Source organism: Scomber scombrus, chromosome 20 (assembly GCF_963691925.1).
Source record: "Scomber scombrus chromosome 20, fScoSco1.1, whole genome shotgun sequence".
NCBI lineage: Eukaryota > Metazoa > Chordata > Actinopteri > Scombriformes > Scombridae > Scomber > Scomber scombrus.
The window spans coordinates 15,140,514-15,212,602 of NC_084989.1; the positions used below are offsets into that span (position 1 = coordinate 15,140,514).

General features: G+C 38.4%; 2 protein-coding genes across 3 annotated transcripts in view; both read left to right on the forward strand.

Moving 5' to 3' along the window:
- The window catches only part of si:ch73-206p6.1 (phospholipid scramblase 1), a 6,903-nt gene extending 4,937 nt beyond the window's left edge, over positions 1-1,966 (forward strand). The window contains exon 7 of the mRNA XM_062441519.1: positions 1-1,966. This exon is cut by the window's left edge and continues 87 nt beyond it. The gene's annotated coding sequence lies outside the window, so the exon portion shown is untranslated.
- Positions 1,967-10,228: 8,262 nt separating this feature from the next.
- Positions 10,229-40,518, forward strand: plod2 (procollagen-lysine, 2-oxoglutarate 5-dioxygenase 2). Of its 2 annotated transcripts, XM_062441606.1 has the most exons (20): positions 10,229-10,657; positions 21,886-21,977; positions 22,616-22,752; positions 25,177-25,340; positions 27,251-27,363; positions 27,465-27,528; positions 27,804-27,901; positions 28,950-29,051; positions 30,938-31,063; positions 31,160-31,281; positions 32,018-32,122; positions 33,044-33,169; positions 33,987-34,128; positions 34,852-34,914; positions 36,131-36,244; positions 36,558-36,623; positions 36,831-36,935; positions 38,043-38,189; positions 38,432-38,557; positions 39,458-40,518. In XM_062441606.1, the coding sequence occupies exons 1-20, from the start codon at positions 10,555-10,557 to the stop codon at positions 39,611-39,613; spliced, it is 2,271 nt and encodes a 756-aa protein (XP_062297590.1). In that variant the 5' UTR covers positions 10,229-10,554; the 3' UTR covers positions 39,614-40,518. The 2 variants fall into 2 exon arrangements, with proteins under 2 accessions (XP_062297590.1, XP_062297591.1); XM_062441607.1 differs by lacking the exon at positions 34,852-34,914.
- The last annotated feature ends 31,571 nt before the right edge of the window (positions 40,519-72,089 follow it).

Genomic DNA, 72,089 nt, shown 5'->3' on the forward strand with positions numbered 1-72,089 from the left:
AGCCATGATGATCAGTCTCAAATGCCCTAATATAAGGACAACCTTCAAATGGATAGTTAAACGAAAGTACCAGAAGGTACCTAAATGTTATAATTTTGCATGAACGATGAAATAGGAGGTTTGTTTTAGTCTTAGCTGCTCAGGTTGGTTGTAAGAACACGTCACTGAATACAGATCTGGTCAGGGCTGTGAGAACACAGCACAGTGTTTTTAGACAAGCTCTTCTTTTGTGTTTACATTTCTGTCCTGGAGTCTATCCCGGTCCAGAAGCCTCAGATACTAGAGGGATGACTTCGATGTGTAAGTACATTTAAAGGGAACACCTTTACAGGCAAGTGCTGAAAGACGGGTGTCATTATGATTTGAGAAAATGGCACTCGTGTCATTTGGTGATATTGATAAAGATGTTAATTTAACTTCAACACTATGCTTGTAGCTGTATTGTGTGATAACTGAAGGACTTGTTTAATGTAGTAATTTATAGTTCAGATATTTAAAGCCCCTATTTATTGATTTATATTTTGGTATGTTAACAATATGTCAACATAGAGCTATGTATGTTTGGGCACTGCTTTGTGCGTGTGTTTGTGTGTCTGTGTGCTATGAGTATACTTGTGTTTGTTTTAAATGAAACTAACATAGGATGCAAACTAATGTTTTTGACGCCATAATAATTATGGACTGTTAGCTCTGTAGAAAGGTTGTTTTTTGGAAGTGGACACGGTTAAAGCGTCTACTGTCCCAGTCTTGTCCACAAGAGGGAGCTAGGTTTTCATTTAAGAGTAACCCAACACAGCCCGAATATACAAACTCAATACCCGCTTATGCCATAAGTTTTTATTAAAATATTACCGTCTGATGACATTGTATATTTTTGGACAAACTCAGGTTGAAATGCATGCTATTGTAATATAGTGTTGGCATCTGCTGCCCCAGGAATGACACCTGCAACTTATACTATGAATATAAAAGTTGATCAATATTTTGGAGGAAGTTTTGTACATTATGACGTTTTCTTTTACATACCCTCATGTTGCATACATGGATCTATTTCACTGTTACATTACACATGGTATTTTGGCTTCACATGTTGAAAATACACAAGTTAGGTGAAACATTAATTCCTTATCAAATCTCCATTGATACGGATGTGCTTCAATGTGGAATTCAATATGATTTAATGAGTGTGGCAATCAGTCTTATCATGGATGATACACTGTAAAGTAAAAGTATTGTAGCACAGACATAATCAATGTGCTACATCAACTTTAGGGCCATTAAGAGCTTGCTTGTAACACCATGAGAAAAAGTGTTTTCCTATCTATATATGCGGTATGTGGTTAAGGTACAGAAGATGTTAAAGTGAAAAAAAAGAAAAATCACAAGTCTTTTTTTTCAACACATATTAAAGTCGTATGTTTATTTTTTATGGAAAATGTTACAAATTACGAACCTTTTTTTTTCCAGTGAAATCACAATTTTTTCTTGTTTTACTCTTGTTTGTAAATTTAGCCTACCATAAATGGATTTATCTTAATTTGCTTTTAAGACTTAAGATATGATCAAGGACTTTTTGCAGTCTATTCTGTTTTCATGGCTTAAATCATTGATAAAGTACTCAATTTAAGTGAATCCAACTTGCGTTCTTTCTGTTAAGATTAGGTGGATCATTTGGCACGTGCTGTTGGTAGAATAGTATAAGATGCTGGTGCTACATCCTCTGAAGGCTCTTTGATTGTATTTAAAAGCCAAAAAGTTACATTGGAATGTGGCACAAAGGGAATTTAGCCATTCCCACACAGTCCTATATTTAAAACACAGTTAAAATACTTATTCTTCTACTTTTGCACTACTACTGTGAACTAATAAACCATTTAATCATCCAATGAATGCAAACAAACTCTGTGAGCTGAGCTTCAGTTGTGCAAATAGTCCATGGAATCACTTCAATAAAAAAGTAATATTGTGCTGTGTGTGTCTTTTGTTCATCCAATCACCAAAATCCATCTGGCATTAAAACCACTAACATTGACTGTTAGGGACCTTCTGGGTTATAGTCCTTGTGGTCCCTGTTTGTAACTTTGAGTTTAACAATAGTGGGACTTGTAAATGGAAATGTAAAATCTTTGAGCCTCGCTTGTTACTACCATCTTCCCAATTGTTGAATAATTTTGCAATTATCTTAAACTGTCCTCCTTAAATCTGGATGTTTTTTTCTTTGGTGCAAAAATCTGCCTTGTGGAGTAACTGGCCGGACTGATTACGCCATGTCCAGATGTCCTTGTGAAGGGAAACATGAAAAAGGAAATGAGAACATTTTTCTCTATTTTTCAAGTAGCCATTAACCTAAAGCTGTTAACCTTAGGTGAAACCTAAAAAAATCTCTTTTAAAGCTGCTTTTTTAAACCATTTTTAATCACATCACTGAAAACTAAAGAACAAAGCTCGAACAGAGGGTTATGCTTCCATCCTTGCTGTTTCTGTTGCAGTGAGTTAAACGCTTATATACAATTTTTGCAAAACTTTTAAGGTTTGTGAAACAATAGTACACCATATATGTCTTCGTTGTGATGTTTGATTGATGATGATAATCAATTATCTGGAATTATCTCCCCACATTTAAAAACATACGAGAACACAAAATATTTGCGGACACTTTGATGTGCTGCACTATCTTACACTTCTTCGAAGTATTTGTGATTCAAACTTGATTTTAGCCATCTGGGTAATTGTGATACTTTTTACACATTGCTTGGCATGCTTTTCTGAGTTCATGGAATAAATGATGCAACACTGCTTTGAGGGCCTTGCTTAATTAGGCTGTGGTTGGAAAGCAGCGTGAACTGTGGAGGAGTGTTCATGGAAGTTCAGAGAGTACGTGGGTAGGGGTGACGTTTTATCCAATTTTCTTGTGATCATGAGGGTTTTTTTCTCCTCTGTCAGTCTTTAAGTTTGTCGGTTGGTCCCCCACTTTGGTACAGACTGAAATATGGATTACAACATAATCCTGGTGCATGGAAGATGAATCCTAATGACTTTAATGATCAACTTGACTTTTACTTAAGCACCTCTTGGTAACATGTTAAAACTGAGATGATAAACATGGTAAACGTCATACTTGCTAAACATTAATTTGTCTTAGCATTGTTACTATGAGCATGTTAGCACATTGACATGAGCATTTAGCTAAGTACAGCCTTACAGAGCCACTAGCATGGCTGTAGACAAAACTAACAATTTCTCATTTCACAAAAAATCGAAGTTTTGCTCTCAAGATTGCAATATTTTGCAGTCATAAGAACATAGGAGTTTTTCTCTGAGACACCAAATGAGTAAAGAAAATGAGTTTAAACAGTGAGCATTGTGCAGCTTTGGCAGAGGTATGCTCTATATATATCTATACAAGCATCAAAATGCAGATAATGATAGAACATTATACCTGATTTTCATTCAAGTAACTGCAGAAATTCACAAGAAATTAGCAAAAATAACCACAAATGGCCAATCTTTCAATGTTTTTTTTTTTTTTTTTTTTTAAAAGGACAAAAAACAAATTTGCAGTTTTGTGCTGCCTTACTATTCACTATCTGCAACACATAAAGCTACATTTTCTCTGTATCTTGGCCACTAACTATATGGTTTCTGCAATCTGACAGTTTAATCTAATTAACTGTTAACTTGGTCCAAGAGTCAGTACAGAAACAGCTGTGGTCAGTGAAGATTAATGTTGAACTCCTCACTGTTTCATCCAAGTTGCTGTGGAGACTTCCTTAGAAATCTCCTTCTTTTGGGGTATTCTGTATGAGAACATACATCATTTGCAACATCCAAGTCTACTTCCTTAGAATTAAGCACATTCAAATTGAAACACAGCCCAGTTGGTTACACAAGTGAATTTGAAGTGTAGGGGTCAAAAGATGCAAACAACCAATAACTTTAACAGGCTTTGGTCCTGTGACTAAAGCAGACATGTCAGTTTCGGCAATCAGCCAGCCGTGAATCATAGTATGTTTATATCACTGACACTTTAAATTTAAGAGCGATGGACCGCGTTTTATGTTTCACTCAACGGCTTGGTTAAGTATAACACACATTGTGGATATTGTAGGAAGACCTTAAAATGACTTTAAAAATGACATTTTGAAGACAGATTGGGAGCGTTTCCCGTAAGTATGCACTGTTAGGGTTATAATAACAAATCAGTGAAACCAATGCCTCAATGGAAACTATGTTTAAACTCTGTTTCTCACCAAAATGGAACAGATCATAGACTACTCTGATTAGTTTTGGACCTTACATGCATTGACAATAAAACGAATGTCCCGTTTGCTCACCACTGGGGTGGCTTCCTGCAGACAGCATACAGTAACTGGAATTTGAGGTATCTGTGTTTTAAACCCACTGTGATAAACAAATGGCTGAAGCAACATCTGTTCAAACGAAGCCTTGGCAAACACCATATTCACACAAGACAGAGGGAAAGAAAGCAGATGTAAAATATAAAATGGGGGATGGTTATTTACTCTTACACTGGTATTCCTGAGTGAGAAACAGAGAACATCTTTAAAACACAACCCTATCTCCTAAAACGAATGTTAATACACAACTGATTTCCATTAATGAATACATTTTGTAGGAAATGCAATGCTTCCTGGATTATGTTTTTATCAAGATATTTAAGACATCATATTGAACATATCTGCAAATTGTTTACTGCCAACATATTTTATTTGTTTTCCCCTACTTACTTCTGTTTTATGGTTAAGGCACTTAGTTGAATTTTTGTAATATTTAACAGAGATCAGACCAGTACTCAACCTTTACTGAGTCTTTATGAAGTGTAATCCCAGGGCCTGGGACACAGGGTCTGGATCACAATCTACAGTCTAAAAGTCCTGAGCTTGGTACATCTAACCACCCACCTAGAAAGTCACCCTATGAACTCTGGGCAATATAAAGATGTCACTCTTGCTGTACTGGGTGGGCGTCACTCAATGTAATCCAAGTAATGACTATGTTTCCTCCAAGCTCATTTTGGCAGGCAAATTAGTGGGATATAACCATATCTTTTTTAGTAGACAGAGTGGCACTGGATGGACAGTAGTAATACATGGCTGGATCCTCTTCTCTTCAACCTACTTCTGGCACATTTTTGGAGCTTTGTGGTTTTAAAATGGCCTCCTAATGATGACATTCAAATGAAAGGCCAGCAAAAGAGCTCATCATGTGTAATTTTCAAGAGCACTGCCCAAAAACCCCAATTTATGCCCAGTGTAGAAATTCAAATATATAGCACAGGTTCAGCTGTGCATTCATTCAGCTTTTAAAATATTTTGCTGCTTAAGTCTTTACGGTAAACTGCAATCTGAAACGATAAATGAAAGACAGCCTATGAATAAAGTGAATTAATCCATGTCTACACTCTATCCGCTTTTGTGGCAAGACCCTGGGGTCACACTAAAAGTGGACTTGCCCTATACATTGAGGGTTCATTTGCCACCTTCACACTACTACAAAGGAAATGTTATCTCCCAAACAGCAACTTTTTCAGATATTTGCACGTTAGAGATTATGAATATGTCATAGGATTCAAGATAAACAACAAAATACAACTGTATTAACATTGTATCAATAAATTTCCTCACCTACCTTTATGATACCCAACTATCAATACAATTTCCATCTTCTGAAAGTTATATGGCCAGCTGGGAAAAGGAAACAGGTATTCAAATACCAGATGACATATGAGATGAAAGTCTCCAACACATACACAAATGCTCAAATCATGCCAGACACTGTGTTATAAAATTTAAAATATTACATAGACTCTATTACTCCAAGGTGAAAATACACAGCACATATCCAAAAGTATCACCCACGTATGATAAATGTCAATCCTCAGAGGCAACGCTTTCTCATAACTTCTCATTACAGCCCAGAGTTACATCTTTTTGGACTGATATCTTCAACACATCTCTAAAATGATTAATACTTCATTGGACCCAGAACCTTTATTGAATATTTTTGGTATATCTGAAGCATGAAGAACACTAATCACAGCCCAACAATAATTCCTCTTTTACTGCCTAATCACAGAGAAAAATCTACTTCTTAAAGAAACAGTCCCTACCTCCAAATGTTGGCTATCTGTAAACTCCATTTGGAAAGGATAAGCAAAAATGATAACAAATGGCCAATCTGTCATTGTTAAAAATTAACAGGGCAAAAAGTAAATTTGCAGTTTTGTGCTTCACATCTGTTACACATAAAGCTACCTCTTCGCTGCATTTATCTTGTTTTTGTGTATCTTGACCACCATTTATTTAGTTTCTGTAGACTGACATTGATTGCTGTGTTATACAGCAGCTTAATTAACTTCACTGTGAACTTGGTCCAACTAAGACTCAGCAAAGAAACAGCTGTGGTCAGCGAAGATTAATGTTGAACTCCACAGTGTTTTCTCCCGATTCCTTTTGAATGGACTATTTCTTTCTTAGAAATCACCCTCTCTTGGGGTAATCTGTTCTCTGTATGAGAACATACATTGTGTGCCAGTCTACTTCCTCATAATTAAGCACTTTAAAACTTTAATGCAGCCCATAAACTGTGTAATAAGTCTGTGTTACACATCTTAAAAAATGACAAAAATGAAAATTGGTGGAAGGATAATAAAGCCTATGTCTTAAAGGGTAGCCTCGGGCAGTATAATACAATTTGGCAACCCCGCATATCACATCTTGCATATAGAAATTCCTAAGCTGTAGCCTCTACTTATACACTGTTTCCTACTTTATTTAATGAGAAAACGAATGAGAGAAGGGCAGAAGACATAAAAACAGGAGAGGTTTGGGGATGGAAGACTACAAGTAAAGATAACAGTAGGAAATTATGTTCCTGGACTGACTTATTTGAGTTTTGTTCATTTTTGATGCTGAAAATACAATACTATAACTTTTATATGAATAGTAAATGCACTTCTGAAGAAACCCCTTAACTTGCCTCCCTTCTTAGCAGCCCCTTAACCACACCCTGAGTCAATGAATGCCCTGTGGCCTCATAAGTGGGATCAACGTAGACAGAACTGGGCCAGGGATGACGTAGAGATGATTTCTCAGGAAGAAGTTCTGAGTGAAGGAAAGCAGAGCTGCCCTTTCCATTGATCTGGGCTAGTAATTACATTTCTTGTGGAGTGATCACAGCATCTGGGATAAAAATAAGACCCATTCTTTTACAAACATGGGGCAATTGTGGGTTCTCAAGTAAGGTTTAGGGGTCTAGGGTATGTGACTCACCAGTGCAATTGTAACGTCAAAAGAGGGTTACTTCAAAAATAGAGAAGAAAGTAGACACATCAAGGTGTGTCCAAACCACTGACAGTTGCGGGACTTTAGACTTTAGGCTTAGATACTGCCTAAAGGAAGTCATCAGTCAATGGGTAGAGAAAAAAATTCAGCTTTACTTTCCCTTGTGTCGCTTTGATTATTGAGCTTTCTTCTGCTTTAAAAGGGATTTTTAACTTTGTTTAATACTGGGCATCTCCTTAACAGCCTCCCGTGCGAATCATCTGTTTCTTCTTTCAGCTTGATTGAATTCAAATAGTGCCTGTAAACCCATTGTCTCCCCTAGCAAAAAAAGAGGATGGTCTGCTGTCATCAGGAAGCTGCAGCACTGTTTAGTCTTTCACTAATGCAAGGACAATGGAGACTGGAGGTGTGCGTGTTTTATTTGGCAGTGAAATAGGCCAAAATTAAAAAGCAGGCTCAAGAAGACACCACCTGTGCGCCAGTAAGGTTCCCAACAGTCTGTGCTCTGTTCTCAAGTTGATAAAAAAAAGCTGTATTTAGATGTGCGTCCATGTGTGCTGCAGTCCAAAGTCTTCTAGCATCTTCCGATACTCAAACACATAGACTAGGGATAATTACTTGCAGGTGGGCCTTGTTGTTATGGTGAGCTCCTGGATTTCTACTCCATCCTTACCCCACTTACCACAGCAGTCTCCCAGCTTCTGTATTCCACATATGCCAATTTTTGTGTAATTAAATGTAATTGTCGCACCCACACCTCATGTATCCCAAGTTTAAACTTGCCAGGAGCGCCACTGCCACCGCCATGTTCACTTGTCCCACTTCTGCAAGTATTGCCTCAGGAAGCTTAAAAAACACATGGATGGCCTCATGAAAACACTACAGTATCTCACAACTTCCAGTGTAGACTCTGCTGGGATATTAAATCACTCATATAACTTCTGGACATTTTATCAAGGGATAATCAAATCCAGAGTACATTTCATGGGCTTTTCCAAATATTTGGTCGATGTTCAGACTTCAGCCAGTGAACTGAAGCAAGAAAGCATATTCACTATCATACGCTGCCAAGATACAGCATGAGGTTCTGTACCACAATCACTGATATTTTCCAGCTGAAGAGAGTTCCCTCACTAACCCACATGGTAAGCATCCCTGTTGAGTATTGGTCACTAAGCAATTTAGTTGGATATTCATTAAGGCTCATTTTGATTGCAACAAATAAGATTGATACCTCTGCTCATATTTGTTTTAACAAGGCTTGTGTTTTTCCAATTTAAACAGTATATGATTACACTTTTTGTTTTAATGTTTCTATTGGACAAACAGTAAGATTCAGTGAGATTACGCTAAGATTCAAAGTGGTAATTTTGTCATGACTCACTAATTACCATGAATATGCCTGCCCAGTGCTCACTTTAATGTCACTTTCATGCTGAATTACAGTAAAAAGAACAGTTCAAGTCCAAGTCAAGTACTCTATATATGTTGGGTTTTCTGGCTCCACATTTTCTAGGTTTATCAGCGCTCAAGTGGAAAGAAGTAATTTATATCTCTTTTTTTTTTTAAAGAAAAAGGTTTGGCACCTACTCTCTCTACATTCAGAGACGGAGCTCACTGAGGTCATTAAGTAAAACAATCTGCACACTGGCAGTCATCGCGACTGCCATGCAAACTGTTTGCCAGACAGGAATGGTTTGTGCCGGGGGGCAAGTCTGTTACTCCTAATAAGGAATAAAAGACACAAATGAGACAAAACAATGAATTCAAGGTCAGCTGAGACACTGGGAGACACACAATCCGATGGTAAACTAAAACTGAACTTATTGGACGCTTTCTGTTTTCCTCTTCAATTTTCCCTTGTGTGTCCACACTGCTGCCGGGAAGCATGACCAGCTCGAACATCTGCAGCCTCAGTTGACATATACTGTCGTTGCCTTGTTGAGGTAAGGGGGTTATGAGCTGTATGGAGCAATGGTGGACAGTAGAGCTGAAGTGATTAGTTGATAGAGAGAACATTAATGAGGAACAATTTTGATAATTGATTTATTGATCATTTAAGATATTTTCAAAGCAAAAACACCTAAAATTATCTGGTTTCAGCTTCTCTGCTTGGGCATAACTTTGTGGCTTTTTCTAATGCATTATAGACCAACAATTAACTGATCAATCAAAGAATAAGCAGATTAAAATAATCATTAGCATCCCTTGTACAACGTAACTGAGTTTGTGTATTTTTTGCATGAGTATTTCCATGTTATGTTATACTTTTGCTCTACTTCGATTCACAGGGACATATACCTCTAAATGTATCTGAAACATATGGTTACTTTGTAGATTTAAAAAAAAACACAAAATATGATTATCTTAAAAAGATTATGCTTTTTTTTTGAGCTGACAGTATAAAGAACGAGTATTTTGCTACTTTAATTACATTTTACTTTTAATATTTTTAAATGCAGAGTCTTAACTGAGTATGTTACATTGCAAATGTACATTTAAACTTGGGTAAAGGATCTGAATACTTCTTTAGATACATTTTAATGCTGGTTAAAAGCAGGGACAAGTTTTCTGTGTTAGATAATCTGGTTTGAATGTGGTAAGGAAAGAGAGAAACGATTAATAAAAAAAAAATCACTATAATGTAAGTATTGAATAAAGGCTTATATTGTATGAGTTTGCAGTGTTATTCCATGGCTTGCACCAATGAGCCTGAATGAAAAGTCTCCTATAAGGAGGGTGTAGAGGGGGTGTAGTGTTGGTCAGAGAGGCGGTGGGTGCGCACAGTGGGAGGGGACGAGGGGAGGGATATTTAACAGCCGGGGGGCAGTGGAGGTAGAGGGGGGATACATTCAAATACTGCTGTACTCAGGCACACTTTCGCGCAGGACGTCCCTGTGTCAGGGGTGAATACCGTTATTTTTCCTCCTCCAACGCCTCTCTTTATGTTCTGAAACTTTAACACGAAAACAAGAAGCTGCAGCTGCAATTAAGGAACCACGCCTGTTGCGCTAATGTCCCTGAATTGCAGTATTTATATAGCCTGAAGCGACAACAGCTGTCCCAAGAGTTGCTCGTCTAGAAAACTTGATTTTCATTGGATGTTGTTTTTTTTAATGATCATTTATTATCGCGAGAACGCACAGTAAAAGACCATCCAGATCTGATTGTGACCACTGCTGTTGGGGCTGGGAGGTAATAATCCAGCCAGTCCACCACACTCTGTCCGGGAACACGCACTATAACAGCAATGGAGTACCTCAAGTTTTGTTTTGTGTTTTCATGCTGGGTGAAGTTTGCCATTTCTGTCTACTCTACTGAAACACCTCAAGCTCCTGTGCCTATTCCTAAAGGTAAGAAACGATAAAGCTACCCCCCTCCCCGCATGCCCCCACCCTCTTATTGTTCTCTGTGAGTCGCCCCAAACTCATATAGAGCTCCATGTACTTTCCTACTGCACATTTGATTTCTTTTCCATTATGCATCAAATTGCTTAGTGACACATCTTCTAATAGCATTTTCTGAACTGCCATAGCAACTGTGTAACTTGTCTGGCAGCTAAGAGCGAAGATGTAATTTACCGGCAGCATGATGTTAACAGAAGGTGCAGGGTGCATGCCTGTGGCTGTCTGTATGCGACTCTGAATAGTCTATGTGTAGTGCACATACAATAGCTTATGGTGAAGCGTAAAATTGCTTAATAGTTCTCAACACAAGAGAGAACTGTCTGCGGTCTCTCACAACTCTGTGTTTGTTTCTTGTTGTTTGGCTGCGTGCCTGTTGTTTTTTTTTTTATAAACAGATGTGAGGCTGTAAAAGTGTCACCACGAGAAAAATAACTGACCAATTAGAAACAAGTATTAGATGGTTTCACTTGTTTCCTTTTTTAAACAGTCAGTATTACTTGAATTAAATCCACATCAGTATACAATTATCGGGCTATTTCCCAAGTTCCCCCATACATCTGAATACACAAGAAAACTTTTAGTATTTGAATTAAATTGCAAAGAAGCAATTATGTAAAACAGACAGGCAGTTGTAAACCTGTTATAATTGAAGGCTCAGAGCCAAGTGCGCAACCTGCTTCTACAGTTGAGTGCTCAGCTACTGGGGCAAGCTATACCATACATGTACTGTATGGGCCCCCAGCTTTATTGACTTGTTTGATAATTCTTCCCCTGTTGACACGTAGCTGTTGCTGAATTGCTCTTAATTGCCCTAACATCATTTCAGTAAAACAGAGCTCTTGTTACAGTCATAGAGCAACCTTTAAAAAACCTGCAGACAACAACATAAGTGGATACATATGGTTTCGTAAATACTGTGGGCTGATGTTTAAGTTAAATCTGGTACTTGTCTAATGGTGCGTTTTAACAGGGGGAGGCAGTATACTATCAGGGCACAACAGCTGCCCTCAAGTCTCGCCAGGCTCAGGATTAACTGAGTGTCAGACACACAGAAGCCACATTCAATTTACAAGAGTGAAAATGTTTGCCTGTGAATGCTCCACCTTGCAAGGATCATGCCATACAATAAAGCGGTGTGGTGAACAAACATTTAATTTACAGTCATGGGAATAATCAAAGTATTTTAATTAGGTTGTATTTAACTTTGTTGATTCTACTCAGGTTCCATATTTAAAGAGACAGTTTTAAGTAGTTTTTTGGCTACGTTCCAAAGAAGGTCACGGCTATGTAACATGTCGTTTATAGGCCATTAAACAGAATGTGATGAAAAAATGAAAATAGCTGTTGAAAGCTCAGAGATTACAGGTTTGTATTATTAAGTTTTTAATATTTTTTCATCAATTAATCATGAAGTGGGCTTATTTAGAACATCAACAGGGTTAAAGGGGACATTAGGTACCCAATTACTGTACCCATTACGTTTACTGTATATGACGCACTTACACTTTATTTTTACACTGCGCCACTTTGCTACAATGATTGAATAAATGGCAGAAACACATTATTATATATAATATTTTTGTATAGTGGAGGCATTTCTATAAATTTGTGTAAATTTCTGTTTTCACAATTTTCCCAAGTATATATTGCCAAAGGAACATCATGCACAGATGTTTCAGCAAATACTTTACTAAGATATACTGATGTACTAAGTACTGGTGTATGCAGCTGTTTTCTCTACAGACTGATTTACATTTTTTTTGTATAATTCCATGAATAGTTGAGAAGATTAATGTAACTCTTGAAGCGGAAGCCAGAGAGACAAACCCAAGTTTTTGTGATCAACATGAAACAGAACTCCATTTCACATTATGTCACTTTAGGGCCAGTGTGTGTCATAACATCAGAAAATAATAATGCACTGCACCTCTTATACAATGTGTTAACATTGTGGAGTACCAACTTGATGAGTCATTTTTTCCCTCTGGCTTCACAGTCTAACCATTTTCACTTCTTTCTCAGAAAAAGTAAAGCAAACAAGTGATGACTTGGTACGATCCTGTTGGGCAATTGACAAGCAGGCCGAAGGAACATATGTGCTTTAGAATAAGGTTGAATGATGTGTCGTCCATTAGGTAAAATAGAACAAGTTGTACTTTTTTGATCTGTTTTAGGCATCTGCATGGGGCAAGAGGCTGTTCGTCAAAGGAGAATTAGTGTTTACACAAGAAAAAATATTGCATTTACAGATATGAAGGTATCTATATTTCTTGGTTTGGGTTCAAGACTCAATAAACTTTATTTTGTCACTTTGTAACAGAAATTCATCTTTGACACAACTTAATCGAAGAAGGTAGCAATCAAAAGGTAGACACATGTAACAATGATCAATTAGAATCAGTAAAAACCTCATTGTGAAGGCGATGGAGTAGTTGTGTAATGAGGGTAGCTTTCCTTGTTATTGACCAGGTATAAAGGTCAGGTAATGGTGTTTGAGTTAAAATATATTACTGGTCTGATTGGTGATGTGGGAGACTTTGATTTTGTGTTTAGTGGTAATGCCTTTGTTGTTGAAAGGCAGCTGTGTGAGTGGAGATGTTCTAAAAGTGTTAAGATATCCTCAAACTCCTCTCTGATAGCACAACACTTCTCTATTGCTTGTAGCACAGAAGCAATTCATGTGATTCAGCAGTGAATGGGCACAGAGGAAAAAATAGGAATGTAGAGAGAACTTGGAGGTCTGCACATTTTGCACCAGTGTGCACCTGGCCGGCCACTGTGGACAGCAGACGTGGCTGTTGGTTTGTGAGTTTTGGAAAGCTTTACAAAACTTGGGCAGTGCAGACCCCCACTGTCTGGCTGTCTCAAAGAAGCCTCTCACTGATTTTTAACTGACTGTGTGAACATCAGTTCTGACAGAATATATTTTGGATTTAACGTGTAGTTCTTGTGGTGTGACGAAGCCACGGCACATAAACCCTCACTCAAATAATGTCTTAATAAATCTGATTAGTTCACTTGAGTTGCTTTCATGCTCAGTTTACAGTATTGGTGTGAAACATACGAGTGTCAGCAGACCAACCCTACTATTATCATCAGGCAATCCATTGAATATAATGTTTCTCCAGTGTTTCATTGTATTCTGCCCAGCTGCTTGGTAAGCTACTCAGTTTAAACATGAAAATGCCAGTATCGGAAAATTGTGGACATGGGTGATCTAAAGGAGATCTCAACGAGGTCAACTGCTGTCTTATTTCAAATGTATTTTACAAAAATATTAAGACATTATTTACTTATGAACAACTTTTGTTTTCCTGACAGTTACTAGGAAATATGTTGTAGCAAATGAATGTTTGAGATGTGGACAATCACCGCTATTATTCAGTATGATCTCATGTGTTCCACTGTCCCACAGAATAGGCATCTTTAGAATAAGACATTTCTCAGACATCATTTACGTGTCAACAGGCAGCATTTTATTGCGAAGAAAGGAAACTCCACCTAAGGTTGTCCGTGCCTTATATACTATATAATAGTACTCTCAATTGCCTGTAATTCCAGTCTAACAAACTAACAAACCCTGCTGGCAGGCCAAACCTGTAATCGTGTCTTAGAACATTGTCACTATGTCACCACAAAGTTGGTCCTGTGCCTTCTTTTGGCCAAATTTGTGTTGTGTTGTCTGTGTTTTTTTAAAACTTTTTTGTTAACTATGTCTGAGGTATTTTCTGCTAACTATTAAACTGAGAAAAAAACTGTTTAATGTCAAAATGACTTTCCGTGATATGAAGTCTTTTTCTTAAGCAGTATTGTAAACATAACTTCAGGAATGTCAACAGAGATGTGCTTCTCATACAAATAACCCATTATTCTTCCCCAAAATCACTTAAATGATGACTGTAACAATGAAAGAATCGAGCAGCTGTTGATCTTTGGCAAGAGTCATCTTGGCAAAATATTGTATTGATGCAGCTGACAGGGTTTATATTTTTCAAATTGCCATGTATTTATTTAAAATTTCTTTTGAATTTTAGCCATCAGTAGTAAACACATTAAATAAAACAGGTGTAGAATATTTATCTAAACATACCAATACCAACATTATATGTAGCGTCTACCTTTTCTGGTTCCAATCTATATGGAACAATAGCAACCCGTTGAGTTGATAAACCACTTCCGGCATATTACTGTTTAGCCAAGTTTCTGTCAGAAGAAAAACACAAGTTCCTGAACTCCGACTCAACAAGTCTCGGTTGTATCAGATCTATTTTGTTATCCAGTAAGTAAACATTGACCAGAAAAAGCGATGTGATGGCTGGCCTGATTGCATTAATTTTTTAGCTTGGCCAAAAGACCAGCTCACTAACCCCTCTTCTGCTTCTATGCACAACGATTCCTCTTGCCTCTGAGCCGTTGTAGTCTGCTACATCAGTCCGTTGCAGCAAGACATTGTGTCCTCAGTCTGAGCTGAACGCCACTTTAAGGTTCGGTGGAAGTGAGGTGGCCGAGTTGTTTTTAATGTTTACAAGTTCAGTTGGGCTGTACGTGTTTGGCTTATTTGCACTGATCGTGTTATTTGTACCCATGTAAAATGTCCCAACACTCTTTACACCATAACCAGAAGCCAGAAAAGCTGCTGCACTGCTGCTTAGATTCATGATTTTTTTAGTGAGAGTAGTAGATATCATTTAAAGGATTTACAAATGGTAATTATAGTTTTTTGTTGTTGTTTTTTCCCCTGGAAAAGACATGTCAGGCACACATTATTGTTCCAAGCAAAGTATCTTTATGCATCTTAATACATGTCTGGAGAGGATCTTTACTTAGTTGATATGTTGAGCCTTTTTTTGGCTTTTTGAGCCTGCAATTTGAGTTTATATTAAGTAATAATTGTAGCCTGTTAAAATAAATCAGCTAGCTCAGAAGAACATGCAGATGCCAAAGTATGCAGTTTGGGAGCAGCTTATCTTTAAAAAGCATTTTGAATTCCCTTTCCAAGTAGAACAAGATCATTTTCAAGAAAACGGTAGGTGGTTAGAATGTTATGCTTCCACTTATAATATTTTTAAGCACAAAAACAAATTGACAAATTGATTTAAGCCAACTTAGTATGTTAACATCTACAGTAAGTGCATTGTTGAATTAAACTAGGGTGGTGTTCCTGTCAACAATGAAAGATTTAAAACTCTGTGGCAAACTGAAGAAATGACTGGCTTAACTGTAGACATTGCCCCTGACAAGAGTAGTGCAAGACATAAACCAGATGGGATTAATTGTAATTTTTTCTATATTATATTTGTTTCTCCATGGTGTAACGAGTAAGCTATTCTTGTTTAAAGTGACGTGCGAGGAGACTCCAAAATTGTTTCCTGGCCAAATGCTGGTGACATCATGCCACATCCTAAGGCTGAAGTGCCTGTGGTTTGACGTGGATTTAAAAACACAGTCTTTTTTTCTGTAGATGCACCACAAGGCTTGTGTATTATGGAACTGGTGTGTTTTATCAATTATGGCGACTTTGAAACGTCACTCAAAAATAAATTCTTTTTAGTAATGGACAGCTACAGTAAAGAAACATCCAACTAACCGGCCTGTGAACAATCAGAGCTTTCTAGTCTCTTGTGTATTCATCCTGCAAATTTGGTTACTAAGGATAATTACAAACACATTGAGTACTCGTTTAGGTAGCACCAATGGTATTTTGTTAGGTGAGAAGGAATGTCTGCATGTCTCAGGGCTCCTGGTTTTTTAGATATCTAAACTGGCACTTCTGTGCCAAAGCAGCTTGTGGTTCCATTAAAATGTTAATGAATACAAAAGCTGGAAAATGCTAAATTAGGAAGTGTATTATGTATATATGTATAGCTGATGGCTGAGAAATGAGTAGAAGGCAGAGCTACATAGGCCAGGACAGTGATGTACTTGAACGATTAAATCCACGTTTGTACTCATCGTCAGATCAAGACCCCTCGTGTTCCAGCTGTGACTGAGAAGCAGCAACTTTTGAATGTCATTTTTTAAAAGAAGGGTTTAACAATAAAGTAATGACAATCTTTTTTTTTTTCCTTTTTTTTAATGCCATGAAGTTGAGTCAGGGTTACAGTAACCTTTAAAGCAGAAGAGAAACTAGCGCCTGCTGTTTCATGTTTTGCTAAATGGAATTGAATGACATTAAGGAATGTTATGCAGGTCCCTGTGGACTGAGATAAGCTCAGTTCCTACACTGACTTAGTCTGTTCAGTGTCCAAAACAAGGAGTGTGGGTGTGTCTGTGCTTATCCAAAATGCTGGCTTCTATCATTCTCTGTTCTAGGGTGTTTAATCAGGCCACTGACCTATTTGCCTTTTCATTTCTCTCACCTTTAAATACTGTGTCAAACTCTCTCAACCTGTATTACTACAGTTACTTTGGTGGCCAAACTATACAGACTTCAACATGTCTTGTTTAAAGCCTGGAAACTTAGCAAAAACATGCTTTAGTTGTCCAATAGCAGAATACGCTTCCAATGTTGATTCCTCCAATGAATTTTACCCTATTCAACCTGGCACCAAATGTTTTCCGTTCAAAGAGAGTTGTTGCCCGGATGGAAAGGGTTTATGTTATTTTGAGTAACACAAGGAGGGGTTTCAGCTGTGCAACCTGGCAAAGTTTTGACGCAGCTCAAGAGCCAATATTCACCCATGAAAAAGCAAATGTCGGAGAGTCTGTTAAGCTTACCATGTTTAAACAAGATATTGTACCATGACTTTGATTATTTTAGATGCAGAAATAAAGGAACACACAGACTGCCCTGAGAAGTAAATCCATATTTTTTTTATGGTGGGGCACTTCTCCTAAAGCAAATCTCCAGGATCAGAAATGACACGCTGGATTACACTAAGAAAAGCTGAATTTAGCATCACTGTGCTATCCTTGCATGAAAGTCTGAATCAGGTCTTATGTATGTTGGAAGAATCCTTTTTTCTTTCACCTGTTATTTGTGTCTGGCTTCACATGAAGATGTAAAAGAAATGCAGCCTCACTGAACTAATTTCACTTTCCATTGAATGACATTTTTTGGATACCATTGGTGAGCTTTTAGTTGAACACTGTTTATTTTCTTGGATGACGAAAATAGAGAGAGTAGGGGTTTGTGTCTACTGGCCCTGACTGTCTTGTTAAAGAGGAAAGATCCTGTTATCCTCATGTTCAAGGCCAGGGCACATTCCCATGATACCTCTTTCCGTTTTGCAAGAAATGCTTACTTAAGCTCAGCCCAGCCAGTGCGTCAGAATTTTTGCTCATCGAAGTGTGAAAGTTTACCTAGACGGCTGCTCTCCATGTGGTAGAGAGAAAGAGTGAGAGGGAAAGACCGCTTGGCTTCTAATACCTTTCTTGGAGAAGAGTTACAGCAGTGCTGTTTGAGCTACATTCCTCTCCCTCTATGGGCTGTTCATACAGTACTGACAAGAGAACATGCTGTGTTTATTTTGACTAGACACCCATGCCCAAAAATTGTGGCTGTCTAAAAATCTCTCCTTTTGAGTGTTGCCATCTGTCTCTAAACTAATCTTCATAATTAGTGTAATAATGGTGTTTGCATAATAAAACCACATCAAAAGTACTGGCTTACTGGCCCAGGAATTGATCAACAGGTAGATTTGTGGTGCTGTAATTCCTTTCTTTCTCTCCATGCAGGGACCAATTTAAACAGTGAAGCACAATATGGTTTCCATTAAAACCAGATCAAGAGCTTTTTCACTCAGTTTAAAACATAAGCAAAAAAATGAAATGGTCTGAGCCTGTTTTGCTAATATTTTGAATATGCAAAAATGTCAAGTAGGTGCAAATAATCCTGTGTAACATACAAATGGATGTCATCTGCGTATGAGTAGAATTTGATACTATGCTTGTGGAAGATGGAGTCCAGCAGAAGCAAATAACTAAATCATGTAGAATCAAGGACTCACCTGTAGGGAATACCCTGAACATGAGCGGAATTAACTGTAGACTCCTCATATTATTTTGTACAAAAAAATTATATTTAAGTTTAAGACTAAGCCTGCAAGAGTAATATACATATTTTGGGATGCTCAAAAGCACAAGCTATTAGACTTGGGTTTCTCTGAACTGTGGTGAAATTGGTCTATTAGGAGCAACAGAAACAAACTGCAGCAGTGCAAGGACATAAAGTTTTACTTACACTTACAGTATACAAGGCTTATCCATGTTAGCCCTTTGATCCATACTTTGTGCAATTTAAAATGTTTCCCCTAACTGATTATGAGGAAATTACAGACAAATCCCATTTTAACTTAACATATGATATACAATATGATATATGCCTTGTCTTGGTGTATTGCTGACCTACCATAATTCTTCTCTAGGAACTTTGTGTTTTATTTAGAGACCAAGTTAGGACATCCAGCCAAGGTTTCCAGCCGTAGTTCACATGACACCACTGTTACTTCTAAAGCAGTTTCCCATACTGGGAATTGTTTATGGAAAAGCAGTGAAAAAGACTTTCCAAAGTGGTTGAATAACACTTGCAATGTAAGAAATAAAAGTATATGACTGATCTCTTTTAAATCAAAGGGGATTTGCAGGCCCAGGCTGTACTTAACTGGGAGCTTGCTTGTTAGGATATACTCATGTGGCCTGAATGTTTACAATGGGAGAAAAAAAGCATGTGGTTCCTTAAGGTCAGGGCAAAGTCACAGAGGGTAATTGGTGTGAGCTGTCAATCCATTTCTTCCTGCTGGGAAATGTCTCCCGGGTATCACGGGCCAGTCAGCCAGTTTTTCTCCACACGTGTGCTGTAGCTTAGTGTACAGTACTCTTAATACTGCATAGGAAATTAAAATAGAAAAGTTGTACAAACTGAACAGTGTAAAGATCACAATGTGAAGCTCACCACAGGCTTTCATTGCCCAAGTACAAACAAAGCTGCTCGTGATTAATTCATATTTCATGGGCATGAAGGAATTAACTCACATCATTATGTAATAGTGTTTTCATGGAGACAAAGGAAATCCTGACAGAAATTTTTTGCTAGAATGCAATGTTCAACTATTTTTTCTTAAGTATCATTGATACAGTATATTATAGTAGTCCACAAACCAGGATGCATTACTGACCTGTTACACTGTTTGGCACGAAAATACTATGATATGCAGATGTTGTGCACTCATTAGCTAAATGATGAGAATCAGTAAAAAAAAAACCTATGAATATTCAGGTTGAGTCACTTGAGTGGTTGTATTTTAATCTGCAAATCAAATTTAGTTAGAAAAAAGCTTTTTTCCCCATAGCTTCAACCAAGATTGCTTTCACACAGCAAAAAAAAGAGGAGTAGTTTGATTTATGACACATCTTTTCCCCAGAGGACTTGTTCTAAAGGCATGCACATGTTGCTTTCTGAATATCTAATTACTTTGACCCGACCTGGGATTCAACTTTGCCACTGTGATAATACGGTGTAGGGAAATGGGAAGCATCCAGACCTCTACTGTAACTATTAAAATCACTTGTTTTACAGAGCTGCATGGAAAATGTGTTTACCAGATGTGAAAGACACCATTCTCTCCCTGCACTGTTCGACCTTCAAGCCAAGAACAAGAACAGGGACACACCTGTGGCTTGAAATAGGCGCCCCTTTCCCTCTGTGCCGCTCTTAATTTAAAACAAGTCATTCTGAAGTCCCACTGGTTATTTGCTGTGTGTCATCTGATGCTCTTAGGTTCAAGGCAGACAGGAAACTATTTCCAACCTGTAACAGAACCTCTGTGTCAGAGGAGTACTGGAATAGCTATTAGAGCGATGACAGGGCCACAGACTAGACTGGGATGAGAGAATGGCACACTGACGGGAAATGAAAGGAAAAGAGCTACTCTGTGACTTCTTGTAATGTGCTTTAGTTTTTTGTATCCATCTGTGAATGGGAGATGAGTGATTTTGAAGTAGTACAACTCATTTTTTGACTGCAATGGACTTAACTTTTCAACATATTTGGTTGCTTCCAGAATCACAACTTTCCCTTTTATGGAAGCCATAATGACTTTATTTGGCCAATCAGTGAGGGTTAGGTGGGTCATATGACATGAAAATGTTATGTCAGCATCCTCTATTTGAAATGTGTTTTCAAAGCTCCAGGATAGATAACATTTAATTAAAACATTTAAAAAATAAAGACCTGTTCATCTTCGTTTTTCAAAGGTGTAGCATAAGTTCTTTAACTATCTTCTGGACCAGACTGCATTTGTGAATCATATCTTCTCAAGGCCTTGAAAGGGCCCCCATATATACTCGTTCATACTTTCAATTCTACTTGCCAGTGCACAATAAATTATTTACAAGAGTTTAGTGGAACATAATGCTGTATAATGAACAGAAGGAAGATTGGCTCTTGAAACATGAAAAGCCGGATTAGTACTCAAGTGGTCCTATAAAACAATATTAAAGTGTCATTAACGTTTTTGTTGGAGTGTCTGTCTGCCAGTGTAGAATAATGTTTTGCTCAGTTTGAAATTATCTGTTTGAGGCTGGAAATGAAATACAATAGTACTCCACCTTCATGGAATAATAGACTTTGAAGAATGAGATCTAGAGATCCAGGGTACTTCCTTTTTGCATCCTCTCTAATCAACGTCCTCTAGTTGGTTTCACAAAACATAATAGAACAAGTGAAAACTAGCTTAGTGGGTGTAGCCCGCCTTTCTCTAGTTTCACATGAGGCTATGGTGCTAATTTGTATTTGGTCTAACCTTTCCTCAACCTCAGACTTCAGCACTTATGGCCACTGGAAATGTCCTGGAGGTTTGTGGGAGTTCTTTTAACCAAAGAAGATTGTTAGAAGTCACTGAGTCCATGTTAAAAATGCGCTTCAGATCAAAACTACAGTCAGTGTACCTAATTTGAGATATAGGTTTAGACTGCTAAACCAAATAGTTGCCAGTTTGTTGACATAAGTCTGAGGTTTATAAAGGACTTGGCTTGCATAAGAGGGAATCTTAATAGTAGCTTATACGTAACTAAACAAGAATACACATATTTCTGTGGATTTCCTTCAAAGGAAACCAAGATTTTAGCAATTCTGCAATAGTGTATTCCCATATCCCCATAATTCAGTAGCCAAAAAAATTGTGATAACTTCATAAGTCACAAAAGTAAAGTTGTGAAAATGTGTTCTTTTTCAGAAAAATTGCTTGTTCTTACTGTTGCAACTGAGGAAACAGATGGCTTTATCCGCTTTAAGCAGTCTGCAGACTATTTCAACTACACTGTGAAGGTAAGACTGTCTTCTCATATTCTAAAATTATGTAAAAAAAAAAGGGGAAAAAAAGTGGATTTGTGCTGTTATTGTGCTGTGTGCTTGGTGAAGTTGTTTTTTCCGGCTTGATGCACACTCAACTCTCCATAGCAAGCCCCATAAGTAAACAAAGAAAAACAAGGACCTGATAATTAGACTATAACTCAGGTTTTACCTCAGTACTGCAGCTAACTTGGTCCATGTGTATTATCAGTATGAGGTAACCACTCACTCCAAGACTTACACTCCTATCTAAACCTCCTGCTTCAGTTTTCTGCTTTTGTCAGTCACAGTTGTTGCAAAACAATGAGATTATGTGGAAGTTTGTTCTGGCAGCACTCTAGTTTCTAAAATGTGCAATTCTGCCTTTGAGTGAGTGAAAACATCTGCTGATAGGGTAACACAATTGTCCAATGCAGGCCAACTTCATCATGTTTCCTGATCTTGGTGTGTTTCATAGGGAAAGTAGTTGGAAATTTCTCCCATTTTGGAAAATGTGAAAACTTGTAATATAATAAATAAATAAATAAATAAATGACCAAAAAAAGGACATGTGAAGATAGATATTTTGCAGTGTTGCTTCCTGCTAATTTTGCATTCATATTGGGCTGTTGCAGGTGTTGGGAATGGGAGAAGCATGGAAGGGTGGCGACGTAGGCCGTTCGATCGGTGGAGGGCAAAAAGTCAGACTACTGAAGGAGGCCATGGAGGGTCTTGCTGACCAGGAGGACCTTGTTGTCCTATCTGTGGACAGGTATGTTGATACATACAAATATATTTATTCCTACCTTTCTTTGGTAGCTTGGACCTATTCATATATAAGGTTCAGGCAGAGTTTTGTTGAAAATATTTCTCATTGTCTGCTGTAGTCATTGTTCAGTGTTCCACTGGACGGATCACAGAAATATTCACTGATATTATTTCCTGGAAGATTGATATTCCTATACTATCTTAAGTCCCCATTCTGTATCCGTACGTTTGTAGGCAATAAATCCAATAAATAAAAAGATCAGATTGTTTTTTTATTCCTTTTTAGCTGGCTTATATGTTCTTTTTTTAAGATGATGTTCAGCTGGTACTTTAAGCTGCTCTGTCGATGCCTTCTTCTACTAAAACATTGGCTTGATGCTTTGATAAGATTTAGCTCAGATTTGAAACATAATACATTTCCTTAACAAGAAATAATTGCAAGACACCCTTAATTGCTATGTAGATCTCTCAATTAAAAATGTAACTAATTTCCACAATCACAGACGGAATTATGTAGCCCGAAAACGCCCTCTACTCTTTCACGCAAAGGCATTATTACAGAGCACCTGCAAATATATGAGCAGGGTAATTCTCACATGCAGGTAGCTCAATTATGAGTTCTCAAGGCCAATGGAAAGTTTCACTGACTTAATGTGAGTGGTTTAGAATAATAACAGCTTTGCGGGCCATATTTCCTCAAATAGAGCAGAAGAAGATGATACTGTGTACAGTGTCACATGAATAATGTAAGCTATAATTGCTGTGCAAAGTTGTCACACCCTTGAAACAGGTAATTGGAATGTGTTTTTTCTTTTTCTTTTAGAGAAAATGATTGTAGTGTAAAAAACTACATCTGCACTTCAAAGAAGACTGTGAGCCATTTAAATTCATTTCAAAATCTATAATCCTGTTGGGCCACCGTGGCTGTGCAAGTCATTCACAGCCTTACATTTTGTCTTATATGAAAGTCACTCTCTACGAAATTCATGCAAAATTAAAATTCATTTGCTGTGTTGTTAAGCTTCTGAGCATGTGCTAAATTCCAAAAAGATGAAAATGATGATGATTGCATGCAATTAAAAAGCTGCGTACCTTAAATGGAGACCACAATTGCTATTCACAGCCAGTATGTGGTGTGTGAGTTGGCTCTACATCAGTCACTTTATGCACAATTGGAACTGGCAGAATTTTTTCATGTGTATAGTAATGATTTTAGGCTTCACAATGGAAAGATTTTACTTAATCAAGGAGGTTAGCCCATCTCCAAACAACATTCTTAACACTGGTACAAAATTAAAAAGGTGGTACTTCCCACTTTCAGTATATGAACCCTACATATTCCCAAACACACTATGGAGTGTGTTGTGCATCATTAAATAGATATTTAAACCTTGGCTTTAAGTGTTCTCTGTTAATTACTTGAAGAGGACACGTATGTAACTACATAATTTGCAGCAGAATGCTCAATGCAGCTTAAAACTCAACTCTAGTTTCTGTAGTTCTGTAGTATTAATAAGAGCAAATTTAGTACAGTAATCTTTAATCAATGATCTCTGATGCCAGTATAAGCAACACACACAAAGAGAAAATAAAACAAAACATTTAGTCACCAGACTGAGTTGGTTTGAAATTTATTTTAATATAATAAACTTTTTAAACACTGACAGCAGTGTTTTGTCTGTGGATTGCAAGACCTTAAATATTGCAGCAGTAACTATGATTGATGAGTTAAGGAGACAGAGCATACTTGTATGAACAGGTGTCAGCCAGATGTGGTTACAGTAGAGCAAACAGGCTTTCTCACCTACAGTTGACTTCCACTCATCTTAGGGAATGCCTCCCTGAGGTTGTTCAGGTTGACTAAAGGAGGGGTGCCTTTTACTTTTCCTTCTTATAAGAAGTGGTGTATATATAGTATGGGATGTTTTGTTTGGATTGCTGAATTTGTTGGCTACTTTCTACAGGATATAGGAACATGAACAGAATCACTTCAAGAAGAGAAGCGACACTGGGGAAATGGTGTCACTGACATTAATCAGCCCTTTTATCATTATGACTTCATACCTCAAAGTCACAAAATCCCTCTAAACATTAGGAGTTTCCACATCCTAAAATATCTGCCCTTAACATGCTTTTAAATTAACTGCTACCAGGCCTATGTAAAAGCTTAAGCACTTGTTCCTCTGTCATGATACATTTCTGTCTTAGTGCAATTCAGGAATGCTTGCTTATACACATGTTCTCTCATGAAGAATGTACATTGTTTACATTAAGATTTCTATCTACCTTGAGCAAGTAGTAGCTTGATTTGTTTGTTAGTTGTAAGATAAAAATGTAGTATTTTTGAAAAAAAACTGTCACACTGTCCCTAAGGGGTGAAAAAAATGATAAGAATCTGTCTTATTTTATCTTCACCACTCTCTTTTAGCTATGATCTTATCTTTGCTGGGGGACCAGAAGAGATTCTCAGGAAGTTCCAGCAAGTCAATCATAAAGTCCTTTTTGCCGCAGAAGGACTGATTTGGCCAGATAAGCGACTAGCTGACAAGTACCCCTCAGTCCGCAGTGGCAAGCGCTACCTCAACTCTGGAGGTGGGTTTTAAAATTTCAAAATGTGCTTAATTGTTATGACCTGTTGAATCTCTTCTCTGTGCCATGGCTCACATGATGGTGTGTTAACACCTAACCCTAACCCTCAACTTCTCAACCATGTCTGAGGCAAAATAGTCTTTTTTTGGTTATGTTTTGGGACATATAACTTGTATGGTAGGGTAAAATAGTGTTTGTGGAACTTGGTTTTAATCCCATAACTTCTATGGGTTCACACTGTTTATATTCTACCATTAGCTATCGAAAGCTGAAGACTTGCAGACCTCTCTGGAATTCAGGGAGCTAATCAGCAAAGCCTCCTCAGTGTTATTGGTTTAAAGAATGGTGGGATGACTCCAAGGAATGGCAATAGACTGGTGTTAGCTTTTAAATATGAAAACACAGGACTTGTATCTCTTGCTGTAAAATGGGAGTATATTTTCCCTGTAAACAGACTCTTGGTGGTATTTCCTGTCCAAGTGGACAAGAGGTGACAGAAGCCCATTCATTAGAACAGTAACTGCATACTTCCTTCTTTTTCCAACCCTTTTAATTCTGATTTATTTCCTCCTTCCATTAACATTTCATATGGAGATGTTTTCTAGGCATAGTGAATGTGAAGTAATCTAAAAATGCAGACTGTTGAAAAACATACTAAATGTGTTTAGTGTTTTTTAAAAAGGACAGTACCAGTATGTGCTCATGCATAATGCAAATGGCATGGCCAGCTGCACTTCTTCCTCAGGCCATTGGATTACTGCTTTCCCTGTGGCCATCATCATGGTCTGACCTCCCATAGGAGCCTAGCTGTCTCAGTCTGATCAGAGACTGTTTTTAGCATTCATTGTCACTGACATGACATGTGGATTTGTCTTGGCCCCCCGAATGTGCCACAGTTTGTATAAAATTGCTGGTTTTGTTTGTGTTCTTACGGCTACCGCCCAAGTGACCATTGGAGAAAGTTTTATAGCTCACAGAAAGCACAGAGTTTCGGGAATGGAATCAAGATACAGTAAGTGTGTGTGTGGCTGTCTGTTTATTTAAGTAGACTAACAAAAAGGTCACTTGCTTACTAAACTAATAATAGTTTAAACCGGGTCCTGAAACCAATTATAGCATTGAGAGTTGCAAGAGCTATAACTTTTTTTTTTTTAATGCCAAAATAGAGATATACCGTGACATAAAGTTTCATTGTTTCATGTAACAAGTTTCCACTCTTTAAACTTTGCTGTCAGAATATAATATGATGTGTTTTATACCACAGTGCAAGTTAATGTTGACTGGGCCAAAAGGCAAGCACTTCCCAGCCGTCATTTTGTGGATCACCTACCAATAAATATGATTTGCATAAAATTTCATGAGTTCCTTTGAACTTCTTCTCAGTGCGGATTTTTTTAGATTATGTCATGTCTATCCATTGACTTGTTTACAGTTTCTCAGGCGTATTTGAAATGATGGGATGCAAGACAGTACACACCAACAACAAAGCCAAACCCTGCAATCTGTTACTGTGGTCAGTGTTTGTGAGTAAGAGAAGGAAAATGAGGAGACAAGGGAAAACTGGAATGGAGATTGACATGAGAATGTGCATTGAGAGTGGGTGTGAGTTACATACTAGCACACGCTGTTCCAGAAACTCAGCTAGTGGTGAGTTGTGAGACAGTTAAAACTTATGGATTACAGCTTTCCTACTGCCCATTACTGTGGTCCTTCCTATCTGCGCACTGTGGGAAGAAAAGTTTCCTGTGTGCTCGGGATTACTGGCCAGAGTTGCACTTTGTTTAAGGCGTATACTAAGAAGCCAACAGACATAATTGACACCAACAGTCTGCCAATTGTATATGACCTTGTAAACTTTGGTCACCCTATATTTTATTGCTGCAAATGTTTTTCACACTGTTTATTGCTTGCAGGTATAATTGGTTATGCCCCATACATAAACAAAATTGTTACACAATGGAACCTCCATGACAACGATGATGACCAGCTCTTCTACACTAAAGTATACCTGGATCCCTTAAAACGAGTAAGTGTCTTATGATCAAACCCAACACTTAATCTGAAAATATATCCCTAGAAAGCATATCTGTACGGCTGAGCAAATCTCCCTTTTTTCATGTTTCTCAGGAAAGTCTCAATATGACTTTGGACCACAAGTGCCAGATCTTCCAAAACCTGAACGGGGCCGCTGGTGAGAAATCACAAGAACTCAATTCAATAATTCACTCACTAATTTAAAAGTTATGTATAACTCTGGCACTTGTAAGTCAAAAAATGAAAAATTTAGTCTCGCTCCACTAACCATCATCATATGTTTTTGCTCCCACACTCAGTCAAATATTGCATATGTTCAAAGAAGTCATAGGCTTGGTAATTTACCTCGTAAAACCTTCACAGCTCTTACACATGCGGTAAGTTGATTTTCATAACCTGGCCTAACACGTCTCGTGTTCTTATTTTTGGCAGATGAGGTGCTTCTCAAGTTTGGAACAGACAGAGTGAGAGTTAGGAATACAGCTTACGACTCTCTGCCAGTGGTCGTCCATGGCAACGGAAACACCAAAGTGAGTAATAAATTATGCGCTGGAGCACACCTTATGAAGTCTACTCAAAGCACACCATAGATACATTTTGAGATAATCATCCCTATTGAGGACACCATTGTAGCTTTGGGTAGAATTATCAAACTATTCTTTCCCATTTGCAGTTGAGTTTTTGTTGGCCTGTAATTTTAGATTTTTATCCAACTTACATTCAACATCCCGTCATATTGTGAAAATATACATACTGCTCCTTGTGATACTTGCCAGTTACCCTGGCCATAAAAGCAAGTTCATTACTAAGTGCAGGAGAGAGGTCTGGCCAAAACTTGGCTATAATGCCTCTGTCCAAGTGTCCCATCACCATCATTCTCTGAACATTACAATGACAGGCTCAGCAAGCAGGGTGTCTGTGTGATTCTGTGATTCTGCTTGTCTCTGGTCGTTCTTGGTAATGAACCAAACCAACCAAAGTGTTGAGTCATTTTTCCCAGAGTCCTCAACATCTGGAGGAGAAGCTCTAAATGATAGATCACAGAATCAATTCTACCATCGTTTCTACCATTGCAGCTGCAATAGCTGGATCTCTGACCATTAATGTATGACTATTATCCAGTTAACCCTCCATCCCTATCAGTTGACAAAAATGTGTCCACTATGTTAATGTATGTGATAAGAGATTTGTAAATGGTAGTGCACTGTCTGGAAATTATATCTTCCCACATAATTTGCACCTTTCTTGCACAGTAAATACAGAGCAGCTATGTCTGTGATTATAATATGTTGAAATCTACGAAGAGAATTGAAGAGAAAAGTGATAATTATTCTTAATTATGACGTTTCAGCTTCAGTAGACACGATATTTATAGCCCCGTGGTCTTTAGTCTGACTTGTAGGTGATTTTACATGGTTGTCCCCAGTGGACTGTACTTTCTCTTCACAGAGTAGGCTATTCATGATCGTGTTTTAAGAGTTCTTTTGAACCAGGAAAAGAAACATGAGGTTTTTGCTTATGCTGATATTAATCTTCTATAACCAGTCATCCACCTGCTCTGAATTTTTTCCCTTGCAGATGTACTTGAACTACTTGGCCAACTATGTCCCCAATGCATGGAACTATGAACATGGCTGTAGCCACTGTGATGATGATCTTGTGGACTTGTCTCAGTTACAAGTAAGTGCTACAAATAAAACACTTTCTTTCAATTTACTGTCTCCTTTTAGGCCATTACTTAATAGGTAATGTGTGTCTAAGTTTGCCCCCCCCCCCCTTCTAGCATGAACCATCCATCTGTCAGTGAATGTCTAGACAGTATGAGTGGAGCAAAGCTTGTCCTATTTCAACAGATAAGCAAGATGGTTGGTACTGCATACACTCCCTTTCCAACAATAATAGCTCATGTGCCCGTTGGTCCTTTTGGATCCTTTTAAAAGAGCATAAGTGCCAGGGAAACTACTTGGGGGAAGAGGAAGGACTGCACTGCTGTGGTGCAGGATATGGCTTCTGGGGTTTTCAGAAGGTCTCATTTAAAGGGGTGTCACTGTCGACCAGACTGCCTTTTAGTGGGCTTGCCAGTATGAGGTTTTTATCCACAATAGTAAGTTATAGTGGTTACGCTGAAAATTTGTCACAGAGTTCAGCTAAGGCTGGCGACATATAGACAGCAAAATGGCATGCACTAGGAAATGTCTTTGGCTGTGTGGTTGCGTCTGTCAAAAATGTTACCAAACTTTACTTACTTTACTTCTCTTTGTGTGTATAGTGCTGAAGATACACATGATTTCACTCAGTGTATCACATTATCTTTGTATTCTTCACACTATAAATAAAACATACCATCACAAACTGTAATAATGAGACATGAATCAATTTCTCAGTAAATAAATGCCCTTCAGTAGCTGTAGCTGATTCAGTGCAAACCCTGCATTAAAAGCAGCTCTATGAAAGCTGTTCTTATTGACCTTCCCTAGTGAATGCAGAAACATTCTGCTTCTGAATAACAAGCAAGATAGTGAACATATTTCATTCCACTTCACTGCTTTATGCAACAGTTCGGAGGGATCAGGTCATGTGGAAACACTGTTCATACTGTGTCCAGCCCTTTCTGGTGGGGGTGAACCCAGGTCACTGGCAGTCCGGCTTGGTTCATTGTGTACTTTGGTTTTGGGATTGAGCATAAGCCTTGCAAAGGCAGTGCAAGTGTTAGACCGCCAAAGCCCAGCCTTAATTGCCTAGCTTTGTCGCTTGTGTACAAATGAAAGTCAAGGTGTTTCTCTTGTCTGATTAATAAAAGTTCTGATCATATTTGCGCTGCTGTTTTTGCCACTCTGTCCCCTTGCTGCCAGTCCACTGTATCTTAGTAACAATTTGAGCTCACGTTGGCAACATGCACAAGTTTCCCTTCTTGTGCCTGAAACTCAGACATTGCGGAACTTGCAAATTAGACGCTTCTGCTCGGATCCCTTTTCATCCCTGGCCCAGACCTTTACTGTGAACTGGTCAAGGGGATCATGAGTCCAGAGTGAGCTGTGTGGGCTGGAGTTGAGTGTCATGGGAAAATGTTTTCTCTGCTCTTCTGTCTCTTTCTTTATTTGTCTTTATATCTTCCTTTTCCCAACTGTCTGAGCAATCATGTTGTACATTTACTGTCCTCTGAAAAGAGTTATACGTGGAAACCTGGGTTTAAAGTCCTGTGAAGTAGTATGTTCGTTTGTTTGTTTTAAATATGCTTTTTTTGTTTTTAAAGGGGGGAATTTACTCAGTAATAAAGCCAGCTGGTCTGTAGAAAGAACATATGTTCACTAATTCTTCTTGTAAACAGTTGAGATGATATTTAAAAAGAGAATAATAAATATGAGCTCATATCATGTAATCAAGAGCTATGTGACAATAAAGCATGGACAACTTCTGTCCTGAAGTGAATACCATCTGTAGTAAAGTCATTGTTTATGCATGTTGTCAAGTGTCTAAATGATCCATGATTCATGCTAAACAATGTTGCATTACTAAGACAAGTTGTTTAAATTTGCACTGATCTGTCACTTCTCAAATCTAAACAGGACTACCCAAATGTGTTGGTTGGAGTGTTCATTGAGCAGCCGACTCCATTTCTCCCTGAATTCTTCCAGCGGCTGCTGACCCTGGATTATCCCAAAGATAAACTCAAAGTTTTTGTCCATAACAATGTGAGTGTATGCAGCTGCCACGATTTTTCTACATGTCTATACGGTACCTCTGTATATGTGGCCTCTAATTTCATTAATATTGGCTCCCCTTCTCAGGAGGTTTACCACGAGAAGCACATCCAGAAGTTTTGGGAGGAAAACAGGAATGTGTTCAACAGTTTCAAGGTTGTGGGACCAGAGGAAAATTTGAGCCAAGGAGAAGCCAGGAACATGGGCATGTATGTGGGCCTTCTCTTTAAATCTATCATCTCTCTGAAGTAGTGGTTAGAAGAGCAAAATTGACGAAACCAAATCATGGTGTTGTTGGCCCAAATTTATCATAGTTTAAGGGAAAACTTCCCTGCTAAATTGATTTTAAAGTTCTGAATCATGCTAGTACAGTTATTTTATGTTGCAGAAGCATTAATATTTAACAATCTTCATGCATTGTTTCCCATGGGGTTATGGTGGCCATCTTGGACTCTAGAATCTCTACAGAGTTAAAATAATGTGTATTTAATTGGCTAGACAATACAGTGTTGCGTATGATACAAAATATAGCATTCACACAAATGAGGTCTCCACTTTTCCCTCTGTATCAGCCATTTCCCTCATTGCTCAGTGTTTAGTACCAGCCTGTTGTCATGGTGATAACTCAATCTGTGTGGCCCCATCACAGAGATCCTCATCAAAAGTGCAGCGTGCCTCAGTGCATTGGCCAGGACAGCCCTATGATGAAGTTGTCTAAGGTTTATTAGTAGTCTCTAATCTTCCTTAAAATCACATTATCTGCGTGAGACTTAAAGATAGTCAGTGAGAGCCTGACTCTACAATTGAAAATGACATGTTATACTTAGGAGCTGATACATTTTAATTTGTGACTGTGATTACATCAAGTATTTCATTGACTGTAATCAGCTCTAGAATGAATAATCACTACTTCCTCTGTCCTGTCTGTGTTTTTTATTTCATTAGGGATCTTTGCCGCAAGGACACCACATGTGACTACTACTTCAGTATAGATTCAGATGTGATGCTCACCAACAGACAGACACTGAAGCTCCTCATTGAGCAAAACAGGTAATAATATGGAAACTGAAATAGGTGGCACGTTGGAACCTATTCAACAAATCTCCTGAGTAGTTGTTGTGATCATTGAACCACTGAATTCCTCAATTTATTCCATGTGGCAAAACCACAGGAACATTACAGCAGAGTGAATGAAAGTTTAAAAATAAGTCACTCTGGCTTCCTGTTTTTTTCCCTGGGTACATGGAAAGAGTGAAAGAGTATATTGCACTAACCCTGAAATGCCACTTTGCATTATACATAAACAAACATGCAAACCCATCTTTCCCTTCTGCAGCTCATGATTGCGGAGAAAGTTTCCCATAAACTAGATGTCATTGTGGCCGCGGCATGGTATTGTGACCTGTTGAAGGCATGCAAAGCACAAGCCTTTCTAGGATATTTAAAGACAGTATGGGAATTCTCCGCTGGCACTGAAGTTGTGGGAGGAAAATGCCAGCCTTTGTTGAGAAGAACATTTAGCATTAGTACTGTATAGTGCATCCATTTGCATCAAAATCAATTATATTCAGACTGTCCAGTTCATTTCATATCATAGTAAAACAAATCCCTGTCATTGTGGTTTGGGTTTGTAAGACTTAAAAAAACAGCAGTGGGAAATTCTGAGCCTCTGTATTCTATACCAATTCAAACAAATCACCAGATTCAGTTTTTGTTATGTTTTTTTAACTGGAACTTGTTGCAGCAATCCATGTACTTCTAGTTTATATTATGCACTTTTAAAATCTCTTTTATGGACTTGGCAGTGATCATAACTTTTCACTGAGAGGTTGATCTTTTTGATGCAGCATGCTGGTGCTACCAGTATGAAACCCAATACATTAGGTGGGTGGTTGTCTGTGAGATGTCACTGAGTTTTAACTACTCTGACAGAATAACCATCTGTCCACTCTGCCTCCTGCTTCCCAACAGAAAAATAATTGGTCCCCTTGTCACTCGCCATGGCAAGCTGTGGTCCAACTTCTGGGGAGCCTTGAGCCTGGATGGTTATTATGCTCGCTCTGAAGACTATGTCGACATTGTGCAGAGAAAACGAATGTAAGTCCCAATTGCAATAAAGGGTACACTCTTCATAATGTACACTGCAATGACTTTTTCATTTTTGGCTCACACATCTGCAATGCAAGTATCGGATCTCTCATTGTGTTCATGACTATAAATAAATCTTGTTCCGTTGTGCTAATCATGTTTAGCCATAAACAACAAGACACAAGATGGCTAATTATGAGCTACATCCTAGAATACACACAAGAAGAATCATTAAATTAACAATCCAACCTGAGCTGTGATCTAGCACTGAGCATCAAAGCCGGAGGCATGAATAAAGTCACAGTCAAATTCACTGCCTCTCTCTGACTGACTCATTTTTTATGTGTTTAAAAATAAGTTGAAATGGCGCCCAGATGGCGCGAAGGAATAAGCACCCGCCCACCACAGTAGAAACCAAGGTTTAATCACCCATGAACCTGTGGGGAGGAAGACAGTGAGGGATCAGGTTCTTGTCATTGCAGGAACAACTCCCACTGGTTGGTCAGGATACCAGTGTTGATAGGCCAAAGGTGGGAGTTAATTGCAACAGAGATAATGTGTGTCCGGATTGGGAGAAAAACAAATTCAAACATAGAAAAATCGAATGCTATGTATTTGTAACTTAATATTCAAAAGATATTGAATGGATAACATGTTCCGACATTTACATGCTGCCTCTTTTTACCATGTAGTTCTCCATTATGTTCTTTAACAAGTCATTCAACACACCTGAAGTCATGGATGGCATAAGGGATAAAAAGGAATGCCAATTTCAATGGCTACTGCAAAATGAGCGCTTCTTTTCACTGTGTTTTGTTGTTTTTAGGGGTGTGTGGAACATTCCTTACATGGCACATGTATACCTTGTCAAGGGCAGTTCCTTGAGGAATGAGCTGAAAGAAAGGAACTACTTTGTTCTTGAGAAACTGGACCCAGATATGGCTTTTTGTAGAAACGCCAGAGAAATGGTAAGAACGCTCAACCTCCATCTTAAGGAATTTATGTGTTAGTGTTGTGAACCTACTGTGAAGATATTTTAGTAGTGTTTTCCTTAAAATACCAGTGTTGTCTGAATGAGGACATAGCCAGTTTTAGAAATATTTATATAAGACAAATGCAATGAATCTTAACCCTGAAAAAGTCAACAGTTCTCCAGAAGCCAAAGTTGAAAGATGGCAAGTATAAATGGTTTGAAGTGTCTCTGTCTGTCATCAAGGCATGATCTTTCTCTGTTCATGATCACCACTATAGTCCTTCATTAAGGTTCTCTGTTCCACTTGAATACAGTGTTCTTCACTTTTCTTCTTTGTTGTTTAAAGACCACAGACAGTGCAGCTAGTTCCAATGCCTGCTTGGCTAGCTGACATCAATTTTCTTGCCTGTTATGTGTTTGTCTTTACACCATTTAACATGTTAACTTGTCACCCATGCTCAGCACTAAGCCACTACCGGTTCTGATTTGGTGTCTTTTTGTATTGCCCGGCTTTCTTCCCCAGCATGCATTCCTCCCATGTTAACCCACAAAAACATCAGCTTCAGAGGGAATCTTGCTCCTTTTTCATGCAGGCTCGTTTCCTCTCCTCCTGAGTTGCTATGTATGTGACACATATATTTCAACTGTCACCCTTTCTCTTATTCTTAAACAATCATGTATGTTATATTATTTACATGATGCTTCTCCTTTATTTTAGACCAGTCACAGAGAAAAAGACTCCCCTTCTCCGGAATCATTCCATATGCTCAGGCCCCCAAAGGTTTCCATTTGTTTTGATTATTCTGCTTTCTGTAACATCCATTTCCAGTGGGTTAGCACTAAGATGCCATACCAAGCTTTGGCTAATATTTAAGTGGATGCTGAATTTCATAGGCAGACTCACATGCATTGTTTGTGATTTAGGTCAAGGTCATTATTATTATTATTATTATTATTATTATTATTATTATTATTATTATTATTATTATTATTATTTGTTTTTTTAAATTACATTATATAATTGTATAAAAAGTCCTTCCAGAAGCTATTTGGAAATTGATTTTGACATTTTGGTTGTGATGAGTTTAGGTCACTCCAAAAGCAGATATTTGTCTAAGCTAGAGAGAGAAAGAGACCGGTTTTCTGTTCTGTTTTTATAATGCCTTCCAAGAGGAGATCAAGGAGGAGAAGGAAGGTCGGAGAGACAGTCCACATGCAAGTCCCCCTGTCCTGATGCTTTAGCCCCAACAGCCAAACATGTAACCAGCTGCTCTAAACACCCAGACTGATCTCAGACTAGGCTCCAAAAGTATTTCTTTTCACACTCATAAACCATCTGGTCTGAATCATAGAATCGACAAGATGATTTTGTGCATTCAAATTTGGAAAGTTACACCAGGAAACGGATCACAGATTACAAAACCATTCCTAATTCATCCGTTTTTGTCCTCTATAAAGCCTAGTCTGACACTGAGTCCAAATCCTCCCCCACACACGCGTCCTCCCTATGCTTCACTATAGAGGGAATATCATTCCTAGATTCGGCTTTGACCCTCTGTTCCTGCCCCTCCCCTCCTCTCACTGCCCCACCCTGTCCTGTTCACAACCCACCAACACCCCTGCAGCCCTGCCACTCCCACCGCCCATAAATAATCTTAGATTATTTATATTTTGTGTCTCTTTTGGTTCTACCTAAGTCAAACATTTGATTTCAGTGTGTTAAAACACACTTAAATCACACTTTTCATTTTGTGCAAATGCGGCCTTTTGTTCAGTTTTGACAGGTTTTATGAAAGTGCTAACCATTGATGAGTGTTCAAGTCATAAACAGTTACCCTAATTATATCCTGCAGTGCACTTTTGCACTGTAGATCTGCATGTATTATGGTTATGTAGATATGGATCTGTTATAAATCCTGCCTGTGAAATATTACAGAGATTTTTTTCTGCCTCAAACTTTTATGAAACTGACTGAACCTTTTTCCTGTTTGCTGCAGGGAGTCTTCATGTACATATCAAACCGTCACGACTTTGGGAGGTTAATTTCCAAAGCCAATTATAACATTTCCCATTATAACAGTGACTTGTGGCAGATATTTGAAAACCCTGTGGTAAGTCATTATGATCTCTCACTATTCCCACCCCCCTCCCCAAAAATAACTTTTTTTTCTGAATAGCTGAGATAAACACCACCTGTAAAGATTATTAGCTATAATGAAAAGATTATACTGTAGATTTGAGATGATTTTGAAATAATGACTTCAATGTGATAAGACTTCATACCGATAAAGGGTTTGTGATTCAACACTGTATTTGGCATGCTAGGGCCTGTCCTGTTGGAGTGGGGATTAGCTCTGCGAGATATGCAGGTCAGCAAACAGTCCAAAAAAATGCCCACTAATCCGAAATGTTTTCACCTCTCAGGACTGGAAGGAGAAGTACATCCACCAAAACTACACTCGAATTTTCACTGAAAACGTCATGGAGGAGGTTTGTATACGCGTGCAAATCTGGATGTGTTCCTTTTGAAAGAGATACAGTCAGAGAATGACATAATGTTCTACAGAAATCCCAACATCTGCTTTTCAGATATTTGTGGATTACGCATTACAGTCATTGCATTTCCAGGTGGGGGTGAGATTCATGTCTAATCTCAGAAGACTCTTTGTTCATGTAGTCTGTGTATTTTTATTGCAGCCTTGTCCAGATGTGTTCTGGTTCCCGCTCTTCACAGAGAAGGCCTGTGACGAACTGGTTGAGGAGATGGAGCACTACGGATCATGGTCTGGAGGCAGACACGAGGTCAGTCCTGTTAACTCGGGTTCACTGAACACAGCGCTGTTGTCAACACACATGAACCCTTTCTCTGTTGTTATGTTCACACATCTTTGAAAGGGCAGCAGTGTGTGAATAATACTAGGGCTGCAGCTAATGATTATTTTTTATGATCATTTAAGTATTTTTTTCAATTATTTTTTCGATAAAATGTCAAACAATAATGAATCTACATGTATCCAGAGAAAAGGTGTCATCTAATTGCTTCTTCTTTTTTTTTAACCTATGAAAAAAAACCCAAAGAGATTAAGTTAGTAACAATATGAGCTGCAGATCAAATTGTTTCAAATTGTTGTCTATTTTCTATCACTCAACACCTTTTGTTAGGACTAATGAATACCTTAAAGTTGAGACAGTAAGTTGCCGCTAAGATACACATAATTCCCAGCAAAATCTACAGTTGGAGATACCAAGGCTCATTTTCCCACCTGCCGAAGAAGCAATTTGCTGTAATGAATTCATTACACTTTCTTTCTTTTTTTTTACTTTGAAAATTCAACAAATGCTGGAGTTAGATAATTATGATAGTAAAGATAACACTTCATGTTCTCATTGCGATAAAGTATTTTGTTGTGTGTTATGAATGAATCAGAACCATGTATTTGATTTAATGTTGTTTTTAAGCTATTTGAGCTTTTTTTTTTTACCTGTGTACACACACTTCATTTTATTACCATCCTCTCGAGGTCCATCCCATAAATATAACAAAGGCAAGATCATGATGATGTGTTTTATGTTTATGATGTCTTATTCGCATGGCCTGCTTTATGTAGTTTGAAATTGGTAATTAATGTCTCTGAAAGTTTGCTCAAGAGACCATATGTGGACTAATGTGGACACTATGACTAACCCTGTTAGGGAAACAGGCTGAGTTGGATGGGTCATTAAGCCTCATGCAGGCAGACAACAGTACACTCTGCGGTTTTAAATACACACGCATACACACAGAGACACGTCATCATCATCATCACTTTGAAAGATGTGGTCACCCACACATTGAGGATGGTGGGTCATTTGTTCCATTGTAAATCACACTGCAACGTGCTTTTATTTTCTCTCGTTTCTTTCTCTCAGGACAAGCGTATTACTGGCGGCTATGAGACCGTACCGACGGATGACATTCATATGAAGCAAATCGGCTTTGATAAGGAGTGGCTACACTTCATCCGAGAGTTCATATCGCCCGTCACATTAAAAGTTTTCTCTGGCTACTACACTAAGGTAAGTGTGGCCCCTTGGAGAAATAAAGGAAAGATAAACAGTGAAACCCGTCCTCTATTTGCCCAAAAGTTACATCAGCAGAAAAAGTTAGTTCTGTTCATAGGACCTGTTTTTACATGTATGTCACATTCTTTAATGGAATGTGAGCTTTGACAGTGGCTGACAGGTTTTCCATTGGATGAAATGTTCAAAGATACACTGACTGTCAGCTAACTTGATGTATTTATGTCCCTTCATCGCAGGGTTACGCTGTAATGAACTTTGTGGTAAAATACACGCCTGGCAGACAATCGTACCTGAGGCCCCACCATGACTCTTCCACCTTCACCATCAACGTTGCTCTCAATAACAAAGACACAGATTTTCAGGTAAGATGTAATAAGTAGGGATGCACCGAAATGAAAATTCTTGGCCGAAACCGAAAACCGATAATGAGGACACCAAGGCCGAAAACCGAAAACCGAAACACCGAAAGAAATTATTATGCCAATTATTAGTACAATTGCATTTATGGCTATGACTGTGTACTAACCTCACTAAAATCAAGGCATTGCAATTCAAAGAATAAATCAATTACAAAAGTATTCAAATATTTATTTAGCAATGACATTACAACAATGCACAATATAAAATTAGTAATAATAAGTTAAAAATAACACTTAGTGTTACACTTGGTGGAGGGTTGCGATCAGTATTGGTCTAATAAGCAGCAACACAGAGCTATAAGCACGCTTTACTCTCACACGCGCTGCATTTATAGTCACACATACACACACACCTTCTACTGTGCTGTGCGCTTCTCCGTCTCTAAGCTGGTCCTCTGCATCCATCGCGCCCGGATCATTTCTGGTGCGTGCTGCTTTAATCCCACATCCAGGTAATGATCTGTATAACGCGGATCAAGTACAGTCGCGATGAAGTGCAGAGGATCCAAATAGATCTCAGTGAAACGTGTGCTCACAGACTCTAAGAGTGAACTACACTTTAGTGCTGCAATTAAAGGAATAACGTCTGCTACAGATGCATCAGAGGAGCTGATCTCTTTAGTTAGCTGTTTCGGCCGTGTTGTTTCGGTGATAAAAGTATTTCAGCCAAAAAACCGAAAATGCGCTTTTGGGCCATTTTCTGCCGAAGATTTTCGGTGGCCGAATTTTCGGTGCATCCCTAGTAATAATTTCCACTTACATCGTCCCCTTAATATTCTTGTTAACCCTATTAATACATTCTGACTATACACAACCATCAAACTGTCTCTTCTCTCCTTTTAGGGTGGGGGTTGTCGTTTCCATAGATATAACTGTTCCATAGAGTCGCCAAGAAAGGGCTGGAGTTTCATGCACCCAGGGCGACTGACTCATCTCCATGAAGGCTTGCCCACAACTAACGGCACCCGCTACATTGCAGTGTCCTTCATCGACCCTTGAACTGTCTGATTATACTGTAAATTAGCCTTTTGTCCGAGCTTTGCTTTGTTCCCCATTATGTTTGTTTTGTCATTTCATGTTTTGTGCCCCTGAGGTTTTGCTGACACATTTTTAAAGCAGTTGCTTTTAAAGATCGAGTGATGACATTAAACTAATCTCTGTCAAACAGAGTGTAGAGTGGAAAGGGAAGTGACAAAAAGTAATTCACGCTTTAGATACACAAAATGGGAAGAACAATATGCTAGCAGAGTGCACGGTTGTGTCTTACCTTCAATTTAAATATAAACCATTTATTTTTGGATTGCAAATTAGGATAATTGCAGGAATTTTTGTCACCATGATTTTAACCATGCTGCTTTACCATTGTCATGTTAACTGTCATTAATTGCTAGTGCTTAGCTGTACCATGCTAGCGTGCAGATTGTTTTTGTGTATCTATTTGTGTTTCAGGTAAAATGTCACTGAGCGCATTTATACTGTAAAAACTCGTAATTGGGTCAACAGTTACTACTGGTGCTAATCAACTCTGCATTTCTGCAATAGAAGAGATACAATTCATTATTTGGCAGGGTACGAGTTAAAGTGTTTTCGTACACTTAAAACAGACAAGAATCAATTGATGATTTTGAATAAATTAAACTTTGCTTTGTGCCCAATGAAAAATAATCTATTTTTGTAATTTTGCACCCCAGAAAAGAAAGAAGAACAAAATTCAGTATGAGTTCTGTTTGAATGAAGTTTAAAAAGTTCTGTTTTACTTGAAAGGGTCTTAGTTTCTATCTTTATCAAAACATTAATTTTCGTTCCTGAGAATATTTCTGCTTTTATTTTCTAAGAGACGTGTGAATGATTTTGTAATTCAGCAAATTAAGTTTAACTTATTGTCAAAATGTAATAAAAAAGTGTTTATAAAAAACATGTTTTCGGATTTATTATTCGGATTATTATCGGCATCATAAAAACAGTCCAATACACCTTTTTCTAAAAACTCAGCATAACGTCAGACACTCAACAATTCCACATCAGGAAACTGATATTCCTGGCAGACAGTTAGTGGGGTCTAGATGTGATCACGACCTCAGGCAGCCTCCTATTGTTTTATCAGCGTATCAGATTGTTTTCCAAGTCTTTCAACTTGTTCTCCACTGAACACGCCACATGTAAAAACAATCAGGCCCGGTCTTGAATAAAGTGCTTTTCTGCTGCAGGGAGCAGTGGTGGGGTATTTGGGGCGTGGTATGATGACATACATTGGTGCAAATGTAGTTCAGTTTACCTTTGGAACTCTAACCCAAACCTCATGAAAGTTAAACAAATGAGGAATGTTAAGATTGATGAATGAAGGGAAGTATAGAAGGTGGAGCCTATAGAAAGTCTGTTTGTGCAGAAAGGAGGTTCAGAGCTCATTTATTTGTGTCTGTTATTTTAGTCTGACTGTTGGATTGGGAAACTGGGACAATCTGATGAAACCTGATCAACTGCTGATTACTGGAGCCAGTAATCAAAATACAATCTCACTCTTAGATCAGCATGTCACTTATGAATCATCATCTGAGATCTTACTTAAAGCTCATCACTTTTTAGTACCCGTAGCCTCTAGAGGCTTGGCTTTCCCCTCATGAGGCCTGTGTTTTTCCCCTGCAGGGCTGACTATCTGACTCTGCACACGTTTCTGCTCCTGTGAAACCTAGATGAAAGCTGAATGTCTGAGTAGCTGCTATGAGGCAGAGAGGAGGAGGGGATTTAGGTCAGCATGGAGGAAAGGCTCTCTCTTGCTGAAAGAGCCCTTTGTGGCCTTCATTTCCCCTGGTCTGCCCTGTGTCCAGTCCCTCTGAAAGGTGACATTGATCCCAGCCAGGCGTGCAGGAAAATCCACACACTGACTAAACCAGCAGGTTCGCACAGAAATGATTTTATCAAATCAAGACAAAAATTCAGAATAATACGTTTTAAAGAATGACCTATTTCTGTAACAACAAAGCAGAGTGGATATTTGAAATGAAAGGAAGGATGTTTTAGATCCTTTTCCTTCTTTGAATTATAAGCCGATCCAGCAACAGAGCTCTTTTTTTTTAATAGTGAGAGCTGAACACACCAGGAGGCCACAAACTCTATTTAACCCTATGAATACCTATGCTTAAGGTCAATGGCTTTAGACATAAGAAACACAATCATATACCAAAGTAAACTCAAGTGTGCCACAAACTCCAGGGTGCCCAGTGACAGTTAGTGATTTAGTTATTACTGTGGCGTGCACTCTGGTCTTGACTAAACAAAGGACTTAAATTTAGTGTTTGCAATGATGTGAAAAGGAAGGCCCTGAGGCCAGCCTACGTGTGGGCATGGTGTTACTGGTCTGGAGGAAGCCAATCTTCCTATGTGGCAGGCACAGGCAGTTTCTAGCCTATTTTATGTGCCACTAATGCACCATTTCCCTATTTACAGATAGACACACATTTACCACTTGGGACTATGAATACAATTGTTAATACATGGGCACCAGTCTTAGTATTAAACAGAGAGCACAGCTGTGGATAATGGGAATGTCATCAGTTTTGCAGGTATTTGGCCAAAATATTAGACAAAATACATTTTTGTCCTTGTCTGGGGATTAACTACTGTAACTGATTACAATTCAACCTGAAGGGGAACGTGAATGCGTTTACAGTTTAAAGTATATGGCAACAGTTAATGAGATATTTCATTCAAAATAACAAATGTCAACGTCATGGTGGCACCAGAGAAAGTAAGATTCATCATAGTTATTTCTCATAGTCTTTTCATGTAATCTGTTGACAATATGAAAAATACAGAATATCACTAGCCTTATGTGAAAAAGTCATATATCCTTCCTTCTGTTTTGAAACAGATACTGTGTATTTAAAAAAAAAAATACTTTGGATCATTTGAAATCATGTTAAAAACCAACATACAGTGATTCCTAAAGAATAATCTGCGCAGAATGCAATGCGACGTGTCACCATCTTGAAGTAGGTCAGCTATGTGTGTGTGTGTGTGTGTGTGTGTGTGTGTGTGTGTGTGTGTGTGTGTGTGTGTGTGTGTGTGTGTGTGTGTGTGTGTGTGTGTGTGACAGAGAGATATATACAATGTACAGCATGGTTAGCCCACTATAAATTTCTCAGATTATGTTTGGAAAAGGGGGAGGGGGGTGAGGGTGTATCCGGGTTTAGGCTGAGTGCAATTGTGAGTCAGACATTAGTGGAAAAGTACTGGGATAAAAACAAATGCAGTGAGGACACTTACAATTTAGCTGTGCAGAAAAGCTTTTGAGTGCATGTGTGTGTAAGTGCAGGGGTGGGTGCGGGTGCACGTGTACATCTAGGATTTTTACTTGTGTGCGCAGTTCAAGGAAAGTTTAATTAATTAAACTTCACACTTCATACAGGCAGCGCTTAGATGAGCAAAGCATTCTAGGGACTTTGTGTGGGCAAGATACATTTTATTCAGTTATTTCTGAAACAAGACCCCCTCAGTGTAAATTTGCTAATTGGCATTTGGAAACCTCTGCCATTCGTCCTCATTTTCAAACACTATTTGAAAAGGATATAGAAGCCTACTGTTGAGTTGATACTTGTTTATTAAGCATTAAATTAAGATACATTGAATAAAAAGTTTAGGGTTTACAGTTTAGGACAGCTTCTTGCAAAATGTCAGTGGGTTTCACCATTATAGTATAAAAATAGATCAAATTAATAAAGATGAAGTTGTTGGTCTTAAAAGGGCAAAGCAAACAAAGAGAACTCCATGCTTAGATACCCTAACCAGGAATTTACACAACTTACAACTTTTTTCTGTTAAAAACAGAAAACTATAACGTATTGCAAGAATCTATATTTAACCATATTCTGTATCAATTTGCTTTTTCATTGAAGTTTGTACGTTTCTATCATCATATTGCAAGTTAAAGCGTTGTAACAGCTGAAAAGAAGGAGCCTTTAATTCTTTAATTTTAACAACTTAAAACCACCCACTCTGGCAACAGCAGCAGTTCTTTGAAAAAGTTTTTTTTCTGTTGACTTTATTGGGCTCTTTAAAAAAAACGAAGGCCATGAGAATGTAACTATGTAGTCCCTGTTTACTTTTGTCCTGGAAATCTCTCATTTTAGGCTAATATCTGTGATTATATGCGGAACCAAAAAGGATGAAGAATTCACTTGCAGTGAACGTGATCCACACTATAATGTAACTAAAATAATACTTTTTATTATGAGCCTGCCATCCTGTCTATATCCCACGTACGCAATCAAACATATCCACAGTTCATAATACCAATTATAGCTTGATTGTATGCTATGAGTCTATCAGCACACTCCCATTTTTACCATCCAGACTGTTTACCATCTCTGAGTAAAGTGAGTGCAAGTAACATTTAGGAAAATTACACAGCAACACTCTGTAAAAACAATCAACAGCCCCACACTCGCAGAAAGATATTGATTTATGGACAAAAGCATAATGTAAGATGGGTGGACGATGGGGAGTTCACAGAAGCCACAGAAGCTCCGTTTATAGTAAGCAGAGAAAAATATGTCATACAAAGTGCCTTTTATAAGCTATTTTGGAGTCTGAATGATCCTTCAGTGTGTTTAGTCTGGTTTTGCTCCTTCAATAATTACTTTGTGAGTTGAACTTGCAGATGAAAGAATGGGAGTGTAGGGTATACTGGTGTCAGGGTGTGTACATGTGTGCCCAAGTATAAGGGGAAGCAACGTGTCCTAGGTCAATATGGGTACAGAGGAGGGAGAAACAGTAGCCCAATGCTCAGAGCCCCAGAGCCCCCGTGTGGGTACAGACTGTCTGTGCCATTTCTAAACAGTACACCTTGCACAGTGCCAGGGTAAAGTGAGGGGTCTGGATATATTATCACAGTCAAAAGAGGTTCTGCATACATGTTTTATCACAACAAATCAATCTTTTAAATGACAAATGCAAGCTATGACATAATACAGAGCAAATAGATGGATCCACAGGAAGCAATTCCACATCTGAGAGCAAAACAGAAATTCAGACTGAGCTGGTTGTTGATAGGTTGTATTGCCAAATAAAATAAACTGGGGACACTGTTTTGGTGTCCTCTTGGCCCCAACTGAAGCTATTTGTGATCAATTATAGGCGTCTTAATCAATGTCAGCTCACAGACAGTGTGAGATGGATAAGACACATTAATATTAATAATTTGGGACAGTGTTCACATCCTAAAAATAGGGAAATATGACCTTGAAATGGATGAAATATTGCCCTTTGACAAGCAAACCAATGCCTGATGTCTGTACTGATGTTTCTTTTAGAAAGGCAGTAAAACAACCCATGAGACAGAAGATGCTATTTGCTGATGTCTGTAAACAAACTTTGTCTGTGTTATGTTTACATGCTGTCAATTTCCTTGCTACTTTCATCAGGTTGTGATTGTTGGCACGGCATTGGATACCACCCACACTCTCCATGTCCATGATACATCATGAGAATCTGGTGTTTGGGGCCAGTGGGTTGAAACAACACTCAGGCCTAAAAATATCATATTTGATAAAGCTTGTATGGCAATAAGTGGAGGCATTTGTGTGGGGCATGGAATGGAAATCTATCAATGTTCTTAGTATGTACAGCTGATTAATCAGGACTAAAATATATCTCATAGGTTAGGAATAGGGTATTATATCCAACAAAGCAGATCTTCAGATTAGCTCTGCAGACAATGAAGAGCTTCATGGCCATTACACATAGCCATGATTGTTGTCCCCAATGTGGGATTTCAGTGTTTGAAGGACTTAATTGCCCCAAATAAAGCCATCTAGGTAAACCTTTTCATCAGTCAGTGTACACAATCTGCAATCTTTGCAAGGATAAAAAGCTAACCTTAACCACAGCCCCAGCGTCAACCACCTGTGACAAAAAGTATTTGGCTGAGGAAGTGCTTCAGCTTATTTGCATTGGGTGTGTGAGCTGCCAAGAGAGTTATACCTCACCACCAACACAAGAGGTTGTTGAAAAGGTGAGCACTTAAAACAGGGGGAAATGAAGGAACTAGAAATAAGTTAGGGCAAAAAGTGACTGTAAACATCAGCTTGGTCCTTTCTGAATTGAAAATTCAGAAAAAGGACCTTGGGGTGACACCAAAATTGGCTGTTTTCTGTTGGACAGGTAACATTCATTATTTTGCCAATAAAGACTACAGCAAGGAAGAACCTCTGGGAAATCAAAGAAAACATCACTTAGCACTCCTCATAAAACATTACCTGAACCTGTGACTAGTGTGATGTAAGCATTTAGGTCAAATATCTCACTAATCTGAATGTGCCACAAGTCATATGCAAGGCTCATCCGAAAACAAAAAATGCATCCAGCCCATTCATTTTTTCCGGTGTCTGCATCTATATTTATCCAGCTTATAAACTCAATTGTTGATGAGTACTTACAGCCATACTGCCTGTGCTTCATTCTCTTGGAAAGAGAAAAGGAACAGGGTTCTAATTGCGTTTGTGACATGGGAGCATTCCCACCGTTGCTCGTGGACCTCACGCCATAGAAAGCTCTTTCCCAGTGGCTGTCTATCCATTGGTATGATATAATTATATGTTCCAGTAATGTGGCTCTTGTTGGATTTGTAGTTAGCACTTCTTCTTCCATTCCAATCAGATACTGAAGAATCCCCTCTGTTGGGTTGTTTTTGTTTTGACCAGTCCATGTGAACCTATTGCCCTCCAAAGAGCCAAAAGCAATACAGCAGCAGACTGGCAATCTGGTGACCACAGCACATCGAGACAAAACCAGTGGTGATCCACCCTAATCCTTCTAATTGGCTCCCTGGCTCCAACTTAAAAGGCCAACCACAAGTAAGGTTTTTTTTTTTTTTTTTTTGGATACCTCTTTTGCATGTACAAAGGAAATCTTCCACGCTGGACGCTGTGGTCTGCAGCTCATTGTCGTGGCATTGTGCCTACATCTGGGCACCTAGCCATAACCCTGTTTTTGTTTTGACTTTCACAAGATGACGTAGAGGGATAATTCATTATCATGGTCCAGTGTAACTATCCATGCAACACTTAAAGGGGACTTTTTTTTTTAAAAATGTTCAGTCAAAAATATAATGGTACAATGTTGGATTTGTAAAACATGGCCAGTATGTCAAATAATGAGGTAACTGTATGTAGAAGTAATCACTGTGAACAAAAAGCACCAGCTTCAGACTGCTCTAAACACTTGGTTTCCGATGGGTTTTTTTTTAGCCCAAGCCGACGTCAGTTTGTAAAGGATTTCTTTATATTGTCATCTGCTCTAGCATAACGTACAAGTCACTGCTCCGCTTCACTCACATTTTGGCATATGTTGTTTAGCTGTTGGAAGTATGCTCTTTATCAACTTATCATATACTTATCTACTAAACAATTATCTCCATAACTTGTGTGGTTTTAGCAGCACCAATACGCTGTAAATTCGGTGAGAAAATGTTTTTTCTGTAAAGTAACTACTACTTTAAAAGCTTTTGATATGAAGCAGTAAAGGAATAAATGTCGGGTTTGCATCAGCAGTAGCTTAGCAAGGCAAGGCAAGGCAAGGCAAGGCAGTTTTATTTATATAGCGCATTTCATACACAGTGGCAACTCAATGTGCTTTACATAAAACAAACATTTAACAGAAAAAATTGAAAAAAACATGGAATTTGAGAAATAAAAATAAAACCCAATCATAGTAAACACATACATACCCCCCCTCCCCCCCCCCCCCCCCCCCCACACACACACACACACACACACACATACACTAATAATAAAAACAAAGTACAGAAACATAGAAAGAGAGAGAAATAAAATACTATAATAGAGCATTAAAAATGCTCGATTAGCACGACTCTTACATGGCTAGTGCTCGACAAGCATCCAGAAAGGTGGTCAATCAGAACAGAGTGGGCTCATCAGGAGCCATTAAAGACACAGGAGCTCACACTGCCTGTTTGAGACAGAGGTTGAACTGAAGGGCTCACACAGGGCTAGCATAAGATAAATGAGGAGTTTTTGAATTGGAGCTGGAAATGAGCATAATAGGTCCTCTTTAAGATCAGATGTTCAGAGTTTTTGCTTAGAAAGGGACACACTACACACACACACAGTATAACAGTTTCTGTAGAACAATTCAATACATATGTTTTTGCTATTAGAAACCAGGGGTTGGAGATTTTGACGACTAAATGTTGAAGAAAGGGGTGAAAAATGAGCATATTGTGAGTGCAGTTATGGTGTGGTCATACTCCCAGTATAAATACATTTTTAAAAAGCACAGGATTTGGACTGAAAGGAAAATAAGTCAATTTAGAGATTTTATTTTTCCACTTTGAGTCATGTCTAGATGTCCAAAGTCTTTCACAGTGAGAAGTTCTACAGTGTGGGAGGAAATACAAACAAGAATATTTCCTTACAACTGTTGCAGGAGGAACATCACATTAACCTATACCACTAATAAAATGATGAGTTTGCCACGTCTGGGTTTGTGACCAGCTGTAAGGGAATGTAGGGCCTTGCGAGAATGTCTATCTCCGGCAAAAGCTCAATCAGAAAGCAAATGTTCTGTAAATCTACCTTTGTTCCATTTCAAAACTGCAATCAATTAAATGTTTCACCTGTGTTCAACTGCATCATAAAATTACTTTTTGTTCTCCTATCAGAAAATGACTCAATAGTTGATGGGGTTTTTTCACATTGTTTGTGATGGCAGGAGATAAATTGCATTGCTACTATATCTGTCAGGTGCTGCTCTATGTAATATTAGGGTTGGTTTCATACAATTACAGAGTAAACCTGAACTTAGCAGTGGGTCCTCTGTGCAAGGTGGCAGAGTAAATTTAGTCTTTCAAGGTCAGAGTTTGGTTGAGAAACAAGTGCAGAGCACAATGCCAAAGTAAAGTGCTGGTCATTATGGAGTGCACAACCTCACCACCACCACCACCATCCCCAACCTCACCTCCCTTCTCCCCCCCACATACACATCAACACAGAGGTTATAGAAACCAAGGGGAGTTGTGAAAGCTAGAAATCCCACAGCTCTCGAGCAACACAACCTCCCTGGAATGCAAAGCCAGAGAATGGTGCACAAGGTCAAAAGTTGCTCTCTCCACCACTCTTCTTAAACTAGTGCTGCATATACATGTATGGCCACTGATTCAAAATATTAAAAATAGTCATTGCATGTTTGATATTGGCTAGTGCGGCTTGTGAGTAGCCAGTGAGGTCATTTATGCCAAATTCCACAATATCTATGATTTATTGCAGGAAACATGAACACAGCAGGAACATATGTTTCCAATTTTGTACGTATAGCTTTATTCATGCAAAGCCTTGGATACAGGTCTCCTAAACTCTGGTCACGCATACTGTAGCTTTCAACAAGCGTTCCCTCCATTACTGACGCTTTTAAACAGTGGCTCAATGGTACCCTGGAACTTGGTAGCATTATGAAATTATCAAATTTATTTTCAAAGATGCAGACTTTCTCAACAGCCTTATTCACCTTGTTGTTATGATTTTCATAAAGACTATTAACAGGCATGAGGCCTACAAGGTATCAGGAATCAGAAAGGGGGACTTTCCAAAACCTAACACTGCACATTGTTATATTTAAATAAAATCCTCACTTTTTATACATTTATGTTTCTCCTTCCACCTGCTATGTCTCATAAACAGCTCCAAAAGTATCTCTTGAGATAGCATCATTATTCAGTGCTTGTCTTTGTGCTGGCATGCTCATGAATACTCATAAAACAGCTGGAAAAATGCAGGTTGTATGGGAAACTCATCTCTTCCGATCAGCCTTTCTTTCCGTCAGAGCTGCATGAGATCAACCCAGTCATGAACTGGAAGGTGATCTGGAACACCCAGTCATCTAAAAAGAAATCCATACTCCTTTATCATAAATTTATTAAAGGAAACCTTGACTAAATTCATATGTCTTAGAGAAACATACTGCTGTATTTGACAGATTTCCCAAGCAGAGGTAACCTTGAAACATTTGGAGCAATGTAATTACTGCAACTAGATTCTAACTGTCATTATCAAAAAAAAGAAAGAATATTTATACATTTTTCGAGTATGCATATAATTTATGAGCCTCCTGGGTAAACAGCCACCTTGGTTTTTTAATCATAAAAATTTCAACTACAAGCTTACAAAGAATAACTCATAAATATGAAGCTATTCATTTTAATCTGGTGAGGGATTTACAGTTCAGGTGTATAAAATCTCAGTCATATCAAATGATTTTTCTCCGCCAAAAAAGTAATACATAACACATGTAACTTTTGAGCCATCAAAGTGGATGCATGCATAAATACCCTATTTCTGCAAGTGAAATGCACACTAATATTTATAGGTAAAAATGTGCTGCAGGCAGACTATACTATACTATAGTCGCTCACAAACTCACATATACACACAGAGTCTTCATAGTCTTTCAAGGCACTCATTTGATTTAGGTCAGTAGGCTGAAATAACTGGGGTCAATCTGTGGTTGGCGTGTGTTTGCCTACGTGCATATTCAGACACAATGTCCTATAATTTTCACTTGCACAGGAAGCTGGTTAAATGTACACATATTATGGCAACCTAACTATGTAGAGTTATACACAGTACTGGGTGTGTTGATTGTTTCTGTCCCTCCCATAATGTGCTGAATCTGCACCTAAAATCTCTCAGTCTGTCTCCAGACGTCGAGGAATTTCCTGATTGCTGCATGTATGCTGTCTATGTTTAGTGAGTCACCACTTCATCTGAGTTCAGGTTCCATTATAAAGAATGAAAATGGAATAAACTAAAATTATGATATTTTGGTACCCTTTTTTTGTAATCATATCACATTATCTTTAAGAAAATAACTTTCCATAACTGCACAATTCACAATAAAAATATGCAGAGATTTCCAGAAAATTATATCTACATTAGCATTAATGATCTCAAATGGTTCTCAAGTGAGCCATGATGGAATGAAAAACACTTAGCTTGCAGGACTGCCTCCTGTGCCAAGACCAAAAATAATAAATCATGCTTATTGCTCTATTTTGGTGCCACACTCCACTGTCTTGCATGTATCTCAAGAAGTAAAAATTCAAAGTTTTCTAAGGCACTAAAATGTGTTTCATAAGTGAAAGCAGTGAAAAACAATTGAGTTTATAGTCTGTGTCCAACTGAAGACAAGGTATAATCAAAAACATTGGTTTAATTATTTCATGCAGAAAAAAACATGAACAGAGTGTTGGGAGAGAAACTGTGATGGCCCAGGTGTTTTTCACAGTGGCACTGCCAAGACTGTTGGAGCTTCCACACGGTTCCAAATGTAGGGCAATGTTAAAGTGCAGCTTGAAACTAATGAGTCACGGTAGTCTGGGCAAGGCTGACATCATTTCCTTTTAGCCTCAGTGGGTCTGGAATGTGACTCCCCTCCACACCCACCCACCGGCCCCAATGTCTGGAAAGGGCAGAGCTGTGAAAATCATCTACTGTAGAGTGGAGACAGTCGGGGGTTCATCAGCACCCAGACCTCTCAGGGAAAGAGAAATCTGACACAGGCAGCAACTCTGCGCATTCATGGGGATCCACAGATAAGGAGGCAGTGTAATATCATTTCACTTGAGTGTCTTTAAGTAGCATAAATAAAAAAATAATGAGGGACCTAAAATTATGGCATGATTTTGGTATTATGCTGACTGCTATTTACGGAACTACGCTGTAATCCAGCCTTGTCAAATTGCAGGGTTGTGCCACAAAAAATAAGCATTAAGGGAATTTATCTTCCATTATGCCCAGGCAGGGATGGAACATTAAACTAAATGCCAAAATGAATGGTGTTAATACTGCAATCTGATGAAATACTGTGGAACTCAAATGGGGCCATCAAAGATTTCCCGAAAATTACGTCTTTTCCTAAGAGTTGCCTTCCCATCCCCACCCGCACTGATAAAGACGGACACATTGAAAGCATGTGTAAGGGGGAGCACTGTGAACAGTCATGCATCATGACTGGAAATGCTCTATAGCCTCTCTGCTGCGTGGGAGAGACAGCTGTTCAGCACAGTATGGGAGTGGAATTTAACCAACATAGTCAGACTAAGACTTCACTCGTAGGGAGGTTTGGTCTGTCTTAAATCCAAGGTAGATACTGGAATGATGGTAATTAACAATTCAAAAATTAAAAATGTCTCAAATAAAGTAATTTTCTTCCTATAAAAAAACATCTTTAAAAAAGTCTGGACGCGCATCTGCAAACTCCTTTTCAACACAGGAGTTTATGATGTAGAAAATATTTGATGGTGACACTTGTTTTAACATGTGGGAGAGACATTCAAGCCTGAGCTGCACAATAAAACACAAAGTTGCATTTCAAGTGATTGTATTTCAGTTTGATTTAACTAGCTGAAAGGTTACGCATGATTCTTCACAGTATTAATTAATCTGACCTTTTATTTCAATTAATTGATTTGACTAATCATCTGAAAATAGCCTGTTACAACTTCCTAAAAAACAAGTTGATGTCTTAAAATAGCTTGTTTTTTCAGATCAGCAATCTATAACAAAAAATATATAAATGTACAATTCAAATAAGACAAAAAACAGCAAATCATTCAAATGATAAGCTGGAACATGTAAATATTTGGTGTCAATGCTTGAAAACTTACTAAAACTGTCAGCCAAACAATCGTAATAATTGTTTCAATTCTAAACTTTATCTCTTGATAAACTGCAGCTGCTGCTTAATACAAATCTGTAGTGCTGTAGCTTCTTGGCATCACACTGTAGATTTTAAGCACATATCAGAGTTAACTAGGTCAGGCCAGTATGGTCGGAGTGATATTTGCATTCTCGGGTATTGTATGTCCACATCTGGATGAGCAATAACACTCCAAAGTGTCTGCAGTTTGTTTGGGGCTTTGTCACATCGGATCCATCACAGACTCCTTTGACTGCAGAGTGTCAACACAGCTGTTCAAGCTAAATGAGGGAAAGTGGCAAGAGCGCTGTAGTGGCATGTGTACTTTAAACAACATACAGATGGACACCTGGAACTGGCAGTGTATGTGTGAAATTGTTTGTGGAGTTTGGGGTCAATTTGGAGTCAACTGGGTTCAAACAAAACACTAAACAAACATCCTTAATTTGTAGTGTGTGCTAGAGAAAGCATGCAGAAGTCTCAAGGAAAACATTTTATACATAATTAGAGAAATGTGAAAGATTGTTTGAAACCAAATAAACACAAAAACATGATGCCCAAGGTTGGAAGTGAGCAGGAGTCCCCACTGTCTTTATTTACACATTATAGAATTATGTCTGTAATGTCATAACATAATCCAGTTCAAAGTGTGGATGCATTTGAGTTTAAATATGCTGCATGTGTCAGCCATCCTCCACAAGGTGTCACTGTTAGAATGACCCTCAGCAGATGTGTTGCAAGCACAAAACTACATCACTCCCCTGCAAGATATCATCAACACATTATAGGGAGGGATTAAAAAATAAAAAATATAAAATAAAAAAGCTTCTCAAGATCGTTTGGATCAAAAAACTAATTAACATTTGCTCATTTGCATTTGTCAAATGCTCACCCATCAGAATTATCAAAAGTGGACTGAAGTTGTTGTCAACATCATTAACAACAAAGCAGAATTTCTAATGAAAAAGAAATATTTGATCACTGAGATGAGACGCTCTGCGCTTGCATCTGTTCCACTCTTCTTCCCCCTTGTGGCTGAGGACGGGACACCCAATGAGTCCTAATGAAGGCGTCCACTGGTAAGATTCTTAAGATTCTTTGGTCAGCTGAATATTAGATTTAGTGTATGTATAAAATTAATGAACACATATTATATTTTTATCATGTAGCCGGCTGTATTGATTGTTTAACTCAACTACCAAGAAATAATTTAATAGGTCAATAAAATAATAATAATAATGTTCAATAATTTAATGCACTGCAACTGGAAGAGAGAGGGGTGAAAAAGAAAAAGAAAAAAAAGAAGATGTTTGTGTTCAGACCACATGGCAGCGCCAGTGAGCTGCAAATGGTTTCAGCAAACTCCAAACTGCATCCCAAAAACCAGTTTAACTCCACAACTTAACTGCTCTCGGTGGCTGCGAGCTCCTAATTGACAATGTGGGTTTTGAGTTTTCTGCGCCATTCATTGGGAGCAAACTGGGTCATAATTTACAAACATCATTTAATAATAATGCCAATTCATTAGTGCAAGACCCAAGCAATCTCTTTCATCAGCTGAATAGAAGAATGCCACTGGGGCTTGAAAGCGGGTCGGGGTGGGGGGAGGTGGGGAGCAGGGAGGAGGGGGTTGAGGCGGTGGTGGTGGTGGTGGTGGTGGGGGGTAAACAGCAGTGCACATTCGCCGGCTTAATGTGGCTGCCTGGTGGATTTTTCTGTGCCTTCAGTGAATCTGTGATCAGAAATGAGCTTCATCTGCAAAGTAAGTAAATGTTTTCATGAGGCACGGCGACAATTTGGGAATCACTGATGTCTTTGACAAAAGCATAAAAAATGATGTGCTTATCTCTCAGCTCCTTTTTCATAAACAAATTGAACGGCCCATATCTTTTGTAATGAATTTAAATCTGCAGCATATTTTCCCTTAAAGATTAAAAGGAAATCAGTGTTGGTATTTTGAGAAGCAGAAAGAGGGAAAGTGTGATTCAGTTCATCATGCTTTATGGAAGACCAGAGGAGACTACACAACTAGAAGAAATGAATGGTTACAGAAGAGGCAAGGTACATCTTCTCTGTGTTTGTGTCCAGGGAGATATGATGGATGTCTGTAGTAACCGTGACTCTAGGTGTTGTCTGGGTGGTGGATGCATAATAGAATGTGAGGGAGTTTTCTCAAGGTGGGTGCCGTATCAACCAAGGATAAGGACACTTATCTACCAAAATTGCGGTCCTGAGAGACAACATCAGGTGGCACAGGAACGGAATTGGCTCTCATCCTGCTCTTTGTGTCTGATAAATGACAGCACCACGAGCACTTTGCTCTCACGTTATTGAAGCAGCTTGCAAATCCCGGGGACTGAATCATATCATAGACATTCTGACTGATAAATGGAAATATGAGCCACACTCTCCAAAGAAAACCATATATCTCAAGATTTGATGATTTAGAATTTTGTGTTCCCTTATTGTTTCAGAAAAGATGAAGAGATTGTATAAAAACCCACTGCATCAGGTGAAAAAAGGTGTTACAAAGCTGAAAACCAGGCTGGTTTTCTTAGCTCATGAAAAATTCAGGTTTCAGAGATACATGGTTTTCACAGGGCAGCAACAGATTATTATTATTGAATTAGTATTTTTATTATCAGGGCTGAAATGGTTCATTGTTTGTTTAGTCAATTCACGGAAGATTCATTAGCAGTTTTGATATTCAGTTCATTGTCATTTACCATTTGCTGTTTTTAGTCTGTTAGGCTTCACTGCTTTTCTGTTTGACAAAACAAGTGATTTCTATACTTCCAGAGCTGGAACTAATGTTAAGTAGTTCAGCACTTTACTTGAGTGGGGTTGTTCTTTCACCTGATGTCGGGTGGAAAGTTGACTACCAGAGGATGTTTTCTTAGTTACAAATCCTCAGTTGTACACCTGAGAATCCTTGAGTGTTTAATCACAATATACTCTCTGCAGGCCTTTCTATTGAGTTAATGAATCGTTTGCTCAATAAAATAGTTAAATTACAACAGCCAAAGATGTCTTAATCCAAACAGTTATACTCCTAAACTTCAGCTTAGTCTCATATGCCACATCTATTCCCCCCTCTTTTCGACATCCTGGATTAGTTACTGTAGTCCCTAAATGTATGTATAAATGCAGGAAATGGGATTCAAATCACAATTTATTTATTTGTATTTCTTCTGGCTGAGGGCCCCCAGCCCCCCATTATATTGACTGCCTCATCAATTAATTAAGTTTAGCATTTTTTAGTATATTCTAACATCATATAGACTATGACATCTGACATCAATAACAACAATTTAAAAAAAATAGCTGCCACCTATGATACTACTATTGACCCTTCAAAAACATATGAAACTACAAACAGATCAAAATAATGATAGAATGAGTGCAGTGACTGTTTCGGTGCATTAGAAAGTTTGTCAATTGCTGTCTAGCTGACAGTCATAGAGGGTCAATTGAGCTAAGGCCTTGTCTATTAAGTCATCGGGTAACATGCTGAGGACATTATATCAGTACCTCAATGTTGAAGTACTTTGAATTCCTAAAGCATTTTAGAGTGCTCATCCCCCGAGCCCCTCTCAAGAACCTTACAACAGGACAATGCACAAGGAGAATTAATTCAGCTGAGAATAAAACCTATTCAGGCCCAAAGACACCTTTCAATGTCTCGGATGAAGTCCCACATGTGGGCAAGATAGATGAATTATTAACAGTCTTACTATCAATCTGTTGCGTGTGCACGGCGCCAATCTCATTTCCCACCCTTCCGTCAGAAAGATGAGGTCAATGTCACAGACCTGAGAATCCCAAATGTTTTCATGACCTTCCACCTTATTTGAGTTTTGTGGGTTGGGAAGTGCAAACATTTGTGCTGCAAAGACTATATAACTAACACGTACTTTCTGTACATCTTGGAAAGAACCCCGACAATTACAGAGTCTCAGTGATTCTCTTGAGTATTACAGTCAGTGTACTTGCGTGGGTGACAGAGGCATCAGTAGTAGCAGAAGGGCAGCAGGTGCTATCTGGGTGATGAATTCCTCCTCTCCACCACCCCTGCAGGCAGTAGGCCCGTCATGCCATACTGTATCTACCATATTCCCATTATATGCTCCCTTTGTACTTTTCCTCTGGTGAATCACAACAAAGTGGTAAATAAGAGGGATAGAGGGAGGGAGAATAAAGAAGCAAGGGAGGGAGAGGACCTGAAATACAGGCAACCCATATCCGCAGCCCTCCCTCCATATAAACGCTGTTGTCAGTGCTGAGTGCAGGAGTAATTCATCTCAGCCAGAGGAGGCAAAAAAGAGAGACACACAAGTACAAAAGCTATGAGGATGACAAGACTTTGCAGCGCAATTTACTTGGTTTCTATTGCTGTCAAGGATATAAACACAGTGATAAACTTGTTATTGTTTGTTGGGAGCATATTGCCGATGTGAGGCCTGTGTTGATATTGTTGTAATTGAGATTTTCAATTACATCCGTTTTGCAGCTAATGAAGAGAATATAGTGTACACTGTCAGCACACTCAATGGGACATATTTGCAAGATTAGTGGGTGTTATTAAAAAAAACAGGGAGAGCATACAGGCATAGATGCCCTAAGAGAGTCTTAACCCTGAAAATCAGTCTCTACCCGTGAATCATTAATTAAAAAAATTAAAACTCACAAAAAAGAAAGAAAAAAAACTCAGTACTGAATTACTTAGATATCAATTCTGCAAGGCCAACTGATGAGATGCCACAAAAGACAACTAAAGATGACGTCAAGCGCTTAAGAGAAAGAATATCATAATGACCAGACGAGAAAGAGGCCTTGGTGTAGAGTACTGTCTTCATTTTACAACCACAGCACTGCATACAATGACATAAACTAAGAGGGCACTAATTATAGCCTATGAACACATCAAGAAGTAAACCCGTTCACACGGATAAGCACTAACTGCAGTCTTTATGATGCATTTCGAACAGTGTATTAGCTATGATGTTATGGCGTAAATACTCTGTAAACCAGGGGTGAATTATTTCCTATGCAGATTATAGCATGTCAGTTTCAGTATGTGTGTTCTCTTATTCAATCACTTGGGCCAAACTGCCACACTATAGAAATAATATCACTTTGATTAGAGAGTGTATTAAAATGCGAGAAAATGGTGGTAATTTTCAAGGTCACTCTCTGTACAACGTGGCTGATTGTGCCTTTCACGTCAGAAAAACCACGATGGTCCCTGTCACACATTCTTTAAGGACTTGGTAGGATTTTGGGATCTAGGGTGGAATCCATCAAAGCACTCACACACGGTATTATATATATATATATACTGTATATGGTAACTCTGTAGCAGATGGCACAAGTCCTGTCACTGGCATTTCAAAGAAAATACGAATTATGGGCTGAAAATCCTTAATGCAATGTCACTCATCACATCTCGTGACAGATGGGTATGTTTTCTTTAAAACTTTCAGGGATTCGATGACTGTGACATTGACTGACTAATTTCACAGAACAGTAAATAAGCCATGAGTTTGTTAAGTAGTAGTACAGATGGAATTGAGGAAAAGTAACTGGATGTGAATATAGTGGTAGATGTAGCTTATAAGGAGACAGGTTGAAAAGAAATATTGTATTTTGTTGATAATTTGGTGATAATACTGGTTATAATGTGAATGATTCTAATATTATGGTCTTGTAAACAGTTAATGTGACCTAACTGTATAAAAAGTATAATCATTTTATATTACACTATTATATATTATTAACAAGAACAAAATTAAGTCCTGAGCATCATGCACAGAACTTTCTCTTTGGAATAAGATCCTTAGGTTTATGCAAAAGGTAACCACAGTATTCAGATAGTCAAATTCAGGGTAAAACTGGGACAAAAAAAATGACCCTGGACTTTTTCCAAAGAGGCCGGCCTGACCGACGGGGGGGTATGGGGTGGGCATGCATTTCTATCACTCTTGTTTTTATATAATGGGCTGCACAAGCGGCCCACATACTGTTGCAGGATTTCTCCCAGTGCTCCTAATGGCCAGTCCGACTGTGGTCAAACCACTGCAATGCCACACAGTAATTGGTTTTTCTATCGACTGGACTATCGATAGCAGCAAACAGTAGTCACTGACATTTATGAGCTATCTATTTAAAATGACAGCAGTCTGTAGCAAATGTTCTTTCAATGTCAGGAATTAGTTGGGAGATTTCAGTTCTCATTTCACCACTATTTTTTCCTCCGAAGATTTCACAATCATATTAAACCTAGAGTTTAAAAATAAAAAATAAAAAAAATAAAAAATCTTCAAACATCTGACCTTGGTGAGCAGTGTGAAAATATTGCAGTGTAGCCTGTAAAACTTTGTAGGTAGTTTATATTTATAAGAATTAAAAGAATTAAATGGGCAGCTAAAGAATGAAATATCATAAATAGGAGGTTAATGGAAGTATTAAATCAAAAGTAAGTGACTCTGAATTATTTATTTGCACAGAAAAATTCAGCAGGAAACCCTTGTGGGTTAATAAGAGTCCTTCCTGAAACCTAAGAAAAGTCAAAGAGCCAAGCAGAGGTATGAGCTAATATGTTCCAGTGTGGATGGTAGGCAGCTGAGGATGGTGAGGAGAATAGGATAAGGGAGACAGGAAATATCTTGAGAAATGTTTGTTTAGAAGACTGACCGTAACACACATTTAGACTCTGGCGGTGATGAAGCAGATTGTACAGCTGAACCGCCACTATGTATTGTCAAATAATCCATGAAAATGTAATTTATCCAGCAGAATGTCATGATTGACTGTATGTGGATGATTTCAAAAATAAATACACAATTGAGTTAAAATCCTATTTCTGGGTCAATGGAGCGACTATTAAAAGATTGTACTGACCTGGAAAGTGTCATTGTGTATCCATTTTAAAGCTTTTTGGAAAGTATGGCAACACATATTTAACACAATATAGTGTGTGAAAACAAGCAGTTAAGGTAATAATATGTAATTTAAAACTAATTTGATAAATGTACACTGTTTTTCACCTCTCACATGACAAACTGCCATACAGCTGATGGTGAATTATAGATGACTTTTCATTCAGTCTGTTTATAATTGACAATATTCCTGCCTGACACAAAATAATCAGCTTCTGATTAAAAGCAGCATAACAACTGATATCTATACGTTCCACATGCTATACTGTATGTCTTAAAGCATTTAAGCATTATTGTCATATACTATATGTAAACACGGTATATCACATTAGATACTGAATACTGATACTACTTTCGAAAAATGAAAAAAAGAGTTTCTAATTGAAAGATAAATCAACGTCAATTTTTAACTGTCACTTCCACTAATGTACAATCCAGCTACAAATGTTTATAATGTTCTCCACTTACTTATTGCACATGTTTTTTATTTGATCATAAGTGATTCATTTAAGGTTTGTCAAGGCGTATACCCTTTAATTAAAGTCTAACTGATGAAGTTAGATGGTAATTATGCACAGCCAAAAAGGTACAGGCACATAGCCGACTCTGCTTTATAATCACTGCAGCAGTATACAGTGTATTTCCCTCTATGGGAGTAAGATGCATACGTTATTCAACAAGGCTGAGATCAGCTGATCGAACCTTTCCCATAATTGGGTTTATTTAAGATGTGGTTTACCTTTCATGAAGGAGAGATACTGGGTGTCCCAGGGACGTGAGCAATGGAGGAAATGATGTTTACAGAAGCTACACAGTACCCTTTTCTCAGAGGAGCTCAACCACTTTACATTACAAAAGAGGGAAACAGCGACAGGGAAAGCTAATTATTCACCTGGTATTTACCATTCAGCCAGACAATCTAACAAAGTGGGTTGTTTTCATAATTTTTGTCTCTGTATGTGATAAGATACGGAACACAGAGCCGACTTTTAATAAGGCACAGGCACCACACTGCTCTGTAAGAATCAACATTCCACCAGAGAGAGGCAGAAAAAATGCATACCAAATAGGAAATCATTATTTCTGCCTTTCACAGTGTGGAAAATGAGGGGCATAAGGTTTTTCTTTGGTAGCGGAGTAGATGGAAAACATTTAATTTTATTTCAGTTTTTTCGCAACTTGGAGCTCAGCTCTCATATCAACTTACTATAGGCTTCAGACTGGTTGAGTGAGAACTCCCTGTGCTTTCGTTTGTGTGCATTTCAGAGGCAGACACCTACTACAAGTCTTGACTCTCTGATTTTCATGCTATAAAAACCTAAAGCTTCAAGCACAGCCTATATTGCTTTCTCGACAGTAATTAATGAAATTTTGATTTGTGTCACTGTAACAGTTTCACAAACTTAAAGAAATGTGTAAAAAAGCTAACTAATGGACAACACCTAAAGCTTCATTCAGACACTGCATGAAATGTTCCATTTTTCAAAAATATTGTATGCTTTGAATCTCGACAGGTTGGCACTTTAGAACTGAACACTATGCGGATGCCAATTTATACTTAGTTATTTCTAATATAATTGTTGGTCCAATTCAGTAATGCGCTTTTCAAATGTTTTGGCCACCGGCAGCTCTGTGGGTTCATTTTTACAAAGCATCACCAATACTTTAATCCTCTCTTCTGAACTCCATTTTCTGTTAGGCAACCCTAGATGCTCAGATGTGGTTAAAAACTCACTTCAACCAACTTGGCGTGCCACTCCAGTCCTGAAGACACAGCCAATCAGCAACTGTAATAGAATAGCTAATTACCCTGATTGTGTTCAGCTGTGCAGCTTCTAGTCTGTAATCAATACCATGCAGCTGACCTGGTCTATAGTACAATTATTGTCCCTCATGTTCCAGGGTTCATGATTGCATCTAGCTATTGTACAGCAGCGTTGGAAATTACACACACACACACACACACACCAAAATAAAGACACCTAAACAGCAGTGCACTATAGAGCCATTTTAAGGCTGAACAATTGATTGAAATTTTATTGAAATTGCAATATTGCCAACTGTGATTGTCACAGGCGGTGCAATATTTGTTGAAGGTGAAATGTGAGTCAAAATACCATTTTAAATACAGTCATGCTGCAGAGATGTCCTGGCATATACAACATATTCTATAAACCAGTGTCTGGTGCTAATTTCCAACCCTGTATACAGTTTTGTAGTTCTCCATGTATACAGAAAATGGTCACCCTGTTGATTTCTGTAGGTAGTTTTAAGTCTAGATTTATACCACAATGTTAAATATAGATGCCATCAAAAATGTAGTTTGCTCAGCTTATTATACCTGCACTTCTTTTTCAGTTAAATTATTTTACAAAGAGAAAAGTTGATCAGACTGCAAATCCAGGCAAAGGTCAAGGCTTTAATACAATCCACTATCAAATGTGTCTACATTCTGCTTTTCTGGTTTGTTCTGCATATCTACGTGCATTTTATATTTGAATACTTAAGAACTGTGGTTCATTATGGACAAATATCAAGGCCAGTCCCAAGTTTTTCATGAAAAAAACACATGACCCTTGTGAAAATATTCAACTTTCAGTATTCAGTGAGTCCACTGCTTTTCAAGTATGACAATAAGATGTTTTCCAGAAGTGACAGTGGCAGTAATGATAATAATGAATTATTAATTGTTGTTGGCTGCGGATATTGTTTGCCGCCACTGTCTAGAAGGGTCAAGTTCATACCATGTTTTCATTTCCTCTTTTATAGTGAGGCAAAACACAATAATAATGTAAACAATACACATAATATGCTAATGTGCCCTGAATTCAATAATACATCCAATTCAAATTCTGCAGACAGCAGTATACTATAGTACATGAAGTCATGGCAGTGAAGATATGTACCCTGATCAATTAATGTATATTTCTGACAGTCCATACCAAACAAGACCGGACCAAAACAACTAAAGATGCAGTTTGCAAAACACATTTTCATTTTTATTGCTGCACTAGTAGAATAAGACACATGGAAGGTAGGGTTATTTTTAGTGGACTGGAAGCAGAGGGATTACTGTTGGAGGTCTCGTCTACCAGCCACTCTGAGGCTTGCTAACAGATGGCCACTCTGTCAGATCTGGACCATGGGTCAACATTATTTGCATATCAAATCACTCTCTGAGCGGGAGTCGCTCAGCTTGCACTCACCTGTTTCACTCATCCTCATATACCAGGTGGTATATTTTGTGTGCAGAATGTCAAAGGTATTAATACAGAGTTCTGACAAATGTTTATTTAAAAATATTCTCTAAGGGAGGCGTTGGAGTTCAGTAGTTTGCGCTACCTCCTAGTAAGAAGGATACTGTCTGAAAGGTTATCCGTCTGGGTCAAGGTTGCATGTTAACTTCAGTTTCCACTACACATTGAGTACGTCATCGTGTTCTTTACTAAATATGTTGGAGTGCACTTTGAGCTTGGGTCAAAATGGCTAATCGTGTCAAAATAAGTATTTCATCCACTGTGAAATGAGAAATCTAAGCGATGTAATACATTTGCCCAAAGTAAAAGGTTTAACAGAAGAATTATTTAATCTGACCAATATGTTAAATGGCATACTATGCAGGATTTGTCAGCTGCTGTTTGTAGACACAGCATTCAAAATTTTGAACCTTTTCTTCAGCTCTATGACACCAGAGCAAGTTGAGAGCACGAGAGAGAGAGAGAGAGAGAGAGAGAGAGAGAGAGAGAGAGAGAGAGCAGCGGTGGTGGAGTGAGCTATTGAGTGGATGAAGAGAGGGAGCGGCAGTAGAGAGAACAAAGCCATGAATCAGATAAATAAAATATAATTTCAGATTTTTTTTCACAACAGTTATATTCTAAAGCACAAACAAACACACTCACACCTCCACCAACCCTGCGGGAAGGTGTCACATTGCTTTATTTTGTGTGACTGCAGCCGAAGCACATGATTCATCCTGTACGCGGTGGTTTCTCTGCTCTGTGTGTGTGTGTGTGTGTGTGTGTGTGTGTGTGTGTGTGTGTGTGTGTGTGTGTGTGTGTGTGTGTGTGTGTGTGTGTGTGTGTGTGTAAAAACAACAATGACAATACAAGAGGGGCATGGACAACAACAGGGGCTATGGAAGGTAGGTAAGAGTAACATAAGATATAAATATACAGGAAATGAATTATTAATAAATAAACATTAATTATTAGCCATGTGGGACAAGGGGCATAAAAGAACGATGGAGCTCCATGCAGGCTGCTACATATCTTGCTGCCAGTTTACAGCAATCTTCTCTCTCTCTCTCCCAGTAGAACTGAAAGTCTCTCAGAGTCACTTAGATAGAGGAACTCTGAATATTTTTAATATTTCCTCAAAATATTGATTTCTAATACGTTGATATTGGTTACAGTGAGTTAAGAAGTGCAGCTCTGTCTCTACTGCTCCCTGATCACAGTAAGAACACAACCTCTCCTCTCTGTGCAGCCAGGTCTGTCTGTGCCGGACTACTTCCACTGCCAGGTTGTGCTCACTCAGTCTGTACTTAGCCAGTGCTCTCCTCAGTTTTGTATCAGACACTGTGGTCAGGTAAATTGCCACAGTGTACTGTCTGGTACGTATGTTTCCATTTTGTGATTTTGTTATTTTTGTCAAATAATCTCTGTATTTTTTCTTTTTCTTTATACATCCATGAGACAGACAGAGATCAGAGGAGAAAGATGGAGAGGGTGATGTAACCTGGTCGGCAAGTTTTTAGAGTTTCGACCTCATAGCTTGTTGTTGTTATTGGCTGGGGGCTATGCACCCACGGCCCAAAGGTTGACGGCCAAAAAACAGCAAAATAATAAGAAAATACAGGCAGAGGGCAGAGTCTGTATACATACACCGCCACACACTTCTAGTGGGTGATGATTGAGAGGGATTATTTTCTAGAGTATATACATCGTTTTTTAGGAAAATCCTGCATTGTATGCCTTTAAAGTCATTAATATCTCCCCAGGAAGTAGCTCTAAAATCATGATGCCTCTGTCAGCATTTCTGCAAAATGATTTCACTTCTATGAAAAAGGAGCCCTCAATTTTTCATGACTGTGGATAACAATGATGAAAGACACACTCTAAGGCTGAAGTGTAATATATTCTTCAGTTTTGGACCAACTTTTCTTTTCTGTCATGGTTATGGACAATGAGGTTTTTAATGAACTCACTCACTTCTCCTGCTTGCAGCTCATTGAGAAGGATGCTGTGCCTGACTTGGACTTCCCCTTTCAGGTTTCCCCTCACTGCTTCTCACCAGAGGTGTTTGCTGGGAGAGAACATGCTCGTACACCACCCGCTCACCTCCATAAATTAAAGCAGAGATGTGATTTATCTTTTTCCTCTTGTGGTTCCTTTCAGCTGACTCTCTGAAATAACAGCAAACATAAATAGGGGGTATAAAAAGGGGCTCTGAATGCTTGAGAGAGTGGATTACGCCATGAATCAGTATATTAACGGTGGGCCATGGAGCAGTGTCGGCACGGGGTAAATTTATTCATTCATAAAGCAGTGTTTACAGCATTTATCTTCACCCGAGAGCAGGGCCCCTAAAATGTAACAAAGCACCCTAAGACAAAGATATGGCATGATGGATCTAAGGGTTCCTGTGTCAGGGCCGCTAGCAGACTCTGAGGTATTCTCTGCTGCTGTAGGTTTGGCTAGAAATAATATAATCTTCAGCACAATGGAGAGCAGCAGACAATGTTACAATTGTTTCTGCATGCTGATTGGTTCTGGTTTTATACAACATAATCCTCAATCAGAATGACAAAGATGAGAATGAATGTCAGTGTAATAAATGTTGTTAAAGAGAAAAATCAATGATCTTCCTCGAGTGTAGGCGTGCTCACAAAAACACACATAACCACACACATGCATCATCTGAGGTGATTTACAGACTGTACAATGAAATATCCTACTACTACTGTGGTTTGAAATATTTTTTCATAAGCTACATCTTAATGAGATGGACCCCCAGGGTGTACAATATGGGCAGACGAAAACTACTAAATTGATTCAGGATGTAAACCCTAGCATTTTTTTTTTCTCTCTTTACGGTGAATGAAGTTAGTGGATGCAGTCTTTGAAGTTTGACTCAGGCTTGATAACTGACTCTGGTTTGAGCTCTTCAGTGATGGGAAATTAAAAGAGAACGCAGTCCTTTGAAATTGCAAAAGCTAAATGATGCCAATACCAGGCCACAACAGAATCAATCAGGCTGGTAGCTGAAAGGTAAAAGATTAAATATGGAAGTGCACTTCTGAAAAGGACGGTGCTTAGCACATAGCTAGCCCAACTCTTTCCTCTTCAACCTTATTTTGTTATTACAAATCCTAACCTCACCCACATCCACTGAATTTAAAGGACACAACAGGTAATACTCTATGATGTTCTTACTGTCAATAAATCCCATGAAGAGAGACCATCAATGAACTGATTCCTTGCCTGTGTAGCCAAAGCCTGATATAGTTTATTCATCTGAGTGAAAGCTCTCAATTGTGTACAAAAACGATTGAAAATGCATAAATGAGCCTTCATTACAATGAATAAAGGCACTCTACAGTAATTACTGTAAATACTCACTTAGGTACCACGTGTGTATTAATACAAAAGCATTTACTCCTGTTTGAGTAATATTTGCTACAACTACAGTGCCCAGATGTATTGTAAAATTACATGGCTTAAAAAAAACACAGACAGAGTAAGGGAGTTGAGAGTATTAAAAGACATATACAAAGCTGGTTTTAGGCGTTTTCATTCATTCACATTATGAAAAATATATAATGACTGCTGCCTTATCATTCAGCTAACAGTAACATTTATAGAGATGCAGCAATTAGTTGATTTATCGATTAGTCTATTGACAGAAAATTAATTTTTTTAAAAGAAAACAAAAAACAATTTTTCTGGTCCCAGCTTCTCAAATGTGAATATTTTCTGAAATCTTTCGTCCTCTTTATAGTGAACTGAATAATCAATTAATCAATTTAATTGAGAAAATAAACCACAGATTATTAAAAATGAAAACAATTCTCAGTTGCAACCTTGTCCATTATTTACACTGCAATGAAACGCCATTTTATTGACGTGAAATTATCACTGCCTAAAATTAGTAAGTTAGTATCAGTGCGGTTTACTTTTGTGAGAAGAAAATCTAGTCTTTAGTATAAGCGACACAAAATATTGTCTTACACCCAAAGCCACAGAAAAATCACAATCCAACTCAAGCCCTGGCTCCTCAGAGAGTCCCCCAGGTGTGCATCAAGCAGGCATATAGATGGTAAAGGCACTTTGAGATGAAATGTAGAGCAGATGGCTCTCTGTGGGTGGTACCTGCCATTTCTGATATGGGCAGTCATGCTGAGTGAGACGGAGTCCGTGGCTGATTGGTGTCTATCTGACCCACTGGTTGGTTGATTACTAGCATCATACACTGCAGGATGCAGGCCTCTTGTTTGTGTGGTGACAGCATGGTGGAACAATCATTACAGTGGATTGACTTCAGTGGTCATCTAGACACATCATTCGACAGAAAAGAATGACAAGTGTGACAAATCTGTCACATGATTGACATCCAAAGAAAAACACTACACAAGGTGTCCAGGTTTGTGCTCTGGTGAAGTGCAGTATACAATGTACACTGAGTGTAAAATCAGTTTAGAGAGGGTGAAAATAAGAAAGAATGTTTTGTAAATACATTTTAACTTTTTTCCAAACGTGTTTAAAAATGTGACAACTTCAATGCCCATCCAAAGGTCCCTTTACACTGTTATATTAATATACCATGTGACCTGGTAATGTTTCTCTGCATCCATGATAAAAATAACAGAAAACAAATGCACTATGACCAACAACATGTCAAGAGTACACTAAAGGCCTGATTTATTAAAGGTTTGCGTGTGTAAAAACGTGTGCAAACTTGACATCACCTGCAAAAAATGTGCAAGCTGATCTACTAACGCAGCGCACTGAGGTTTGCGTCTTTCAACTGTGCAAGATAGTACGCGCTGTCCATTTAGTACGTTTGCCATAATGAATATTTACTATGGGGTGTTCAACCCCAGTGCACAAAATACAGGGAGGAGAAAATGTAAATATGTTATTTAGCACACGCATTGTGATTTACCAAACTTGAAGGTAATTTTTCTGACGAAAACTGCGTCTATAAATAATACCTTTGAAGGGCAGGTATTAACCGGCTGCGCACTGCGCACAGATGACTGTTGTTATTTTGGAGAGGAGGAGACGGAGGCACAATGACAGAATATGCACAACACAGAGTTTTTCCACCTGTGTTAATATTTTGGAGTGGAATATATTTGGTTTTACTAACAGCATTGACTTTGTCACAAATATTCTCCCATATGTCGGTTTTTCTGGTAATATTTGTTTTTTTTTATAACTCAATATATTTGTTAACCTCTTCCACTAGAACCTGATCACATTTCATTTTGCGCTTGCAGCTTTCTGCTCGTCCAAACTCTCCATTCAGACACGCAAAACCCTCATTAAAATACTGCTGTCTCCACCTCGTTGCACCTGTTTTCATTTACTGTACGCAGTTATTCTTTGTAGATCACCCGCAAAACGCAAGCAAACGAATTGCGCAATCTATTGCACTGTGCACGCAATTTAGTACTCACTATTTGGGATCTTAGTAAATCAGGCCCTAAGTGTGCCCAATTTACTGGTATTAACCTGCCTAAGCACTGAACTCAGACCCTATGTTGGCCAAATTAATGTGTGGAAAACAGAATTGCCTTTTCTTTTCAGCTCTTGTAGCTGCAAGCCACAGGTCAGCAACAATAGCTTGCTGTGTTTAAAATATTAAGTCTGCAGATAACTCAACTACAATCGATTCCATGCCAAGTTTTTACTTGTTTTGATCCAACAAAGTTACTAAAAGTTTTGGTTACAACAAGCTTTCTTTTCTTTGTTGCTCGGACAAGGCCATTCTTTGGAAAAGGTAAAGTTAGAGTAGCAGCAGACATTAACAGAAGCAATGTCAGCTGGCTACAAAGAATACTCAGTCTTTACAATCTTTACAAGCTCTGTTAGAGGAAATAAGTTAATTTAAAAAAGATCCTATTCTCTTTACACTACTTGCCTGCTACTCCCCAACAATTGCTAATGGTGATTACTATCCTTTTGGCAATGACCAACAACAGTTTAAATTATTGTTTTATGTAAGCATTCCATCAAGCGCACCACTATGGCTCAATGCTCAGTAAATGCATAACAACACCACACTGCCACTTCCAAGTTACATGTCTTTCAGATTGCTCAGTCAGACCATGGCAGGTATTGAAGCCAAGTGTGCTTTCAGCATTGATTCATTCTACACCAGTAATCAGCCAAATGAGGTTTTCAGTAATTGAAGCAAAAATAATTTTGCTCTTTTTTTGGGGTTGTTTGCAGACAAAGACAAATACCAGACTTGACAGATTTCTGAGGCTGTCATTGGAGAATACCAATTATGTGGCCACTTTGTGCATAAACACCTCTAATCTGATACAGTTGTTAATATCATAAAGGAGGAGAGGACGGTCTATTTTTTGTAATGGAAAGAAGATAAGCCACCATTTTCCTGGTTAAATGGTGTGCTATCTGCTGTATTAAATGCCAATGGTGAACCACTTCTCTGAGCGTGAAGTATTTTAATATTTGGATTTATCATTTAATACTTTAAGTGAGAAGCATATTTATATGTCCCCCTTGCCTCCAAGCAGCTAATGTTTCCTCCTAGTAACTGTAGGGATGGAATATTGATGCATGTCAGAATCTACAGCATTTTGTCAATATGAAACCGCAAAAGAAAAAAGAAATATGAGCACACTGGAAATATATTATGATACAACACCATGATAATTGGTGTTTATCAAACATGTGGGCAGACTGGCTGATGGTTGGGATTCAAGCAAATAAAGTTGTCAGTCTATATAATTTAATCACAATACAGGCATTTAGATCACAGCAGGGTAGTGTGATGTTTCCTCTTGTCTGTCAGTCACATCTACCTGGTGCATACAGGATATGTGTGATAACATATATGTCATGTATTGGAAGTGGGAAGGCTGTAGCAGTATGACTGTGTGTTTATGGACGTGTATGTGTGTCTCTTTGCTAGGGTTTTTATAAAGCAGCTGGAGCTGAGACTAGCTGTTGCTAGGAGGCGTGTGAGACAGCTGCATATGGCAGGGAAAGGCACAAGCCAGCGGGCAGGCAGCGATCACAGCAGGGCAGTGGTGACATGGGGCCATTCTGAGCCAATGGCTACCAACGTCATGGAGAATCGTTTCTGCGCAATGGGCATCATTGCAGCACAGGGCATAAACAATATGAGTGTTTGAGGAAAAACTGTTTGTGATATATATATATATATATGATGTTTCATGGACAACCACTGTTTAGAAAAGGCTCTGCAATGCCTGTTAGGTATCAGAGCAGCTCTTATCTGACCAACCCTTAACCCAAGTATTTACATTTACCCGTGAGCATTAGATACATGAGGTCAAAGTCTTTCAAGTGTATAATTTATTGATATATTTGTCCAGGGGTGGCTCACACAGCTAGCCAAGTCTCCAGGGAACTTTTCTGGTGTCCTAACCTGCATGGGTAGGCAATTTGAATTCCCTACATGAAAAGGTGGATTCCATCAGTAACAATGAAAACAACTCAACTGGTGGTCCTAATTAAACTGCAAAATCCGTTGTTGGCTTCATTATTGAAGTGTTTCCTGATCTTACAACCCGACTGGCAGGGTGACTGTATTTATATGCCTTCCAAAACCGTTGCAAATTACTATTGAAAAACAAAGACTCAGATTTACTACTTTGTCAAGTTTAAGGGACCTTCGTCGTCATGGTTCAAATAATAAACATGTGGTTAAGGTGTGGTCATGAAAAAATACATAAATAACATATTGACAATTTAAAGTTGAAGACAAGAAATTAACTGCAGTCTAACGATGGTGCTAAAGTCTTATGTTTTGTTGACCCATCCATTCACCCCTATTCCACCGCTGTGCTTTTTGTTGTTGATGCATAATGTGAATAATTACTAAAGCTACTGGACAGCCTTTGTCACTTGAACATAAATATACAAGGAGGGATCCAAAAGTTTACGGAAGTGTGTGAGCAGTACCTTTCTAATCCCCTAAGTACTCTTGTTGAGATGCGATACACTTGTCCAAGCAGGAATAATGCCAGCCATTGAAAAAATTGTGAAACTGCCATGCAACACTTTTATGTAAATTTAACATAGCTCAGTATTGTGCTGGAAACTATGAACCAGCAGGTTGTGTTCATCTTTATTTTCGAGGCCTGGGCAACTGTGAAATACTTAATTAAAAAATACTTAGTTTCAATCAGTTTTCTAAAAGATTGTGAAGGCCAAAAAGGTATAGGCAAAAGAAACCGGGTACCTAAGTGTTCCCTCCTGCAGGGATAGTCTTGATTTGTCCGAGACCTTTTGCAGAGATGCAGCATAGAGCATTGTCCATGTTCTTGAATTCTGTCATGCCTGTATGGACACACTCGCCAAGCATTTGTTACAATAGCATCTATGGATTGCTGGAATATAGATACGCTTTTGCCATTGATTGTTATGTGCTCTTATTCAGCTTAAGAAAGGACACACAGTCAAAAGGTTGTAGGCTTTTTAGAGGTACTTGATCTACAGAGGCTGAAAAGAAACACTAATTTATTTCATTTAGAGGTTTTTCGGTGAGGAGGATACCAGTCTTGCTTCTTTGTACAGAAACAAGCATTAAAGTAGGGTGCCACGATTATGCCCTTCTACATCACCTTGTGCTGAGGAGAGGGTAAGGGGTAGGACATTTATGTAGACATCTATTAATTCTGAATGCTTTACTGAAAATATAGTGTTAATTGTGTTTTGTTGTTTTATAGGCTACCATTTGCATTTTGCATTTGGGACTTTATCACATTGGGTTAATGCCTTACACTGATTCAATTTATGGTGATTATATTTATGCTTCTGCCATAAACATAAAATGCATCACTTCTTGTGCACCAGAGGATTTAGGACATCAAAGGCTTTCCTGGGGGTCTTGGCAAGCTAGGCAAACAATTTTCAACTGTATTTGAATTTCTGTTATTGAACCTTGACAAACCTGCTGTTTCTCAAGGCAAAATATGAACAGGTGAGATGTTTCAAAGGAGATACTATACTCTCAAGGAGGCAATATCCGCTTCATTCACAGGCACAAATAGATAGATCTGGCTTCTTAAATTAAATGGAATAATTAAATGTGCACGTGTACGCCCTGTGTGTTGAGTTGTTATTATTTATACTGAAATATGTGAAGGTAAACCGGTAAACAGCAACTCAATACATCAGATCTCGTTGTGAATAGAAAAAGCCTGTACAGCTTTTGTCCAGAGCCCTTGCTGCAGCCTTGAGTATACATTTCTAATGTAATGGTCTTTTTCAAACTAAGACTGAGCTCAGCTAACGCTTCTGCAGAAAAAGCTTCAGTAGTGCTGAATGCACTTGCATATATTACTTGCTTAGCAGTCATACATAAATCCCTAATCCTTTCCAAAAGACATACAGTGTTCACCCTCTGTCTCCCCACAGTTATATTGTTGGCATGCTATAGTGCTACAACCTGATCTCAACTAAGGACCTTATTAACTACTTGAAAAGGGTCTTATGCTAGGGGTCTTGCCTCTAGAGACCTGATTAGGCTAATAAACCATATCCACAGGCATGTGTCACACGCTGATTTGGCCGATCAGGAAGGTGACAAAGGACATATTCTCTATGCAG

Coding starts and splice junctions, on each gene's coding strand:
- plod2 (XM_062441606.1), top strand. CDS start 10,555: ATGGAGTACCTCAAGTTTTGTTTTGTGTTTTCATGCTGGGTGAAGTTT. Junction 22,753..25,176: donor GTTGTCCTATCTGTGGACAG/GTATGTTGATAC, acceptor ACTCTCTTTTAG/CTATGATCTTATCTTTGCTG. Junction 34,915..36,130: donor ATATGCTCAGGCCCCCAAAG/GTTTCCATTTGT, acceptor TGTTTGCTGCAG/GGAGTCTTCATGTACATATC.